This window comes from Drosophila navojoa, chromosome 3 (genome assembly GCF_054131105.1).
Source record: "Drosophila navojoa isolate 15081-1374.11 chromosome 3, UAZ_NAV_1.0, whole genome shotgun sequence".
Taxonomy (NCBI): domain Eukaryota; kingdom Metazoa; phylum Arthropoda; class Insecta; order Diptera; family Drosophilidae; genus Drosophila; species Drosophila navojoa.
In genome coordinates this window covers 15,916,876-15,988,964 of record NC_142891.1, presented here as the reverse complement: position 1 = coordinate 15,988,964, position 72,089 = coordinate 15,916,876, and the positions used below count along the sequence as shown (strand labels likewise).

Sequence of the window (72,089 nt, the reverse complement as noted above, 5' to 3'; positions counted from 1 at the left end):
TGATGACGATGATGAATAATATCTGCATGGGCGGCAACAGCCGACGCCCAGAAACTTTATCTATGTGTCAATTTATATTTGTTCGACGAGCCATTACAATATTTATTATTGTTGTGTGTGTGTGTGTTTGTGTCTGTGTGCTGAGTGTGAAGTGTAGTTTGCATGTTTTCATATACATCTAATGAATAATAAATGCGCCTGGTAATCGTAAACGTAGCTGCACTTTGACCTATGTCTGCTGCTGCCGTTGCTGATGTTGCTGCTGCTGCTGTTGCTGCTGTTGCTGCTGCCGTCTGCTGGCGTCTCGTACAGTGAAAGAAAGAAAGAGTTTTTAGCTATCCTAATCTCATTTGTTTGTCGCATTTGTTTGCCTTTTGTGTTCGTCACAGATTTGACTGAGGGGCGTGAAGCGTTTTACTACAGACGCTGAACTTTGACCCCCAACCCAAGGCGCTCTAACAATAACTTGTAGCGCGCACCCGCCGCCCTCGGCTTGATTAAATGTTGTTGTACATGCTAATACACCTAAAATATACAATATACATACTAATATTATTTATATACATACATATATATGTATGTAACTCAGTGAACTTGCTGTTTGTAATCGCCTCGAAGGTCAGCAACATTTCGTGTAATTTTGCTTAATGCTCCTGGCCTGGCTGCGCGCTCCTAACTAAGCATTAATTATTTGCATAACTTAGAAGCAGCGCATCAGGCAGGCCCTCATTTGCCAGGGAAAAGTTGAACAAAAGCGAGCGGTTACCTCTGTAGGTGCCACACGGACTTAATGCCCTCTAAGACATATTAGCATTTGCTTTTGATTTGATATGATTATCGGATAATAAACGTATTAAGCTAATATACGATATTAGTAAATCTCTTGGTAGCTGCTTATTATAGCCGGTAGTTAATCTACCAGATTAGGTGTTATAGATTACTTGAATAAATATATATATATATATATATATTTATCAATTTATTTTCATATTTCTTTATTGCATAGACAAAACTTTCTTTTCTGATAGTAGAAAGTCTAGACAGCAGAATCTTTAAACACATCTATTAATCTGGGATTAAAATAAGCTCATATTTAAATATAACTTCTATTAATGAATTAAATAAATTTACTTATTTTCATTAATATATACTTAATAAAGAAACGTGCATTTAAATTTTAATGTTTTGGGCAGTAGAAAAAATGTTTTGCTAAGCTAAACTAAATTTTAAGAAGTGTACCTATTATTTTCATCATGAGTGTATGTGAATTATGCGTATCTTATATATAGCTGTATAGATACATATATGTACATATATTTATATCATATATATATATATATATATATATATATTACATGTATACATACATACCAACAAACATGCATTTGTATCTTTAGTCTAAATTCTAACTTTGATTTGCTAAACCACTAAATTTAGGGTAACTTCTGGAACTTTTGTTTAGCGGGGGAATAACACGCTGGCAATTATGGTCTACTTAAGAGAAAAAGAAAGTCATTTGCATATTAAAGGCGCAATATTCCACAAGGATCTCAGTCTCAGTTTCAATTATCCCTCCGTTCGCATGCAAAAAAAAGAGAAAAAACGAAAATGTTGCCTACTTTTGTGCGTTGCGTTTCTTTTAATGCCTTTTCTATCTGTGTGGTGTGCGTGTGTGTGTGTGTGTCTGTTGTATATATTTTTTTTCACTTTGAGCAGGTCAATCACCAGTCAGAAACCCTTTTTGGCCATTGTTGTCTATTGTTGTTGTTGTAGCTATTTAGTCAACAGCCTTGTGTCTGCAATTTTTTTGTGTTCAGTTTTCTTTTTTTTTTTCTTGTTTAGCCGCATTTGTAATTTTGTCTTTGACAGCTGAAAAAGCTTTTATGTGTATTTGTGAAAATGCATTCAGCTCGAACTCTGAACTGGCGCCCAAGCAGCCCAACATTTTGTGTGTTCTCACTAATTTGACAACACACACACACGCACACACACACGCACAGGCACACGCATACCCTCACTCACGTTAGCAAACATTTGGAAAATATTGAAACATTTTTGCCTTTGTCTCTCATGGTTTTTTATTTGGCTTTATAGATTGTTTTACATGCTTGTTTATGCTCACCCGCACACACACGCACACACATACACACAGACACAGTCAGTCACTTATATAGATATGCATATCTATAAATTATATTTATATATGTGTTTGCATTTTGTGCAGCCAACAAGAATGGACAAAAAAAAATAATAAAAAAAAAAAATTGTCAAGATATTTGTCATTTAGTCAATGACATTTATTTTCATGTCCTTTTGTTAACTTTTACTTTTTGGTATTACACGTGCGAATATCCTGTAACAGGAGAAGTTATAAAATTTGTTATTCTTATATATAAAAATTTATAATATGTAGGGCATTTAACTATGTGAAATTCTCTATTATTTCATATCTACAAATGTTTCTTCTGTTATTTATATTTATATATATTTATACTAAATGCATATACATATATCATACATACATCATTGGGTATCTCGGGTCTGTCATATGCCTAAGCTTCCCATTGATATATACATATTCTTTTATTTGTTTTCTTCTTTTTTTCCCTCATGTTTTGTTTCCACAATGCGACAATACCCAATGCTGCTGTCCATTGTTGTTACTCTAGTTGTTGCTGCTGTTGTTGTTGTTGCTTGTTGTAATTGAAGCATGTAATGCACAGGCGCCCCTCCATCTGTTGGCCTGCACCTAGTCCCTGGACTGCATGTAGAGCCCAGCCGCTCAGTCGCTCACCCTCCCTCGATCCCCGTCCCAGTGAACTTGTCACACAAAAGCTTTTGGGAACATTTTGGCAACTGCTGTTCTCGATATATAATGACCTCGAGGCAACAACAAATACAATGCCAATGCTCAGCTACAAGCGTCGAGCTTGGCCTCTTGGTTGAGTGCACTTTGTCTACATGTAACTATGTGTGACCGATTGCTATTGTTATTGTTGCTGTTGTTGTTGCTTTTGGTGTTTGCTCAACTACATAATCATCTATTAGTATTTACATAAAACTACACTTGTTTGCATTTAAGCGGCAAGCGCCAAGCGGATTATGCTGAGCTCTACTCAATATGAAAACCCCAAAAAATAAAAGGAATACACAGCAAAACCCAAGAAAATATACAGAGATATACGTAAAACACATTTGTTTGTGGCTTAAAGAAATTACAGTTGCTACTACTGCTCCTGTTGTTGTTGTTGTTGCTGTTGTTGTTTTGCTCAGCAAATGGAAAATCTACATCAAGTTTTTCCATTGTATAAATTACAAAATATGGCAAATATTGAAAGCCAGTCACCCTTTAAATCGGCATTAAATCACATTGTGGCCAGCCCTTCACTCAGCCGTAAGACACACCGAAATACAATTAAATCTGATCAGATTTTTAGTTTTTGTGTTTATTTGATATTTATGGTTCAAGTAACTCAAGGTAAACACTTCCTTGATTTTTCATTTTTACTACATTTTTTATTTGTTTGTTCTATTCTTAGTTACTCCGTAAAAAATAGACTTGTGAAAAGCAGAGAAAAGTAGGGTAAGAGACTCATACGTGCATATTCTGTAAATTTTATTTTTTTTAGTTGAGTAGTGAATTTATTTTCTTATTTAACTCAAGCAAAGGTCGGGTAATGACCGGAGAAAAAAGTTTCTGTCCGATCGCCAACCGATGTAATAAAATAAATGATTAAGAAAATGTAACAATTGTTGTAAACGTGTAAAAATATTACTCATTTTATAAGAAAATTTAAAAGAAAATGTATAAATTAATTTCAATAAATAATAATAAAATATTATATTCACACAACAAAAATGTATTAGGCATTAGAACCGAAAAATGACTATGTATTGCAGCCTGTATTATTACTGAGAAAAATTAAAAATAAAATAAAAATACATTTAATTATAATCAAAATGAAGCAAAGTTGCAGGAATAAGAAATTGTGTCTCTAGGTGTAAAAAATATATAAACAAAATGAACAGAAAATAAACGGAATTTTTGAAAATGAAAGTCTCTTATTGAGCTGCCTTAAGTCAAGCCAAGATATTTATAAGAAATAATAGAACTAATGAAAATTCCTCTTTGCTATTACAAGTAGAGTTTCCACAATATTATTTTTGTAATTCATGCCAATACAATTGAGATGCATTAAAGCTTAACCAAAAGAATGCTCAGCAATGGAAACTTGTCACACACTGTGACAACATACATATATATACATATATATTTTTATATATATTTAGTTTTTAGATTAAGTTGCCAATGCCAGTCAAAGTGCCCCAGGGAGGTGGCACAAAAATCAAAGCCATAGCACTTGATATAAGAATTTATGAAATGAAGCTGCAACATTGATAAGCCTTTGTTGCTTAGCTCCACTCTCAGTCTCTCTCTCTCTCTCTCTCTGTCTCTCCATTTGCAGCATAATTAAGACGGACTTTAGTTAGATATATAAATATATATATATATATATATATATATATATATATGTATATAGATGTCTATGTGCATGTCTGCTGCATGCATGTGGCATGCTTGCTGGCTTCATTATGCCCAGCAACAATTTGCATTTGCTGCAAGTGCTCAATGTCTCAATATCTGTTAGGAAATGCAAATATTTTTGCGTTCTCTCTGCCAGTTCTATGAAATTTAAACATGAATTTTAGTTATTTATTGTTTGGCTGTTGTTGTTGTTGCTGTTGTTGTTGTTCTGGCTGCTTGTCTCGTTTGTGGCAAATGCATTTTAATATTTCAGCATTGATTTGTTATGCAAAAATGTGATATGCCTCTCTGTGTCTGTCTGTCTATCTATGTGTGTGTGTGTGTGTTCTGTTTGTGTTTCGCATCACTCAATGCGATTACATTTCATGTATATTGAGTAAAAATTATGCATACGCCGTGTTGGCCACGCTCACATAATTTAGCATTTATTATTACATATTATTATGATTATGTTATTTAATTTAATTTGATTTCGCATTTCAATCCGCCAGCCACCCAACGCATTCAATGCGCACTGGCTTACGTGCTAAGCTCTGCTGAGAGACTCGGCCAAGTGGAGGGTTCTCTATATGTATGTCTGTATATGTGTATGTGTGTGTGTTTGTGTGTGTTGCCAAAATGTCTTCGATAATAGAAAATATAATCAAAGCGCTATAAAAATGACATTTAACATGCGGCATGCGTCGCCACAGCGTCTCGACTCATCTCTTGACTCTCTGCTGCGCCTTATTCTTGCTTCGCCTTGGGGTCGCAGTGGGTGCGAGTGTGTGCGTGTGTGTGTGTGCGGTTTTTATTTCATTTCACTTCGTCGAGGGTTGGAACTCAATTTACTTGAAAACGCATCAAACAGCAAATTTTATGAATTTACAACGTTTCGGTTTTTGTGCCAGCCACCCAACGCCACCCCCAAAGGAGAAACCCCTTACCCAGCTATTGGCCATGTTATACATTTTTTTTTGTCTCTTCTTCGCTTTTCGGGGTCACTGCGGGGCGACAATTGTCTGCCTGTGTGTGTGTGTGTGTGTGTGTGTGCGTATGTGTCATGTAAGTGTAATAGAAAGCAAAGCTGATGGTTTGCCACTCACTCTAGTAGCCTTCGCTCTTGTCTGGTGGGGCACAAAGGAAGCTGCTACAAAACCACAGCAGGCAGGCAACAGCAGAAGCAGCAGCAGCAGCAGCAGCAGCAGGAGCGGCAGTCAGCCGTAAGGCAAATGGTAAAAGTAACCACCGACCAACCAAATGAGTTTGAGGTGTGAGAGTAGCTCGGGCAAACGCCTTTTGCTTTGATAATGGGGCTCTTGGTTTGGGGTCTAGCTGTCAGTGGCTTTTCACTAAATGTGTGTATGCTCGAGTGTGTGTGCGTGTGTGTGAGTGCCTGTCCATGTGTGTGTGCTCAAAAATTGAGCTAGCAAGCCAATGAGCTAAATATTCGTGGCAATCATATTGAATGTTTGCAAATTGATTGACATCAAATCCCAAATTTATAAGCTAGTCAGCTTCCTCCTTTTCGTTTTTATTTTTCGGGGCGCCAACTGGGCGAATTAAAGTGACAATGGCGCTTGTTGTCCCATTGTCTGGCTATATAAAGTTTATGAGCTGCAAATGTGTTTGAAATTTAATAAAAATTACAACTGATTAATCATTGATGTTTCGTTAGGGGTTAGATACAGAAACTCTGAGTGGGTTAACAGGGAGAGTAGGAGAAGCTGATAATTATTGAGCTGTGTAAACTTAAAATAGCTCAAATTCCCAGAGTGAAATTGGAGTTAATCAGCGGAAGGTAGGGGAATATTGAGCTAATTATCAAGAAATATATAATACAATATATAGTTTGAATGTGCACAAATTCCTTGAAGAAGATGTATTTAATTACTAAGGCTAATTAGTAAGCCACGCGCATATATTTTGCAGAACACATTACATTCTTATTGAAATATGATAACAACTAAATTTTATTTCAATGGATATTTAAATGTAATCCCAATTATACATAATAAAAAGGAAATATATGAACAGGTGTCAGGTATCAAAAACAAATTCAAATTTAATATTACCTTAAAATACTTTACTTTTAAAGGGTGTCCTTTTGGAGATTACTAAAAGGATATCCTGAGTCATACTATTTTACTTAGCATGTGTTGAGTTTTGAATTATATATGAAGTAAACCGTGCATAATTTAAAGTAGGTGAATAATCTTTTACTAACAATACAGAAGTGGTAAGCCACATTTGATGAAGAAGGAAGGTAGCCTACTTAAGCTTGAAACCATTAATAAAGTATATTTGTATTTATTTATATTTTAAAATATCATCCACATTTTGTTAGATCTAGCGCTATTTAGAGAGAAGTTTTTTAACAAATAATTATAAAATATATTTGGCATTGTTTTTCATATCTATGCATATATGACTTTTTTGTTAGCCCTATATAAACGTCTTTTTTTTTTGCTTTATTGCAACTATTTATTACCCAAACAATTAACGATATTTTTAATAATCAAATATAAAAATAACAATTATAATAATAAACATCATTAATGTTCACACTATCAGCAATAACAATAATAATATAATTTGCAATAGTCACAATCAATTTTTATTAATTTCCCATACTTCCTACAATTCATCGAACAAATTGCACTTGTCTCAACATCTATAAACATCTATTGAGTCCGAAGGTTCGCTCGTTGCCATGGCAGCTTCTCTGTTCGACTTGAGCCCAAACATATGAAATTTAATGGAGACTCTTGAGTTTTTCATTGTGAACTTTTCTCTTTGGCTATTTAAAAGGAGGCGGCGTCCAAGTTTAAGTGGCATGTGGCGCGTTTTGCGTTGCACGTTTCAAAGAAATGCTCAAGCACACATACACATGCAGATGTGTGTGTGTCTGTGGGTTGGGTTTGAACTTTGCTGCAGTTGATCAAAAATTCATTTTCGAAAACTTGCCATAAAAATGCGAGTTTTATGTGAGCGTGAATATGTGTGCGATAGATGTGTACATGTGTGTGTGTTATGCATGTGTGTGTGCGCGCTCAGCATAGCTGATGCAGGCTGCGCTGCCAGAGTTGCCATCAGCAGCAACTAACTTGAGACTTTATTACTTAGCTCACTGATCAGAGTTGTTGTTGCAACAGTTGCTGTTGTTGCTGCTGCTGTTGTTGCTGCTGCTTCTGCTGCTGTTGCTGTTGCACGTCGCTCTCGTCGACATGTCGTTGACAGCGTTGTTAACATTTTTATAACCGAACTTTATGCGTTGCGCCATGTGGGTGTGAGGATTTTTTGGTTGGTTTGTTTTTTTTTTGTTTTCTTTTTTCGGTCTAAGGTTGAGCGAGCTGTTTCGAGGTTGCGATGGGTTCACATGCCGCTGATGTTTTATGCACGCACGTTGGCTGTTGCACGTTGCACGTGGCAAGTTGCACATTGGCTAAAGTCAAAGTTGCAGCTAGTGGCGCAGCCCTGCTAGCGACCTCGGGCCACATTTAGCGGCTGCCAGGCTAGGACAGACAACAACACGTGGCATCAACTTGCCTGTTTGTGGCGGCTTGTTAGCGAAAGTGTTGCAGTTGCCACATCATGGCAGTTGCTGTTGCTGTTGCCGTTGCTGTTGCTGCCGTTTCTGACGGCTTTACGTTGGCACTTTTTTTGGCCTATTGGCTTTTATATGTATGGGCCTTGTGCCGCTGTTGTCATCCACATGATGATGACCCAATTCCGTCTAGCCCCCTCCCTTCTCCTCTGCCACGTCTGCGCAATTTAATTTGCGAAACTATCTGCGTTCTGCAAAGTTTGTCTGCCACTTTGTTGCCGTTGCCCGTTGCCCGTTGCCCGTTGTCTGTGCTCTGGCTGGGCTTTCTCGCTTGTTGGCGGCATTGTTATTTGCGCACAGCAAAAGCAAAAACTATGCAGACCGCTCGCTCCCTCTTCCCCTTTACCCCTCTCCTTCTCTCTAACATTTTGGTTATCAGTTCGATCTGCGCATTTGCATGCCAAATGAAGGACAGCCCAAAGAGGGGTATACGCAACAATTGGGCAAGCTGGAGGGGGATGGTCTATGTAATGTTTGGGTAATGCTCTTTCTTTTTTTTTGGATTTTTGGATTCTTTTTTTTTTTTTTAGGCCATGATGTGAGCTTCGCCACAGCTCAAAGTGGTTGTGCATATGGTCAGAGGATGTGGGAAAGAGGCCAAAAGGGTCAAATGCTGAAATCTGATGGCCTAGCGGGTTGTGGAGGCGTGGGGACGTGGGGACATGGGGGCGTGGTGCTTAGGGGCGTGCAGTGTGAGGCAAAGGCAATTGAAAGAGCTCTTGGGTTGGGCTGGGCCTCTTGTATATCTCTTCATATATGTGCCACGCAATGCAAATGCGTTTTCGCCACCAATTTCGAGATAGGCACTTGAAAATACTCAGCTCGACGAGATTCCAGTTACGAGAATTGCCAATTTTTGGTAAGCGAATTTGTAAGCGAGCTGATTATAAAGAGATAGTTGGGGCGGTATTATGAGAAGAAGGCGTATTTAGTTGTAAACGATTGATTATGGGGACTAACAAATTAACATATTATGTCTGGGAGATGTGCTAAAAAAAAGTGTGAATGTCAATATTAATTCTAAAATTTAAAATATATACAATTTTTTTTTTATATTAATTATATATATTTTTTTGTATAACAAATTTAATTTTTTTTTTTAAGAACATTAGGAATTTTATTTGTAGTCCATTATTTAATTATTAAAGAATAGTTGAAGAACCTTGAACTCTTTCATTTCTCATTCATTTCATTTCATTCATTCATTAAAGGCCTCATTCCACACAGTTTCTCCCTTTCCCGAACTTAAAATACAACACCTCTTATCCAACTTCGACTACCCCTACTGATTGTAAATCAGCAATTTCCTTGTAAATACTTTTACAGACTAATTTCCTATGTTTCCACCGTTTTACAGAGTCTTATCCCTTCGGTTTTGGTGCGCTGAAATTTTAGTTCAACGACTTGTAATTTCCTGCTGCATATGCTTACAAATTATTGCCGTGGCCTTTGGTAAAACAATACGAAGCCAATCGCCCAAATGTAAAGACCATCAATTTTATTTGCTGAGCCGCATGCAGCTTTCAGATTTTTGATTTAAGAGGCGCCCCGCACATACGTACAGAGAGACTTACGCACTCCATGTGACAATGACACAGAGATCAGTCGTTGCTCCCCACCCGCCGCCAGTTTATGTTTAATAACTGTCTCAAATTACACTTTGGCAGAACTCTCGCTCCACAAAAATATATGAAGCTTATGACAGCATTGGTTTTAAGGGGTAATAATTTAATACCCTTTATATTGTGGGTGTCGTTACTCTTTATATATACCACAAAGAGCAATCAGACTTAAAAATATTAAAATATTAAAAATATACATATGGGTAATGTAATCTCTAAAAGAAGTTTTAAATGGATATTATTTTTAAATTGTATTAAAATACTAAATTAATTTAATGCAATAGTTTTAGTTTATTTCAGGTTTATACACAATATATATATATATAAATATATATACTTATATATATTTTTTAATAATATACAAGGAAAATATATATTATAATTTATTAATTGAATTGTTGGATGCCTTTCTCATAAGTATAAAATATTTATATATTATATTAAATTTTAAAATATATTTTTAATAATTTATGCAGAGTTAATAAATTATACAAAGCTTATATAAAAGAAATATTTCCGAAGAAAATAATTGTAAAAGATAATCGTTAAAAAATGTATTTATTTATTACATTAATGTGCTCTTGTTATATTCACAAAATTATTAAATATATATCATATGTAATTTGAAAATATTTTTTTAGTATATAAGGACTTTATATAATAGACAACGGTCTCTTAGATCTTGCAAACTCATGTATATTTATTATAATATACTTTCCTTTTAACGTGTGTCACAAATGCCGTTTCTTAATCATCATGCCCTTTAATAAGAGTGTACAGTATGTCGAATCACTTCTCGAATTTCGAAGCAAATATAGACTGCAATTGTGTGTGTGTGTGTGTGGGGCTAACTCAAATTAATGTCACGGCAGGTGGGTGAAAGATGGAACTGAGGTCAAAATCAGAGCGGGGGTGGCGGGGGTCGCACCGGTGGCCAATTAAAAGGCATATTTTTTAATTGCATTTCCTTGCCATGTGTCACACTCAGTTATTATTATTATTATTTCCTTTCTCTCTTTGTTTTGTATTTTCCAACTCGCTTTTTTTTGTTTTAATTATTATTTTTTGCATTTTTGGTTTTCCCGTTGTACTTGTAATTGGTTTATTGGCACACAATAAAAGTTGAACAAATTAAATATGTGCAGAGCGCACTATAAACATATATAAATATAGAAAATCCAGCCTGTGCTGCATATATAGATGTCAGTGTATATCACAGATGCCGTTTGCATATTTGCAATGTTTGCTTAAACTTTTTGTCGAGCTCAATTAAAAATTGTTTATTTAATTCGTGGCTGTTGTGCGTTTTAATTTTAATTAAATATTTAGTATATTTTTTGTACACACGTATGTGTGCATGTATATTCCCTACGTGCGCAGCGGACAATGAAATGGAATACAATTGAATTTTCAAAAGTGGAAATCCTGAATAATACATCTATCATTCGATGCGAATTTACGCTATATTGAAAAACTGGCATTTTCTCTATGGCTGCTGCAATTTATCATAGCTAAATCTAAAGATCATTTATTTAAAGAGGATTTTGTGTGACTTTGTTAGGGAGATTTGCTAAAATTATGATATCGAATACGTTTCCCATACACTAAAGCTTAAAAGGTTTCGCTTGAAAATTCAAATTCTAAATTCAAATTGAATACTCAAAAAGTTAAATAAAACTAAAATTAGTATGAATTTGAGTAGGTATCATTTTGCTCTATATATAGTCTATTGCTCATTTTATAAAAATTAAAAATTTATTGCAATTTATTATTCTATTCAGTAGTAGTAGTAGTTTAGTTGGAATATTTTAAGAAAAAGAAAACTTTTAGCATGGCTTACAATTTATATTGATATTTAGCTTCTAATCCAATATGATTTATATATAGATATTTTTTTATTTAAATGCTATCATATTTTTACCTAAACAATTTCACATAAAATCTTATATATTTTATATATTTAAATTATTATTATATTTAATTACTATACTTTTTTAATGAATTTATGTTTTGTAATTATTGTTTTCCAATAGATTTTTTATTCCGGGTGTGCAAATATTTTAAAATAATTTTTTTAAATTAAATTTGATTTTCGTTTTCATTTTCGTTGTGAATATGAACAGATTTTGCAAAAGTTTTGACGGTTAGTTTTTGCTACAGAATTTTTTTTTTTTGTTAGTGAAAAAAGTTTGTAGAATATTTCGCAAAAATATCAGTTTTATCAGAAGCCCACATAAAAGTTAGAGCCCACAGAGCGATGGTAGTCGGCGTTGGGCGGCAGTGCGAAAGCAAGAGCCATGGTATATAGGAGAATTATGAAAGCCGCTTCTCAGCCGCATTCCAATGTGTCTATCGTTGTCGTTGTCGTCGCCAAAAGATCTTCGGGCATGCCAAAATAAAAGCCAATCTTAACTGACGCCCACGCGACAAAGGCAACAACCCAGGCTCAGACTCAGACGAAGATGAAGTTGGGAAAAAGATGCGTTTAACTGTAAGATGATGGTTGGGTCGGTTTATGCCGCTCCTTAGGCCCGGCCTTTTGTAGTAAAATCCAAGGCAAATATCTCAAATTTCAATGCACATTTTGCGCAGATGAAAAAGACGCAAGGAACAGAGGAAAAAGAAAAAAAAATAAAATAAAAATGAAGCAGAGAGCTGAAAAAATCTCGACCGGCCTGGTGGCACACATTTCAGCATAGTCGTCGTCGTCGTCGTCGTCGTCGTCGTTGTCAATGTTGTTGTTGTTGTTGTTGTTGGGCCCAGCCCAGGAAGCTGTATGTTCATGACTGCGTTTCGAGCTCTGGGTAGTATGAGAAGGTTCTCAGTGTGAAGGGTTGTCCGTCCTGTTGCGTCGTGTGTGCCGCCCATCAAGCCAAACAGCTAAAATGGTAGGAAGTCCAAATGTATCTTAGTATCTCATTTTGAGTATCTCTAAATATGCACGTGTGTGTAAAAGAGTAAATTGTATGAGTGTGACGTGTGTGCAACTGTGTCTCTCTACGTGTATGTGTGTGTGTGTGCGAGCATGTGAAACCGCAAAAAAAGGCAAGTAGCGAATGCATTGAAACTGGCTTCAAAACTCGACCCTGGCCTCACGGCTCACTTAGTCATCAACGCAGAGGGAAACCGCAACGTGTCCCATTTAAGAGAGCCAAGAGTAAAAAGATAGTGAAGTGCTGCGTACCCCAATGGTCATAAAGCAGCAGCGGCAGCGGCAGCGGCAGCAAAGGCAGGCGATATCCTTGAGTGCCCTGGCCAGTACCAGTTCCAATGCCACAGCCAGAGCCAGGCCAGAGCCAGAGTCAGTGCCTTTGCCAGTGCCAGGCCATTAGCCGCAAACGAGAAATGAAGATTATCTTAAAGATACATGCGACGGACAACGGACAGCGGACGATGGACGATGAGCGCAGCGAGCCCAGTTTCATTACAGCAACAATTTGTATACCCTGTGCTAAACAAATTGATGTAAGGTGTTTAAGTCGGGCTTTAATAAGTCCATATGTAATTATGTTGACAAAAGCTGGGAGACTGCTTCCTAGTTTGAGCCGAGGCAGTCCATTGTGGTAGAATAAGAACTTGATTTGCTGAGTCTATGAGCATTTAATATAGATTAGAGTTAATAAATGCAAGAAGTAAATTTGTTTGATCTGAATTTGAACTTTCTCATTCACAAGCATAACTTTAAAATTTGAGCAAATGAAATGAAATGGAGATGAGGATTTTAACACATATTTTTTATTTAAGGCAATCTAGACTGGCTTCTTTTTAAGTAAACATAACATCTGACATTCCAAATGTCATATTGAAAGAAAGTTTCCTATGTAGACAAACAGATATGTGATGAATGCAGAGATTGGTATTGCAACTCTTTTACTTTTTCAATACTCAAATATATTGATTGTCATTATACTCTGTAAGCCTGCCTTCATTTATGCATTTATATTTTTCCTGCTAAAAGCAGTATATTTATAAAGTAATTTTATAACAGACCTCAAATAACTCAAATAACCAATTTTTGGATTCCTTAAGATAAAATTTATTTAAATTATTTTGTATATAAAATAAAGACTATATTATATATATATCAATATATATATATACATATATGTATGTATGTGTAAAGAGAAAAATTTAAATTTCTATATTTTTACTTTAATATTACAGACTTCAGTGATTAATAACAGGTCTCAAATAACATCCTTTCAATACTATACAGGATATACAGGATATTTGCTAGTTGAGCCTTTGTAACTCTTGCACGTATATTTGGGCTTTCTTTTGTTTTGTTTGGACGCCTTTGTCTGGGCATCTTTGCTAACTCGGGCGGTGTCCGAAATGTAACTTATGCCGCAGTCAAAAGCTGATGGCTATGAGCCGCCTGCATTTCATTTCACATGCATTAGGCGGAAAGGTGGGGCTGTGGTGCGGGTCTGGCGCGAAGCGGCTTTCGTGGCCTAGCATGGGAGGCGCCATTGTTTGGCATAGTTTTTATGCAACACATACTCACACAGACAGACACACACACACACACACACACACACACACACACAGACTCACACACTCATAACAGTTGCGCCTAGTTTTCGCATAGTTACAGTTACAGTTACTGGCCGCCAGGCAGACAATGGCATACAAAGACAACAACTGCAACAATGCTGATGCCGCTGTCGACTCTGATGAAGATGATGATGTTGGCAGCGGAAGGCCATCACAATGCATCGAACTGTTTGCTGTTGTTGTTGCCGCTGCTGCTGCTGCATTGCATAATTGTTTTATTAGCTACATTTGCAGCATTTGCCTAAGCCAAAATCCGTGCCCACAACTCGTACACGTTGTCTCTGTCTCACTGTCTCTCTCTTTCTCTCTCTCTCTCTCTCTCTCTCTCTCTCTCTCTGTGTATCTTTCAGATACTTGTACGTGCGCACAGCCACAGCCTTGTGACTTTGTTTTTCCACAACTGTTGCCTTGCATGCGTGTGTGTGTTTGTGTGTGTGTGTTGCATAAAGAAGAGTAGAACAGGTCAGAGGTAACAAAGCATCGAGTCCATTGCATTTTTATGGGGCTCATGCAAACAGACAAAACAATATTCGCTTTGATTGCTCTGCGACAATGTTGGGAATTTCTCGAACAATTTCTTCGGCCAAAGAAAAGCCAGAGCCGAAGTTTTGCTATGCGAATATTTTCCATCTTCTATGTTTGGCAATTTCTGGTGAATATTTGATTTGACATTTGCATCGGAGATTGTTATAGGATACACAACAATTTGGTGGCAAACAATTTCTGTGCGCACTGCACACAATTCTCCGTTAATTAATAATTTCATAAATTTGCCGTATTAAATGAGCATCTCTCGAGATTCACCAACAACATATTCTGCTTATGCATCAGGTTTTAATAAATCGCATCTCCTTTGCGAAAAGGCATCAATATTAATTAATCATTCGCACGGCATTTGCATCTAATGCAAATGAATATTATGTTTGCAATGAAGTCGATTCTATAAATATGCATTTGCTTCATGCAACTACACAAAATGTCTTTGCTTTTGTTGTTGTTGTTGCTGCTGTTGTTAAACATGCTCTTTAGAATGTGTGTTAACCTGGCTTATATTTGGATTATGTTAAACAAAACTATCAACTTGAGTTATACAATATAAAATCAATATGAATACCTTAGAGTTGAGCACTTGACTTGAATAAGCTGCTGAGCACACAAAGATAAACACACACACACACACGCACACATGAACGTGCGCATACTATGAGTATACTTGTTATTAAGTTTACCTTTCTGTAGTTTAAGTTTCTAAGTTAGATTAGAATTTCTTTTCACAGAAATTATTGACTAATTAAAATGTGAAATATTTCTTAGCTAACTAAATGCACATGCAATTGCATATTATATATAATTTTGATAACTTCACAATAGCTGCAGTTTTTTGACAACTTGATCAGGCTGAGACATAAACCAAAACATTTTGAATAAATCGCTTTAGCTTCAAGCCATTGTCTAAGAAACAAAGTCGCAATTACATTGGACTTGAGTGCTCGCTGTCCAAAAAAAAAAAAAAAAAGAGAAAAGAAAGCAAAACTATTCGAGAGACTAATATATATAGTGTGTAGATATGTATGTATAGCAATCAATAATGGTTTGTTACTCCCGCATCTCGCGCTTCCGGCTGGCAATTTAACTTGGCTCAAAGGCGATTTAAAATTTGATTTATTGCAGCTGAGCGCCGTCCGCGCTGTCGCTGGCTGCGCTGGCTGCGCTGACTGCCCTGACTGAGGGCCAGTTAAGCAAGTCAGCTGTTGTTGTGGCAGTTACTTGCAGATCTCTATGTGTGCATGCGTATATCTATGTATCTGTATCTTGTAACTGGTAAATTGTATCTTGCAACAACCCTCAGAGCTGCTGTTGTTGCTGTTGCCCTCGCGCTTGATGAATAAAAGCCATGTAAAATAGCTGTTACCAAGTTAAGTAAATAAGCAGCTATCCGCTGTTGCTGTTCCGCTGAACAGCAACAATAAAAAGAACAAAGTAAACACACACACACACACACACACACCAAAAACAACAATAAGAACAACTGCCGCATCGCCGGCTGCTGCTTTGATCAATCAACCGTCAAAATTATTGCTGCATGTGGCCCGTGCCAGCTCCAGCTCCCTGCACCGGAGGGAGTCGCGGATGCAATTATAAGCATTTCCACGTGCCGCTTCATTGGAGCTCAGCTCGCGGCCTGACAGTAGCCGTTAGTTAGTGCCAACCAACCCACAATCCCAGACCCAATTCCGCCTTCATACCCTTTTCCGCACCCAGCACTTGGCTTGCCCCTATTGCAGTGCGCTGTCCATGGTTAAATAGAAATTTATTGGCCACTGGCAAACGCCCACTGAAATGAAAGCTAATCGAGTGTGTGTGTGTGTAGTGTGTGTGTGTGTGTGTAGTGTGTGTATGTGTACTGTTGCGTATGTGTACATGCGCTGAGAAATTAACTTTAGGGCTCGGTCCTGCTAATGAAGTCTGCCCTGTTTTATATGCAAGACATTGTCATCATAGTCCAGCCAGAATGCACTCATCGAAAATTAAGTTTCACCAGCAGACACCCTGCACTTTGTTGTAAAAAAATGGGAGATACTTTTCTAATTTGAGTGCACATTGTGCAGCAGCTCAAATAACTAAAATTTAAAACTATTTTCTAATTGAAATTTGGTTTGACTAATTCAAGTCCTCAAATTAGCTTAGCCTTAACTCTTGTGTTTGCTATCTAAAACATCCTCCGAGTTTTCAAACATAACATGTATTGCCTCAAGGCAATTGTATAGTACCCTGTAATAATCAAGAGTTGTTTAGAGAGTTTCGTGGCCTTTAAGGAAGCTAATATGCTTGATGGTCTACTTCTCAAAAGCCAAGTCTATCTATTGTATATTGCCATAAATGGCAGACAATTCTACTCAGAATTTATAGCAATTTATCGATTGATTAACTTGTTAACATATTAAGTTTATCTCAATCGCAAATAAAACGAAAAACTATAAATAGAGCTAAAGGCGTCTATGACTTTTAGCTTTTCTCTAGTTTATTTTTGGCTGATGGAATTTTGAGGTCCTTTGATATTATAGAGGGTTCAAACTGTAGTTGGAAATATAGTGGAAGCAAATTCTACTAAGCAGAGTCGCTTCATATTATTTAATAGCATTTATTTGAATGCATATCAGATATATTATTTATAAATGTTATTTAATGAAGAGGTCATAAAGTCTAGATATAATATTCAATGATAGAGATTATTACATTAATGTCCTTTGATATGTCCTTTAAATATGATCTGAAAATTAATAATTCGATCATTCTCAATATTAAATTAGTTTCTTTATGAAAATAAACTTGATCAAATTTTAATAAATAAAATAAATTTGAAAAAATCTATATTACAATCATATATCCATGCTTATGTCGAATAGACTATACAAAAATCCAAATAAAGAAATTTTTTAATTGAGATATTTAACAGAAAATATATGTTTATATATTTTGTTTAAACAGATGTATTTAGATTAGAAAAGATATACATATTTCATGTTTATTTTATGCTGTAAAGCGAACAAATTGTAGTTTCAAACACAATTAAATTTCTTACATGTAAAAAAAATTCAAACAAATGTATGTAATTAAGTAGACAAAGTCAAATTAAAGAGCAGGCCTATTCATCACATATGATGATGATGATGCTGCCGCTGCTGTTGTTGTTGTTGTTGTGGCAGTTGTTGCTCAAGTGGCCACTCACATGTGCAACAGCAGCTACAACAGCAGCAGCAACAACTACGCTGCAACGTAAGCGGAGGTGTTTGTCGTGTTGACGTTCGGCCTATGGCTGGTCTGGTTGTTATTATACGCCCGGCGTGGCGCATAATGCAGCTAATCTGGGGAATTAGGTAAAAAAGCTGACAAAAGGCAAACAAGCGACATTCAAGTGGCTGTTGCTGATGTTCCAGTTGCAGCAGCCCTTGCCAACGGCAACAGCAGCAGCAACAGCAGCAGCGGCAGCAATGCAATTTTGTATCCTATTACGTAAAGTAACTGTCAAGTCGTTTAGGCAGCTGGACGAGCAGCAGCAACAGCAACGGCAACAGCAACAACTCCGAGTGACTCAGCGCGCTTATCTGGCAGGCAAATGTCCCTTTTCTCTGTGAAGGATTTACGCACAAAGGAAGCGATACGGGCAAGGCAAAGCCATCGCAGAATGCGCCACCAAAAGTAGCTAAGCGAATTAAAAAAGTAAACTCCAAGTAAATTAAATAAAAAGACTTTACAGTGTGTAGACGGAGCAAAAGAAAGGGACAGATAAAAGACAGCGACGGTGAAAGAGAGAGAGAGAGAGAGAGAGTAGAAGAGGGAGAGAGCGAGTGTGCGCGGAATGAGGCCAAGAGAAGGCGGCTCAGACTGCTGATAAGGCGCTAAGCCCGACGATGCCATCAGCGACCGCAGCGAGAAAAATGTTTTTCAAAATGAAATCACTTTTAATGAGTCATTCAAGTGGCAAGAAGAAGCCGTCTGTAAAGCGTGCAGACAACGGACTTGCCACTTGCCACACACAACTCCTAGAATGAAAATAATAATTTTTACAAAGCAGCAAATAAGTTAAGGCAACAAAAAAGGCAATGGCAGAAAATATTACGATTCTCTTTAGAGTGTTGGCAATTTAATACTCTACAAATTTGGTGAATATATGCACATAATGATAATTGACAATGATAACATTATAATTACTTTATCAATTAGCTAGACTTATGTAGGCAAGCACTTGATCAAGCATTTCAATACATAATTGATTAATACTTATAATAATTACTAATAATATATAATTGAAAAATTAGCATGAGAGACCATAATAAATTTAAAATATGAGTGAAATAAAACACTTTAGTAAATTTATAAGACTGTGGGCTCGGTTAAGGTTTGAGTGAGGATAAACACATAATATTTCTGCATATACTAAATAACATATAATAAATATCAAGAATTATATCATATCTAATATGAATGTTAAAAATATATTAAATTAAATAAAAAAAAATATATTAAATTAAAAAAAAAAAATGACAAAAACTAATTATCATTAGAGTAAATATAATATTTAATTACATGTTTGTTCAAGTAAAAGATATGGAAAATAAAATATGGAAAAAATTATTATCTTGGAAGGACTTTACATTAAGAAAAAAAGTTTAATTATTCTTAATATGAGAAATTATCAAAAATGAAAATATCTTTTGCTAAAATTTAAATAAGAATGTTTAGGGCAATACAAATACATTTGTTGTGTTTAAATTGTTGCCAAAATAAATTTATGCAATACACAGATTTACATACATATTCTCTGCTCAAAAATCTCGCCAAGGATTTTGCACATAATGCGCGAAAATGTTAATCGCCTCGGTTAGTGTATGAAAGGAAGACAAAAGCAATAATAATAATATCTCGCGCTATGGATGCGGATGCTGCAGGAAGCGTCAGTCGCCAGTTGCAAGTTGGTGACGCAAAAGCAACCAGAGGCAAAGCTAGAGCTAGCGCTAAAGTCGATGCCGCAACCGACGCCGACGCCGCCACCGATACCGACGACGACGACGAGGATGGCGACGCCGACGCTTCCACAGGAAATCGCAAGCACGCCTGGCAACGAGAAGTGGCATCCTGCTGGAGCAACAAGTTGCTCGCTGTCTGGCCAGACTCCTCCGGCCATTTCACTTTGCTTTCCATTTTTATACCCTGAACCCATTGAAAATGGGAAATCAGGGTATAATGGTTTTGTTAAAAGTATGTAACAGGCAGAAGGAGGCGTGGCAGACCCCACAAAGTATATATATTCTTGATCAGGGCGACAAGCTGAGTCGATTTGGCCCTGTCCGTCTGTCTGTCCGTCCGTCCGTCCGTCCGTCCGTCCGTCCGTCCGTCCGTATGTATGAACGCGTCGATTTCAGAAGATATAAGAGCTAGAGACTTCAACTTTTTTTTAAAATGTCCGTATATATCACGCGCAGATCGAGTTTATCACTAAAAAACGATAACTCATTCCGATATTTTTTTATCGATAAAAAACCTTATCGAAGATCACTTAAATAATTATATCTCCTACATCTTTCAAGCTAGAGTCTCCAAATTTAAAATGTATATAAAGATGTATTTTATACAATTTCGGTTTTTGTTAAAATTTACCCCCCACCCCTAAATCCACCCCCTCACCCTCATCTTTGTAAAAGTCGTATATCGAATACTAGAGACTTGTGCTTCGGTATACACATACATTTTACCATTATGATTACGTTCTGAAAGTTTCATAACGATCGTACGTCTAGAAATTAAATTATTCAACAAATAAATTCTCATAATATTGCCAACACTGCAGCGCAACCCAAGCGCAATCGCCTGTATATGTGAGTGTGTGTGTATGCGTGTGTTTGTTTGTATGTGTATGTGTGTGCATGTGTTTGTTTGTATGCGTGTGTGTGTGCGTGTGTTTGTTTGTATGAGTGTGTGTGCGTGTGTGTTTGCTAATTATTATTGAAATATCAGTTGCTTGGAGGGTTCAGGGGATCTCGTAGTCGAGCAGTCTCGACTAGAGCTTTCTTTCTTGTTATTACTAATTTCTTTCGTTTTTTTTACATCTCCTCCAGTTGTTGTTGTTGCTGTTGTTGTATTCATATCCACCCACCTCCTATTCCCAGGGTTTGTTCTTCTTTGTGCAGAGTTTTTGCAAATTATAACGACAAGCAAGAGTCTGACGCGTCCAGGAAGGGGGCGCCGCTCGTGGGTCGAGCATCCACTTGAAGGCTGGTCACTTAATGAGACGAAACGACAACAAATTGTTTAAACATTATTTGCGCTTTCATATTTCAGTTTGTGCGGCATTTCCTTTTCCCGTTTTGCCCTTTTTCCTCTTTCTCTTAATTTTTTTTTATTTTAGTCAGCACGGAAAGTGTGCTAATCTAGGGTATAATGACTGTGTGTAAATGTAGGCATACATCACTGACTCTCCCTCAAGTGGAAAGGATTTCGTTTAGCCGTTACAGTCGAGGTGAAAAGAATGTGTCTGCTGCTGAGAGAGAGCATACTTGAAATGTTGAACCCATGTACTATGATATAAAGTTGATAGTTGAAGTTATCTAAAACATACAGGGCATCTCTTGGTCGTTCACATTCAAATTTGACTCTCTTTTACTTGTTATTTATAAGCATTATTGCACATACACAGAGATAACAATGCGCATAATGAGCTCTGTAGTGCAGAAACCAATGGAAGGGAGGATGAGAGGGGGGCCTTATGGAGGCTACCGAACTGAGATTAAGAAAACTTCAGCTTGATGAGTCTACTCTACTTTACTATTGTTGATTAAAAACTTCACAGACAAATAAAGAATTGCTAACTGTGCAGGTAAACAATTCAGAAAGAACCCAAGCTTGAACACCTACATATGTAACTTATATAGATGAGTAATCTAGAGACTTTTTATAATCAGAAAATTCATTTATATTTTCTGTTCATATTTTAGTTCTATGCCTAAGTTCAGGTCTTGATTGTTTATTTAAATTTAATTTAATGTCGCCAGGATTTTATAAAACAATAATATATTAATTCATACATTTTTTCTCTTTTCTCCAAGTTTTTCAATGATCTGGAGAAGTCGCTAAATATCCACGTCTAATTGCTCAAATAATATCACGTTGAGCCCTTGTGCTTTGCGCAAGTGATTGTAATACCTGAGAAAACGCTTCAGGACTGGGATCAGTACCTCTTCCAAAACATGAAGACGTGTGGAAACTCTATGGAGCATATTATGTAGCTATATAGAGTATAGATCAAACTTAATCCACTCACCGTTTCATGCGCAAAGGCAGGTACATATCCTGTGTTAGGAAGGCCGGATCGCTGCGATAAGAACTAATTGAATTCCAGGTCTTTGGAGACACTTGAGATCAGGTCAACTTACCTGATCGAATGCGTGCGTTTGGCAGTCAAGCTGGACACCATTTGAGGAATTAAGTGGTGATCCACTTCCCATTCGCCCTCTGCATCTATATCAACTTTTTTGCGGACTCTTCGCTTGCGAAAAATGAGCCAATAAAGCAGATCGTACAAGCTTATGAAAAACATACGAATGACGGTAGTCACTTTGGTTTTTTTGGTCTGCAGTGTGGCGCTGACCTCGTCGTAGGCGGCAACGAGGATGCCCAGGCAGACGTGCAACACCAGCAGCACATAGACAATCAACACAAAGGAAATGTAGTAGATACCTGTTTTCACCTTATTTTTGTCCGTAATTTCTTGGTATGCAAATTTACGCCCAGCCAAGCTCATTATGGATATCAATGCATTACTTAGACTGCAAAATTTCACATCGTTGACACCAAATAATGCCAAGCCGCACTCTGCATACGCCATTAGGAAGATAAGCAAGACGACGGTGAATCCAATCAGTTCGTTGGCGCTCTAAGAAAGTGAATTTATGTTTGAATTAAGAGACTGTAAATAACAAAAGTAAAGCCAATTTCTAATAAGTGTGTGACTAAGAAATACCCGGAACTGTATAAACAGATTTTGGCAAGTATATGGAATGTGAAATCTATGGAATATTTTTGTTCATTACAAAAGAATCAATATAAGATTATTATACCATATTTTAAGAGATGTACAAAATAATATGCATACTAAATGCATAAAATTCAAAATTTTTGTTTTTGTTTTAGTGCAATATTAGAAACTTAAGGATTTTGCTTTCTTATCAGACTCACGTACTCTTAGCAGCACCTTATTAAATACCGTTAAGGTACGATTAATGGTCAAAAAGGTAAGCAGGCGTATCCAAATCATAAAAATGAAAATTCCGTTAATATAAGTAATAACGGCTCTCATGAAGCAAGCCCAGTCTAGAGAAATATATTGATCAGTTTGCTTCTTCCTCTGCAATAAGCGCTCAACATAGAAGTATTGGAAAATTTGCATCGCCAGTGCTAAGCTTGATAGCTAAGGGGAGTCAAAATCATGATTAAACGAGTAAGAATTACAATCAAACGAAGTTAGTTAACTTAGCTAGTTTACTCACCAAGTAGCAGGTGAAATCCGTGAAATTGAAATAGCTGCGTATGTATTTCTTAAAACCTATTCGAAATATAATGGCGATTTCTCTAACTGTAAACAGTGTGACCATCAGATAGTAGCAATAGCCCACAGCTTGTAAGACCCAATCGGACGTGGCGAAAATCGAATGCCTCCGTAGTGCAGTGAATGTGGCACTGGGAAAAAGTCCACCAAACGAAGGCTGCTCAAATCGCAGTCTGTAAGCCAAAATATAATGTTATGTTAATGTAAAGTATGATGATAACTTTTCCATGTTATCTATGCAGAGGAAGGTCTAATCATAACAATAGAAAACAAATGTCTTTAGTAACATATAAAACCGGCAATAACCCTTGGCATACATACATATCTATCTCTCACTACCTTAAGTTACTTACTTCACGATCTCCAATAAATCTGTCATGATATGATATAAATTGAACTCAATAATAACAATTCGAGTATTACGGCTTATCCACTCGCTATCGCGTAAGTTGGTAATTATTTCCACGTTCTTCGTATAGTTGTATGTGAGATCCTGTATAAAGCCGGCTCCGAAATACCAATCTAAAATGCCATTGATTGGCGTTACACCATCCTCTGCCATGCTGACCCACCGATATCCGCGATGGCTTGCATGGCTCTCACCGGACCACGAGTAGGGTGCATAGCAAGTGGGCGCATTCTTGGTGAATACGGGATTCCTGATGCACAGACCATCTTTCACGCGAATCTGTCTGAGACGCGGTGGTCCGAGTAGCACATTGCCATGGTATATGTTTCGCTCGACCATATTGCCATAGATCTTATTGTAAAAAGTCGTCTCGTTGGGATATGTATAGATGGCGCCCGGATCATTCGGTCGAAAGTCACCTTTTTCGAGAAATTTTAAGAATACATCCAAGGTGTAGACCCAAAACCTATCGACATTGCGAATACTTCCAAATTTTATATTCGGATCGCGGTCGAAGGTCATAGCACGCTTTACCAATAGGCACTGCAGAGCATCGTTATAGTAGTACATATGCGTAGTGTTGTTCATCTTTGTTACTGCGGGAATGATCAGAGTTGCGTTTAATGAATCGACTGACGATATGAAGTCGATCTCATCGCTTACCAACAGAGGCCAGTGAAACAAATATGATGTAGACAACAAAATCTACAACAGCACGGCGAGCTCCCCTAACGGTGTAATAATTAATTTCCTTTGAGCGGTGAAACCAAAGGTAAATGCGATCCTTTACAGAAAGGCGTAGAGCTTGAAGATCCGACATATTTTCAAATTGTTAATTCTATCGGGATCTAGATATTTCTACTGACTTGTATGTATATAATTTTCAAATTGAATTCAATGCTTGCTATTTTCCACATTATTTCAGCTACACAATTCGAAATTAGTTCACTAATTTTGTCTATGATTTTCAAATGTAACTTTAAGTTATGTCGAATATATTCCATTTGATATGTTATACTCATAAGAATGTTACATAAAGTTGAAATAATCTACCGATAACTGAATATAATGAACTGATGTAAAGAATGAGAATCAAAATGAACAATCAGAAATTTACTTTTGGTAGATCTCCCACGTGATTCTAATTTAGTTTTTAGTGCAAATTACATTTGTATATTTGTAAACTATACTATGGTGCTTTATATATTTTCTTTATAAAATGTTTCAAGGATCCGAAAACTCGCAGCCAAAAATCTTCTCAAGAATTACATATTTATTATTATTGTTTACAGCTTCAACTTGCTCTGGCAGCACTAATGCCATTTACTCATAAGCAAGCACATTGAGCTGAAAATGATTTCACTTAACGCACTCTTGGCACAGACAGTAAACATAGCTGTTATCATTTAATATATATTTTCCTGTCATTTAATTTCTTTTTCTTCGGTTTTTCCGTCTTAATCTTCATTCCCATTCCGTTCAGTGCTTCGGGTTTGCCTTTTGGATTGCATTGTCGTATTGCTTTAATGGTGCTTTGTTCTTCGCGCTTGGGCTTTGAAAATGATTTTGTAAAACGCGATGCCAAATAGAAAATCATCATAATTTTCGTTTATTACGAGAGTTTTTACCCATTTGGCCATAGTTGTTGCGTTTGCTTTTGCTTTTCATGTTTCTTTATGGGAAAAAGTTTGTCTGTTGGCAACGTTGTTGCTTTAATTGCCATTGTCATGACTTGTCCCTGTTGTTAGAGTCAATGTACTATGCCCCAGCCCTCAATAGAATGGCAAAGCAAGTTGCCAGCTCCTTTGATTTGTTTTTGCCAACAAACGCAAGCAAACGGAAAGAAAATAGAAAAACACAAAACTTTTAAAGGACACTGAGGGGGCAGGCATCCCCAGAGCCAGAGCCTGTTTCTCAGTGTCTCTGTGTCTGGGCCTCTTCCTGTGCTAAAAGGTGTGCGCCCAGCCCAGCTTATATAAGCGAACACATTTTCGAGTTATTAATGGAAAACTCTTGGCCATTTCGCTCACTTGCTCTGTGTCTGGCTTAGATAAATACAAGTGCTAACTAAATGTTATGTTTTCATTATGCATGGCCGGGGCAGGCAGGAGCGGCAGCAGCAACAATAACTTTTAGACAACTTTCAGTCAGTTTCCAACTCCAGCTGTGGCTTTCGTCTTCTTTATGCTGCCAGCTGTTTATTGGCTTTGACAATCTTTTTCTCGTCTTAGCCTTAAGGCCATGGCAAATTGTTAAAAAAAAAAAGGTATTTCAATAAGAAGCCATCTATCTGTATAATAAATCTAACTTGAGTTCAAAGTTAAAGAATTTCAATATACTTACTTTATATTCTACACCAACGCTATATTTACTTAGCCAAGAATTTTTGTTTTCATAGCTTCGTTGACAATTTTATTCTTTATGCTTTCTCTTTGGGTGTCTAGAACTCCCTGCTGTGCAGGGTATCTCCAGCTTCACTATTCTCTATCTCTCCTGTTTTGCTCTGCTCTATTGTTTAGCCCATATATTGGCTCTCATCTGTTTGAGCAAAGTGCACTTTTTTAACTAACTTGTCTAACGCAACTAATGAAAAGATTTGTTATTAGTTTTGCAGCAGCGCAACTTAAAGCAGGTGCAAAAAGTAGCGGCCCAACTTTTTGCCCAAGGACTAAAACACGGCCAAAAAAAAATGTATATATATATAGAATAAGTAAAATACAGAAAGGAACAACAACTTGAAAAAGTAAATAAATATTTGAACAACTTCTTATGGCCAGCTATTTGTTTGGGTGCAAGTTTTGTGTGTGGCAAGTTTTGAGAGTGGCGAATGGCGCATGGGGCATGGTGCATGGTGCATGGCGCATGGCGAATGGACGCAACGTGAAAGTTTTTTGTGTATTTCTGCAGTCTCTGGAATTTGCCAAGAAGTTTTCGCTTAGAAAATTGATCAGACAATTTTCTAGCTAATTTAACAATAAATTCTCAAATGCTCTTAACTCTTAACAAATAAAAGCAACACCAACAAAAGACACAGCAAATCAACGGCGATTAGGCCATAAACCAGTTTCGTTTGAATGCCCATTGAAATTCAATATGCTCCTTTTGTTGTCATTCACAGCAAATTGTTTTCGCTGTCCAAATATTTTGTATAATTCGTTAATAAAAGCCATTCACTGTCTTGTCCGAGCGCTCCAAATATGTTCATAAACCAAGTGTCTGCTTTGTTCGCAGGCAATTGGTATATTAAGTTACCAATTTCGATGTAAATCAGCTATTTTAAGTCTCTCTAGTCTAGATAATTAAGTCAATTTAAAAAGACGCTGTCTCCGTTGATTGATTGACTTTATCTCTTGGTCTCAGCTTATCAACACTTTCGTTTCAATCGATCTCTGTGCCTTGTTTGGCTTTCAACTCGGCCTGCGAACGCATAAAACTCCGTCTCTCTCAGGCATGCCTGGCTAAAAGTTGGCCTTAAACACGTTTCTCTTGGCTGCAGTCGCGTAGGCCGCACGTTATCTCTATAAAGGCATTTGCCTGCAGTCCGTTTCCTGCCCACCCCGTTCGGCTGGGAGCAGCGTAACAAGAAATTGTCTTAAACACCCTATGGAAAAGAAGGTAAGACGATATAAATCTTTGATCTCATAATAGATTTGGACAATGTTGGCTTTTTATCGTCTCTTGAAGGCAATTTTATAATTGAGAGTTTGAACTTTTTAAATAATATGAGGCAAACCAACCATAAATAACAAAAATAATGTTTACATTTGCTTAAATATTTATTTATTTATTATTTATAAAGAATTAAAACTCGAAGTAGTAAAACTAAAGTATGAAAATGAATCTTATTAGGAGTGTATTTTTTAAAAATATTTTTCTTATTTATTAATTTTAATAAATAAATAATTATTAAAACAAAGAATGTAAGATTTTTTTTTTTTTAATTTATGTAGTTATTTATATCAACAAAATTTTGAAATCAGAAAGTTGTTTCACAAATTAAATTAAATTATTTATACAGTTATACAGCTTATATTTATTATCAACGTGTGCTTTCATTTATATATTTTCTAATTAACGTTAAATAATATAACGATGCCTTCCTTTTTGAGTTGCCGCCTTGTTGCCTTAATATTTTTTTATGGTCGACTTCCGAGTAGGCCTAGCCCGTATGAGTTGATGAAATTGCAACCACCTAGATTCATAAAAGTATGTCAAATGCTGTACTTGAATAGCTGAAGGGCGAACCCAATAAAACTTACCACTTGGCAATCCTTCTCAAGTGTGATCCCAGAGTATCTGCCGCAGCTGCTTCCAGCTATGTGGGTTGATGAATGCCTCGATGGCAAGCAAATCAATCAAACGTCTCTTGAACTGCAGTTCGTTCCAGCTGCCTAGGCCAATGTCACCCGCATGTTAGAGATAAGGGAAAAACGACTCTACCAAATTATACAATTAGATTAATAGAAACACGCACAGAACCTGTGAATTGTGTAAACATAAATTATTTATGATTAAATGCAAAACAAATCAAAAGCTCTGAGACCTGAAAGAAAAACTGGAAGCTGAAATTAAAAAATTATTTAAAATATTTGCCGCTGATTACGAGGTCATCAATTTGTAATGAGCATTAAGCGGACAAACAATATATTGAATGAAAGAAAATATTTTGATGAAAATACCATTTTATGGTTATTCAAATATGCAATGTTAAATGCTGGAAAAAATTAATTGTAATATTTATGTGCATTATTCAGTAAACTGCAAATTAAAGTCAATAGATTAATTAATATTATTATTATTATTATTATTGTTGTTGGCAGCTTTCACGAAGGCGTTCCACAACGTTCCAATCCTCCAGACCAAACCAAAACCAAACTACAACAAAACACGTCAGCGCCTGCGAAAGAGAAAGAAAGAAAACAGAGAAAACAAATACCAAGAGTAGCTGCCAAGGGGGCGCCCAGGCTAAGCCACATTATATACTATGTATGGATGGTGTTTCTGGGATTAAAGTTTGGCGAGCGGCGAATGGCGACGTCGCCACTTGGGATTTGGTGTAGTGGTGCAGTAGAATAAGTCTGCGCTAAAGTCGATGCTGACCGACCAACAAATACCCTGTAGCTAAGCGCAGTCATATATGATTAAGAAAAATTGATGTGAATTTAGGATAGGATTTGTAGACTTTTACTGCTTATATTCTCAATAAAAATTTTATATGTATTGGTGGTATATAGTCAAGTATTGGAAGACGTTTTGTTAGGCGGCTGAAAGCTTTTTAAACTTCTCTATAGCAAACCACATCTTAACTAGAAAACACGTGGTCAAACAGTATTTGTTGGCCAGGAGAAAAAAACGTAAAAAATATTTCGGAGAAGGACAGCAAAGCTAAATACACTATTCCTGCATCGCATGGAAAAAGAACAAAGCAAAAAATGAAATAAAATAAAAGAAAACATGAAAGAAGTGTGGCTCGAAAAAGTATATAGAGAAAAAGCTAAAGCTCAGAGAGCAGCGCCCGAGTCAGGTGAAAATGGATTCTGAAAATTGGGTTAATTGATGCTTAGTGTTTTGCTAGTGTATGTGTGTGTGTGTGTGCGTTGAGCATAGCTGTTAAGTATATAAGAGTTGGGCTGACTGGGCGTGGTTATTTAGCTAAAAGTGGCTAATAGTTTTTTTTTTTGCCAAGGCAGCCGGATAGTGGCCGGCGGAAACGGAAACCGGAAATGCGCACAAGAAAATACACACACCAGCTCACACACATATACAATGTATTACGCACACATCATGAAACAGGCCAAAATGGCGGCGTCGCCTGAAATTTGGTTTGGGAGTTCACAGCCAAACAGCTCAGCTGCTCTACATGTAATTAGCATTAAACCATTTGTCGAATTATACACACCGGGACTGCCTAGATCCGTGAGATTGGCATTCAGTGCGCCTGGTGGTCCGCTTAATGCTGTGCCAACCGCGCCCACAATAGAGCTGGACCCACCGATGCTGCTGCCGCCGCCGCCGCCGCCGCCGTTGTTGTTGTTAATGCCGGCCGCATTGTCCAGCGCCCGGATGACATCGCAGCGGCCAAAGAGCAGCAGCAGCAATAGCAGCATTTGCTGCATCCACGCCCTAAGCGACCTCATTTTGCAATTTGGTATTTTGGCAATCTGTTTGTTGTATTCCAGCATCGGCATCAACATGTTCCATTTGTTGTTGTCTGACTGTGCGGCTCCGTTGGCGACAATTGTGAATTCTCTGCAAATGAATTGAACAGATGAACAGATGAAAAAAAAAAACGGAAAACCCAAATTGAATTATCAGGTGCAAATGCGTTAGAGGATTTTGCGTTTGAAATTCGAATTCGAATTTGATTTTAGCTGATTGTCGTCGGCTATTTGGCGCTGCTGTTGGTATAAATGCAGGCACTCAAATTCGTGTTGCTTCTACAAATGAAAGCAAGGTTTGTTTATAGATGCAAAAAACACTTTAAATGTATCCTTAAGATACAAATGTATCTGTTGAGCAAGAGCTCGTTTATCAAGTTTATTTGTTAAGCTTATTTCATTGTTAAGTTGTGGCTGTTGCTGTTGTTGTTGTTGTCAAAAGTATGTGAAAACTTCAAATGTATCTTTGTGCAGAAAAGTCACGTTTCGCTTATATTTCTCTTTGGGTAATTCACTTTTGTTATACATTAAAGTCTAAAGTCCGTTGCCCCAGGCATTTTTAGGCTCGTCAGGCTGCACTTGTCACAACTGCAGCTAGCAGATACATTTGTATCTACGCCTGCGAATTGCATTTGCCGAGAGACATAAATTCACGATTTTATGCACTGCACGCCACGTATTGATTTTGTTTTTTTTTTTTTAACAGTCGCGACACACCCACAGCGCTAATGTAGCTAATAGACATAAAAGCAGAAATTGCATTTGACTTCAGGTTTTTTTTTTTCTTTTTGAACTGGAATTCTCTTTTAAATTGTATCTCGCAGATACAATTGTAATTCGCTGGCGCTTTAAATTATTGATTTTTTTGTTTTGTTTATTGCTCGCACTGTTACCCCTGACTGTGTTGTTGTTGTTGTTATCGTTGTTGTTGTTGCTGTTGTAGCTTGTTTAGCTCCTTCTTCAACTTGTATCTTCTTGTTTATATTTATGCATTGCACTTGCGCCCAACTGGCTTTGTCTGCTTTTTTGTTACATTTATAAATGGTTTACAGCACATGTGCTACACATACACATACACGCACACATACGCACACTCTCATACGCACGCACAGCTGTGGCTACAATTTGTAACTGTAGAGCATTTATAAATGTTGCTGCTGCTGCTGTTGCTGCTGCTGCTCCTGCTCCTGATGCCTGGCCCTTGCCTCGGCTTTTCCCTTTGCGCTCTTCGCTTTTCCCTTTTTCCTTTTTATGCTGCCAATGTTTACACGCTCAACAACTTTTTGTTGGTCGTCAACAAACCATCAAGCGTCCTCTGCCGTGCGCTCCTCGCCTCGTGCGTCTTATCAGCCAACGTCTTGGTGCGTCTTGGTCCTGCGGTTGCTCCTATTCGATATGCTTATACGGCGTCGTATTTGATTTGTGCGTCGCCCTTTTTCCTGCCGGGGGAAACGTGCTCACATGCGATTCTCTTGAATTTAACAGCAGTCGGCGCTCGCGCGCGCTTTTGTTGTCTCAGTCAATTGACGCATTTTAAAAACGCATAAAATTGCTTTATGTTTGCCTTTCCATTTCGGCTTTGCGTTCGCTCACTCGCACGCCCACGCCCACGTCCACGGGCACGCCTCCCTCAGCCACCAGCTGCCGGCTGCTCAACTTATTCGGCTTATCCCGCCTGGCGTCAATTTATGCAAAAGGCAACGCTCCAAATGCTGCCAGCCATATGACAATACGCGCCGCTCTGTTCCAGCTCCTGTGTCTCCGAAAATGATGATAAACTTGGATATACGTATATATGTATATACAAATGCAGCTGCAGCAGATCCACGGTCTTTGTCTTCGCGGTTAAGTATCTGTAAGTGGTGCATAAGTGGAAAAGAAATGTTATTGATGATTTATTTGCATTTGGCATTGATATATGCTAATGTTTTCTTCCTTTTCATTTCTTTACTTTTTCGTTTGTACTTTGTCTGCCTGCCCGCCTGCCATGCCTGCCTACCTCTCGGTCGTCCTAACCCACACTGTCTGCTTGCTTGGTTGATCTAGCAGCGGAAAAGGTTGAGAATTTTTTGTTATCTTTCGGACGGTGCTAGCTACTCTGTTCGTTGGTTTTTCAATTTTTCATGCACGCTTCGGAAAATTATTATGGCATTTTGAAGTCATTTTTATTTGCATTTCGTGATTTCATATAGACAGATAAGCCGTAGCGAACCCAGACCCGAAAGCCCATTCGTTTCGCCGTTCATCTCTCTCAGTCTCTCTCTCTCACTCACACTCCCTGTGTGTGTGTGTGTCAACTCAAATATTTGATTTAATTCCACTGACATATAATTAATCACTCTGCACCTTTTACGAGGCAGAGCAGTCCCAAAACAACAAAGCAACAAAAATAAAAAAAAAAAAAAAATGTCTAGATACGACCCCATTGAGCTGCCTCGGGCAGTTCCAGAGTTGTTCGACGTTTCGCGTTTATTTGTTTATAATTAAATATTATTTGGCAGCCCAAATGAGACAGCCGCGAGAGCAGCCAAGTGGCATTTATCAGTCACTTCGACTTCGACTCACTTTCAGCTAGTTTCATTTCCACATATACATATATATTTCTTTCTACATTTTTTTTACTTTTTTTTTTCCTTCTTCTGTTTTTTAATGAGTTACAAATTTGGTTTTTCAGTTGTTTAATGTTTAATGGCTGACAGCATTATAGATTAGCGTCCAAAAAGTTTTTCTAGTTCGCTGCCGCTGCCAGTCTGGGAACTGTTTTGGCTGGCGGCAATTTTTGGTAGTTTTTTTTTTTTTTGTTTTGTTGGTTGCTTTTGTCGTCTGTCGTCTGGCTACTTGGTGGGTCTGCGTCGAGTCTCGTTTCTGGCTAATGTGTTGCACAGCTCTTTATGTGTGTTTTTCTGGGCTAATAGCCGAAAGGCCTGCAAGCCAACTGGCCACACATTAAAATGTTCTCATTCCCTACCCTTCTCTCTCTCTCTCTCCCTCTCTCTCACTCTCTCTCTGTCTCTGGTTTTTACTCTTTTTGTGTTTTCTTAATTTTTGGCTCGTTAGAAATGCTAGTTTATGTGAAATTGGTAAAAGTTGGCAGCTCAAATGGCTGATTTGATTAGGCATAGGGCCGCAAGCATTTCTGAAACTGATAGTCCAAATATTTATAGTTAGGAGCAGAGCTACGAACTGCACTACGAAGCACTTAACACAATTATCATTGTATCATGGACTCAATAAAATTAGACAAGACAAAGAGTGAGTAGCTATGAATGGCTACAAATTGGGAAAAAAAATGCTTATAAAAAGCAGCAATATTTAAATAATATGAATAAAAATATAAATGAGACAATTTATCGGAATTTACTAATTAGTTAGAGCTGAAATTACTTTAGACGATGCCAAAAAGAAAAAGTCTAGAGAACATTTTAATAAATTTAAAAACATACAAAATTTAATTACATTTTTTTGTACTATAAATTGAAACAAGTAAGAAGACTCTAGTCGAGACTGCTCGACTAGGAGATACCCTGAACCCTCCAAGCTGATATTCTTATCATTCTGCACTTCTTTTATGCACGCACACATACATACACATGCATCCACCCTCACGCGCCCGCGCTCTGCTAACTGCGCAGTAAGCAGCGACTGCGCTTGGGCTGCGCTGCAGTGTGGGCAATAGTATGAGAATTTATTTGATGAATAACTTTTTTTGTAGACATGCAATCCTAATGAAATTTTCAGACCGTAATCATATGGTCAAAATGTGTGTACATTCTAAAGCACAAGTCTCTAGTACTTGAAATACGTTTTTTGCAAATTGGGGGCGAAGGGGGCGTGGTATCCAAAATCTGTTGATTACAAAATGTTTGTATTCATCATATATATATACACAGTAAATCTGAAGTCTCTATGTCTAATAGTATTCCAATGAGGCTCAAAAAACAAAATCAATTTTTCAATTATTCTCGATAAAAAAGTTATCGGATGAGTTATCGAAAAAATAAAGCAAACTCGTACTGCGTATGGTATACACGAGTATGCACAAAAAATTTCAGCTCTCTAGCTCTTATATCTTCTGAGATCTCGGCGTTCATACGGACGGACGGACGGACGGACGGACGGACGGACGGACGGACGGACGGACGGACGGACGGACGGACAGACGGACAGGGCTATATCGACTCAGCTCATCGTGCTGATCAAGAATATATATACTTTGTGGGGTCTGCGATGATTCCTTCTGCCTGTTACATACTTTTACACAAAAACATTATACCCTGATTTCCCATTTTCAATGGGTTCAGGGTATAAAAACTTTCCCATAATCCAAGCACCTAGGATTACAAAACTTAAATCAATAAAGAGCTTATTTCAAGGACTTAGAGACGAAGCCCATTAAAGTTGGTTTATTTTTGTGTTCGGCTTCCACGTGGCATAGCCAAAGCTCTTTAATATGACGTCGAGGAAAGCAAAAACTTTTGCTAAATATAAACTCAGAGCCAAATGTGCGCATTAATAATTTAACTCATACTATTTATAGCCAGCATTTGCCATTAGGAAAAAACCCTTTGTGATGCTTGAAGAAATGGAGACGAGCGCTGTTGGCAAATACCTGCTAACAGGCAAAATTCACCTGAGTATGTTATTTAGCATACCGCATTATGCGAAACATACTCACACTCACAGTCACCCACACAGAGACGTCGAGCGATTAGCATATTGATAAGCTTAACCATATGTAGATTTCGCGTGCCTGCCTAAAAGCCTGCCACATGCCCCATTAAAAATTCATATGCTCGACTGTCAAGCGCCGGGGAGCATTTGAATTTCAAGTGCGCAGACGTTAAAAGTGTCAAATTGGCAAAATGACGACAGTTGAGCAACTGACAAAACACAACACAACACAACAAAACAAACACACACACACACACACACACACACACACACAGAGACACACTCACGCAAAGCAAGTGAAACAAAACGAGGCAGAAATGAAAAAGGAACACAAAAATTGGCAAAACAAACTTTGACGCCTATAGAAAATACTATACCACTTATGTGCTAGAGAGTTCATAAGAAATTGATATCATTTATCAAAGTGACGCACACAGAAACGAATCGAGCGAATCCTGTATAAATATATATATACATACATATACATATATAGTATATATAGTGTATATATATGTTTAGAAACTTTGGCAAATGAGCCACTGAGAAGCGGGCACATAAATTATGCGCATGGGAGCTGAGGGTTTGGCAGCACCACCAGCACCACCAGCAGCAGCAGGCGTGGCTCACGCACAATTCAATTGAATGAATGGGCGGCCACAAAAAGTAGTTCATTAAAGAGGCTCAAAGCGCCATTTGCATAGGATTCTAAAAAAAAAAAAAAAAAAAAAAATGGAAAAAAAAGCGGAAACAACAAAATAAAGCAAAGCGTAAAAAACTTTCTGCAATAATCAGCGCAGATACAACAGCTCCAACATATTCCCTGAACACAAAATGCAAAGAAACAAAACACAAAATGTAAATTAAAGTAAACAAATTGAACCCCCAACAAAACAGAGCAGAATAAAAAAGTGGAGCAAAAAAGCCGCATAAAACCCCCAAAAAAATAATAATAATAAAAAAAAAGAAAAGTTCCCACTTGCCGAAAACTTCAAAAGTCAGCAACATGCAACATGAATATCAAAATCCGCACAGGAAAAACATTTTATAGATAAAAAAGTATATATAAATAGATTTTTTGTATATACAGATAGCCGATATATAAATACCCTTCCAGAAAAGGATGAGTATTTTATGAATGAATGAGAGGCGACAGATCTAGTGGGAAAAGAAAGCAAAGGGTTGAGGAACATTTGTATATGGAGGAATATTTAAAATATTGAATGATATAATATTAAGGATTAAAAACTGAAGAGCTAAGATTTTGTTTATTTTCGGCCTTTTGTTCAGATTTCAATTAAAAACATGAATATATTCATAGAAGTATATATTCATTAGATTTAATTCATATCGTCTTTTCACTTTAGCTTTACCCTAACTTATTCCCTTTGACTCTATCTTTAAATATATTCTAAATATGTCTATTCAATATTCTATACCTTCTGCATTAAGATGAATCTGTGCATAATCTTTTATTGTCATGCCCTATGCTAGGGTATCGAAAAGCGAAATAAACTGTATGCGTATTATAATGGGGCAGAGAGTTGGATGTTGTTGAGCGAAGTGCTTTGTACTCGGTATTTGTATTTCATGGAACGAGTGCAGCAAATCAATGCGCCAACCAACGGCAACAACAAGCTGTGGGGTAAACTATGTGCCGCGTGTCAGGGCCAAATTCTGGGAAAGCGCTTCACAGCGCCCACTTGGTAATAAAAAATATTTTCAATAATAAAGTGTATTAAGTTGTGAAGTGCACACAGATACAACACAACATACACACACACACACACGCACACCCTGTTGAGTTGACTGCAAGTGAAAATAAATGAAATGTGAACCAATGGAAAAGCTTCGAAAAGCAATAAGAGAGAACAACTTTTCCTTCTTTTTTATTTTTATTTTTTTTATATACAAAACAAAGAAATACGAAAAATGTATAAAAATAAGAATTTGTTTCTCTGTATGCTGTGCACACGTGTGTGTTTGTGGGTGTGTGTGTGTATGTATGTAAGTGTGAGTTGCGTGTAAATATAAATATTTTTTCATATATGGCAGAGAGTTACGACCATATCATGACTCTTCGTTGCTTTTTTTATACCACGCAATTAAGAGCGCAGGGTGTGATAAGACAGCGGGAGGGCGGAGTGTATACAAGAGGTTTTACGACAAATTAATCGATAGTTTGAGATACATATGATCAACAATACATTAAAAATCATGAATTTATAGGTTTTTATATCACGCAAATCTATTAAATATATCGATTATTACTAATATCATATTATCAAATATTTTTGTTTCTATTTGATACTATAGTATTAACTGCTTTACAGGATATCAATCAGTCAAGCATACTCTGTGATGCTTGTTTGTAACTGTGTAACTGTGTATTCGTCGATGTTTCCTACGAATATGAAACGAACGCATGAATGTGTCAATGGCTCAAAACGATTTATACAGCATATTAAATTCTGACATCAATGTTTGATTGTACACACACACACACACACACATGCATATGTATATGTATATGAAAAGCAATAAAAGGAGCATAGTGCCATCTCGCTTGCACTACTTTAATATAGATTACTCGCACTCGTTGCCTCTCGCTCTCATTCTATCCAGAGCGCTTTGTCAACAATGAAAAAATGAAAAATGTTCGTAATGAAATCAAATAAAGTGTAGCCGACTGTGACATTGCAACAGCAACAACAACAATGACTACAACAACAACAACAGTGACAACGGCATCAGCATCTAATAGATTTATACAATTTTTAACTGTACGTGAAAAGACATTTTGAAGCCTTCTCGGACACTCACGAAATTGAAACTCATTTAAGTTTCCTATTTTCACTCGCAAAGAATTTATTTATAACAACTTTGGAAAGAATTGAATTGAAGTGCAGCTTGTCATGTGTGTTGTATGCGATTTTCTATAGTTGTTGTTGTTGTTGTCGTTGTTGCTGTTGCTGTTTGTTGTTTCACATTTAAAGAGATTACATGAAAATTGAAGTGGTTTGTGTGTTTGCCTGCTTCGCTCCGCTTTGGCTCTGTTGCATGACCTGCGGCCATTGTTGTATACATTGCCACGAGCAACAGCAGAAGAAGAAGACGAAGAAAAGAAAAAACCTGAAGCGAATTGGATTTGCTTTGTAGCAGCAGCAGCAGCAGCAGCAACAGCAGCAGCAGCAGCAGAGTTGATAGATGGGCTTGGGATTAGGGCGCAGCGAGCATGCAAGGAATGCTTAAGGCTAAGGCTACTGAGCCGGGGAAAGCAAGAAAAACAGCGTGAAAATTACTGAGTAATGAAAAAGGTGTTGCTTAGCAAAAAATCTATCCAACAGCTGTTTGTTAATGACCAAACTTTGCCCCTTTTTTTGTCGTTTAGCCAGAAGATGTCTTACAAACCTTTTTGATTTTTTTTTTTTTAGCTTTTTGTGCATTTCATAAAAAATTGCACAAGATACTTATAAAAAGGCAAAAGGTGTATCAAATGTGTTAGCAGAAATATGGTATTTAGCATAGCAGATAAGTTTTGTTTATTATTATTATTAAAACAAAACAAAAGCAAAGGAAAATAAAGAATAATTTACTATTTATATTTTTCCCATACTGTAGACATTTTTTTTTGGCATTTTTGATTAATTTACTCAATAAGAAATATTTTATAATTATTTTCTATTTATATTTCTGATATATTTATTTATTTGAGATTTTTAACATATTTATTTCATATTTTTGTTCCATTTACTCTTCAAATTTTCAACCTCTTAAGCTAATGACTTGCAGCTGGCTAGCTTTAAGCATTCTCTCGCTACAAAAATACCTCCCACCTATGTACATATATGTTTGCACATACTCCACAATCTTAGAGACAAGTTCCGAGCTGTTTACAGCAAATTGCTAAAATATTTACCTAAACTCTAGCATCCTGATAATGATAAAGCAAACTTTAATGCATTAAGCATTCCGCTTGACGCAGCTGAGCTGCTACACACACACACACACACACACTCTAAACTGAAATCTCTCTCCATCTCTGCTCTTGGCTGTTTCTGCCACAATTTCGGGGGTTACGCATGCATTCGGAATAGCGACCGCAAATTTGAAATTCCCTCTCGCAGTGCTAAGAAATACGCTGCGAGGATATGGCCACTATATGTGAAGACCCCAGGTAGATGTAGGTGTGGACGTAGATGTGGATGTAGATGCTGAGGCACGTGCATTTGTGTCATACGAAAATTAGCGGAACGCGCTCGCCTATGCAAACAGCAAACAGCGACAGCGACAGCGACGTCGACGACGACGACGATGGCGACGGCAAATGGTTGCTGGGAACGCTGCATATGCTAATTAAAGGTCCTAACTGGGTCAGAAGACACACGGCCCGCAAAATGTAGGCGCAGATGACACAAGGCGCAACAACTAACGGCATTTGGCACTGGCAAGGCCTATGGAGAGCTATCAATCTTGTGCATAGTCAAACATAATTTATAACAGTGATGCCAAACTCTAATGCCAAACGAACACACACACACATACACTCACACATGTGCATTCACACCCACTAGAGCTGAGCGCTGGGGCGTGGCAAGTGGCATTGCGCGAGATGCCGCAAAGGGGGAAACGCTTTTAATGAGCCGCCAAAGCGTGAAAAAGCGCAACGCTGCCGTCGCCCGATGTTGATAATTATGAATGGAGCCAACTGTAAATCAACACAAAACAAACTCAACCCACACACACACACACACACACGCACACACACAGTCAAAGCGGGGGAGCAGCGTCCATTGAGCTGTCAGCTGAGTCTGTGTGCGTGGAGGTCGCTGATGCGCCAGCTACACCCAAAAAGCTACGCCCCACAGGTAAGCAGCTTAATCGTGGTGCCCCCAACTCTCAACTGCACAACTTCTGCCTGCTGCCTGCTGCCCTCACCCCGCTGCTCGGCTCAGCTCAACTCAACTGCGGCTCTGTCGTTATCATTAGTTGCATCTTAGAGGCACTCAGCCGCTTTCAATGGCTTTCAGAAACGGGCAGGCCGCAAAATACAGCAAGTGCATGCGCGCCTAGGCAGGCCAGGTAAATAGGGGAGCTAGCTGAGGCATAGGTTTCGAGTTGGAAATTGTTGGACTATGTTGAGACAGATAGAGAGAGAGAGATATATATATATAGAAAAAGAGGGAGCAGAAGTGAGAGAGAACGAGAGCGGAATTTTATAATTTATTGCCTTGACGATAGTGGAACAAATCTATTAAAATGCGCATATTAAGCCAAAAGCAGCTTAAGTAAATTACGCGCTTATGAAAATGGAAAGAACGAAGCCAACAAAGAAAAAAACGAACATTAAGAACGCACTTAAAACAAAACTCGAAGACGGTTCGAACTGCTTAATGAAACACTAAACTTTTTGAAAATCTTGAAGAATATCAAAAATAACAAGCAAAAAAAAAAAAAAAAAAAAAAAAAAAAAAAAAAAAAAAATGCAGAGTTAATTAACTGAAGCGTAGATACTCTACAAAAGAATATATTGTAATACAATAAAATGAATAAATATAAATATGAAAAATTATATAAAAATAAAATAAATAAAAAAATGGTTGTTAAATATATTTATTAAAAAAATATTTTATTATTTCAAAAATTTAATAATTAACGTTAAGTTCACTTTTTAAATATTTTCTTTTGATAAGTCTATGCGCAAGATGTCGATAATGAAGAGAATGCCGAGTAATGAAAATACCTTAGGTTATTATCGTGGCAAACAACAAGGAAACCTCTCAATAAGTTTAAAGTGAAATTTCTAAAATGTTTAGGGAGTGAAAGTTTCATAAATACTTATTAAATATTAATTAAAATTTCGAAGTAGTAATATAATGCATATAATTCCCAAGTACTATGTATTCAAAGCAGCAAAAGCTTAAGCAAACTGATTTAAAATTGAGCTCAACACAGAGTGAACCTAGTTTAGAGGGTAACACAGCTACCACAAGCTCATTCTCATTTCTAAATGGATCGAGCAATAAAATTAAAGCTCGTATGGTGATAAAAAATAAATAAATAAATAAATTAACAACACAACAACACACAAAAGCAACAACAAAGGCCAAATTAGAGAACAGAATTATATATAAATTTAATCAGGAAAGCCATAAATAATTAGTGAAGCTGAACATTAAAATAAACGGAAGACGATAGACGGAGTTGGTTGGGGCGGGGCACGGGAACAGAGAACCAAATCAAGTTGAGAGTGGCTAAGAAATTGCTTAATTAGTCACGGGGCCCAGCGAGCCGGCTGTAATATGCGTAAATAATAAATATAAAATATGTGGCAAAAAATATTTAACAACAAAAACAAAATACAAATCGCATGATAAACGTTTGAGAAATTACAAAAGATTTTTGTTAATTTTTGTTTTGTTTTGTTGCTCGGCAGGCTCTGTCGGCTTTCACGTCTTTGTGTTGGGGTTCTTTATTAATTTGCGTGTTTCTTCGTTTATTTTGTTTCTCTCGCCCCACTTTTGTACCTGGGCGTCAGTTTATTTATGGCTTTGCATTTATTAAAAAAAAAGTATAGTATATATATATATATATATATATACATGCACGAATTATATATATACTTTCTTTGGGCCCTTGCGTAACAGGTTGTTGTTGTTTGTTTCATGTTGCTGTGTTATTATTTAATATCAATTAGACAGGGCACCCCTCTTAAATATGCCAGCTGATTTCAAAATAACGACACGCATTTCACTCGATTTTATTCGTAACAAATGGCAGCAATTAGAACAATATGGCAACGCAGCTACAACAGCAGCAGCAGCAGCAGCAGCAGCAGAGGCAGCAGCTAGACTCCAATTTCAACGCTTTCCAATTTATGTGCGGCCAAAATTGAAATACGCTTTCATCGGATTGTGTGGCACGAGGGCAAAGCGAACGCGTAGCGATTCGTTGATATTGATAAATGATCGTTCCTAAAGAGCTGCCCGACCTATGGATATAATTCATTCATTCCACAGATCACGAAACTTCTCTGCGCGTGTGTGTTGCAATTCGCCAGACAATTGATCTGTGACACATTTACGATATTTATTTTGCTTAACAGCAATCGATTGTTGCTGTTCCTAAGCATACATATACATTTAGATATATATGTATGTATATAGTGCCCATACAATTCTTGAGTTTTTCTTTTTTTGATAAATTAAAATTCGAACTGCCTATGCTCCTTATTGGGCCTATAGATTATTACGCCGTATTCTTAAGCCCTGCATAATCCCAATCATTTTTTAAAGGGTAGAAGAAAAGGCATTTTAATTTAAGTCATTTTAGTCAACAGAGCATTGTTTATCAATAAATCTTGGAGAAGTTGTGGGTAGAGACAAAAATAAAGAAGAGGGCAGCAATAATTAAATACAAATTTAACTTATTAGAGAAAACAGACAGAGGAAAGTAATAAATTTTAAGGGATGAGAAACTAACAAATCTTAAATTAAATAAAATAAATTCATACAATAATTTTTTAGGAAATATAAATTTTATGAAGGCAGTGGAAAACTTTACCTAGCAAGCCAAATTTAAATTAAAGAGATCAGTGCTAAAACATCTTTTTATTATGAAAAGTAAACAGTATCTGCTTTGGTCTATATATTCACATATATATTTTGCTTATCATTTCTTCTCTTAAAATTTGACTAGATAACAATTGCCTAATATAATAATTGTGATCAAGGACCTTTAAGCATAATTCAACCACAAAACAATGCACCATAATAATTTAAACCAAGCTCAAACAAAAACAACAACACTTCGATAAAAATGCCATAAATTAGATTGAAAATAATATTTCATAGCCGAAAGCTGGTCAACATATATGCCAAACATTGAAGCAAAAACACCTCCAAAAAAATTTTATTCAACATAAAATTGAGTTAGGAAACGTTGACTGTCTATACTCTATAAAGAATTTGCTGTTAAATACTGTTTAAAATTTACAATTTGAATTTGTTCAAAAGAGTGTTAAAGACATTGTTAACGAACAAATAATAAAAGTTTAAATTTTTAAAAAATATTGTTTGCTAAAAGTATTGAACGCATCGAAAGTCTCCAAATAAGTGTATTCAAATTGATTCGGCTCGTTTCGCATATTAAATAGTGCAGAAAATGTTCCACTAATTTGCGGCCTAACTAATTAATGGGTTTTGTTTGGCGGTTCCAGCCGACAATTTTGTGGCATTCGCTCGTATACATAGTTTATATTTCATAAATAAATTGATTGGACTATAATTATGATTTTTATTCCTACTATCTCCTCCACCTCCCTCCTTCTTTGTCCCTCTCTCTCTATATATCAATTGGTGTTTATTGATTGATGTAGAACTTGTTTAGAATTTTAAATAGTATATCGCATTCGTTTCGCCTGATTGAGCCTGCGAACAGTGTGCACAAATTGTGCCCACTAATTGACAATTAAGCAGGAAATAGTTTGGCTACAACAACAAGCCAAATTGAATTGATTGATAAAAGCCATTTGCTGTCCATACTGGGTGCGGGGGGACCGGACCGGACCGAAGCGCTCCCCAGCTTGGACATTCCGGAACTTCTTCTGCACAAAAAAAGAGCAAGAAGAAGAAATGAAGCAACTCCGAAGAAAACTAAGCGGCTAACTGATTTTCCAAGGCAAAACTTTTAACTTATTAAAACTGCACTTGCCACCAGCCATGGCCAAATGCCCAGCCCGCTGTTTACCGTCGAGCAACTCTTCAACAGAGGCGCTCAAGTATGTTGAACACGCGTCAAGTTCCTGAGGCAAAGTTTTGCGTCAACTTTTGGTATGGTCCCGCCTCACACACACCTGCTTATGCCGTGCTCTGCCACCTTGCAGCTAGACGGCAAAGGTGAGCGACAGAGTTCACAGAGAGTGTTCGGACGCCGTCGTAGTCTGTGTGAGCGAGCACTTTACCAGCGCGCTTTCCGTCCGTCATTGACAATGCACGCCAGACAGGCAACAACAACAACAACAGCAGCAGCAAAAGCATCAGCAGCAACAACAACAACAATAACAACTACAATAATTCTAATTAAAGTTTTCAATTTGAAGTTTAGCTTCGCCAGCCCAAAAACTGTTATCAGGGAACGCAGAGAACGCAGCCTCAGACTCAGAAAACAAAGCAGAGGAAACAATGCACAAGCTGCCAAACAATGGAAACGCACAATGCACAAAACAGAATAGAATATAATAGAGCAGAAGAGGAGGAGAGTAGAGAGACGAGAATACATAGCGGGGGAGTAGCCACAATATAGAGGCTAGGCTTTGGTGTAATCTAATAACAAATAACTTCGGAAGTATTAATCATATTCCATACGTGTGCGAGTGAGTGTGTGCTTGTTGAAGAGATGTATACATGCGTGTGTCTGTTTGGGTCTGTGTGTGTGTGTGTGTGTGCGTGTGTATTTCTGGCTACTAATTATAAATTTCAATTGTGCACAGCCTGCGCTTTATTACACAAAACCCCAAAAATACTAAAAGTTAGAGAGGGAAAGAGAATGAGAGCCAGAGAGATAACTTCGTCTATGAATTGTATGAACTGAGCGAAAGGGACAGGGCGAGGGGGCAGAGCGAGAGGGCAGCAGCATAGCGTCGAGGCTTAATGGAGCCTATCAGGCGTGCCAAAGCCTTAGCTCAGACTATTGATGCATGGCAGGCAACTATGAGTCATATAATAGAGCGGATGAGATATGCAAGAGAGGCCAGCGACTGGGCCGTAATGTCTGGCACACCGTTGATAATAATAATCAGCATAATAATGCACTTACTATAGAGAGGGAGGGAGACAGGGAGAGTGAGGGAGATGACAGTGTGCTGGCGATTGTCTGGCTGCGGCTTTTGGCAACAATCAACAAAAACTGGCCCATAAAAAATCAGAGTGAAACTAAACTAATATTCAGAATACACTGAAACCAAAATAAAATGTACATATAGAATTTTACAGCAAAATAGTTGCGAGTGTGATAAGAATAAAGCCTTAAAGTAAAATCTACAATTTGCATATAATATGAATTTATTGAATTTTATTCTATATTCGCATTCAGACTGTATAACTGCATAAATTAATTTTTTAATATATATAAATATTTTAGGATTTCCTATCTTTGCAATCAAACTCTTAAGCTGTCTAACTAAACTTGTTGACATATGTTTATAGCAGGTCTGGGCCAGTCCGCTTAAATACTTAGAAATACGGCATGCAACAGATACTGTCATAGAATGTCATCCAATACGTCATTTATTTTTAGTTTAGCTCACATTTTTCTTAGCAATCGCAAGTATTTTTTTAATTTACCATGAAATACAAGAAACACATTGAGTACTACATAAAATAGCTATAAAATTCCATGTGAAAAGACTTGTGTTGTTGTCTAATAATAGTCGTAAGTTTTGGTTTCTATTTCTATAAAAAACTTAAAGACCTCTTAAAGGAAAAACCTATTTCTCTTTAATATTCAATAGGTAAAACCAAAATATACAGGACTTTCAATTTCTCTTCAACTCTTAGAGACTATTTGAAAATTCAAATTTATTTGTGTGAGCGTGTTTCGTTTTTTCTTAGTGTACTGGCCATGGGCGGGGTTGCGAAAGGGTTATGACGGGCTCTTTGCATGCATGTATCCCGTCAAGCTGCAGCGAAAATAATTAAAAGCACTCGCCAAAATGGAGGCAAGCTGCGTTGACAAACCACCCGCACAGACAACATGGCCCACTGTGAGAGCGACAAATCAATATTGGTTATTTTTGTATGCATGGATTGTGGGCGTGGTTGTCTGTCAGGCAGGCAGGCAGCCAGGCAGGCAGGCAGGCGAGCAGGCGGACAGGCAGGCACAGGCACGCAGACAGGAAGGCAGACAGACGGACAAGTTGAATGAGTCGACGTCGCTGGCGTCAGCGCCCAGCCCCCAGCCCGCTGCACCCTCCGTGCCGAAATAATCATCAGCATCTTTGACGCCGCACGCATATTAAATAAACTTTGGCCAGGGCCAAATAGATAGAGCGACAGATACGAGCATGCGATACACTGCACAATAGACAGGCCAAAAACAACGACTGGCTGCTGAAGTATCTCATAGATACTTGAATCACAGCAGCAGCGCTTTGCCCCGGCCTCGTTGCGGGTAAATGCATAAATTAGTTGAACGTTGGCGCTGTCAAAAATTTTTGCCAAAAGATTGAAAATGCAAAAGCGTCAGAGAATTTGGGAACTTTCGTCAGCCAGAGCATGAGCATGTCTGTGTGTGTGTGTGGGTATGTGTGTGTGTTTGTGCGCTGTGTGAAGTTTATTTTATAGAGCAAAGTCTATTTGTAATTAAGAGCAAAGTTGACTGCCAGGCACTTTCATGTATGTGTATGTATGTGTGTGCGTGTGTGTGGAGCAGATAGTGACAGGCATTAAATGCAGATACCTAGTGAATGTCATTAGCTGCAGGTGAGACAGCGACATTATTGGCAAATTCTTGATTTGATGAATATATTAGCTGCAAATTCAGCTAGAAATTCACAATATCAATAGTGTCTTTGCTTTGACATCTAACATGCTCAAGCTGAATATAAATAAATGGAATCTAGAGGGAAATGTTATTTACAAGATTGAGATTTGAGATGATATTTTAGTATATCTCTTAATTCATTTATCAAGTGAAAGGAAATAATTCCATACATAGAATTAAGTTGAGAGATTGAGTCAAAAGTATGTATAAGGTAAACCTATAAATATATAGGAATATACAAAATATTTTACTGCATTTGCATATTTATTTATATATTTTTTTAATAATAAATCTAAATGAACATTCATAAATTTTGTGTCATTATTCATTTTCATTAGCTAAGCTATCGATGAATGGCTATACAAGTCAGCTAATTGCAATTGATCTTATCAAATTTATTTAAATAATTTTTATGTTTACTTTAAAATTAATTGCTTTCTGTTGAGTACAATATATTCATAGAAATTCTTAAAAATTAAGAGCCAACTTAATGAAGCATTCATTGATAGCTATTCACCAGAGACTTCTCTCTAATACATGCATAATACACACGCACATACACAACACTTAAGCTGCAAGCAATAAAAATATAAATTCACTTATATAAATTTTATAAGACTAACTACAAATTTATACATTTTCATTTTATATGCAATTGTCAATGAAAATATATAAAATTTTATGACTTTATGTAGTTGAATTAAACTGCAGCTTTTGGCTTCAAATGTCTCGATGATGTATATGTATTGAATGCTTGATAAACCTGCTCTTTGGTCTGCCAACATCAATTAGAGCCTCACACAGAATACCAAGCAACAAGTGAACCATGCGAGAGCCTCACACCAAATTCACGCTCAGAATGCACAGTGTAACATCTGTGTATGTGTATGTGTGTGTGTCTGTGTGCGTGTGCGTGTGTGTTTGTCTGAATCAATGTAAAGATCCCATTGCATTGACCACCAACAGCCGACAACCGAAAACTGATAATGATTGTGGCCTGCGGGGCTGACGGACCAAAATCCATGGCAATAACTGGCATCTGCTAACCAATATATGAGTTTTTGGAGAAGGAGCTTTACATGCACAACGGGAGCCACAAATGAAAAGGGCACGAGCGACAGAGAGGGAGTTGGAGAGAGAAAGAGAAAGAGAGAGAGAGGAGCTGAGGTCAGTGAGGTTATGTGGTAGAGATTTTAGATTTCATGTGCATATTAAAAGCCAGACGAGGCCAAAATCAAACGCCGCTGCCCGCCATAGACAAACAAATTTTCATGTGCATATGCAGCAAATGGCAGTTGTTGAATGGTAGGGAAAACGAGAGAGGGGGACTGAGTGAGATGGGCACTGACATTGTGGGTAGCGGGTGGCAGTGGGCGTGGCAGACGTAACAACAGCAACAGCAGCAGCAGCAGCAGCATCATCATTAAATATCATTAACACAGCAACAAACAAGCAGCGTAGCGCAGTAGACAACTGACAACCAAACAGCCAAAAACAGATATAACAACAACAGCAGGAACAGCTACAGCAGCAGCAGCAGCAACAGCAGCAGTGGGAACAACAGCAGCAACAACAATTTGCTGATATCATTAACAAGTGAACCAAAGGCAAAGCAATTGCAAACGGAATCGCAATAACACAACAGCAGCAGCAGCAGCAGCAACAAGCCAAAAGGAAGCAAATGTGTATACAAAATGTTTTTAATTAAACGCTTCCCCTCATTGCATCATCATCAACGGCGACAATGTTAGAGACAGAGATGAGGCGACAGACATTTGCTCTGTGCAAATGAGACGAAGCAACAGAGAAGACAACATCAGTTTTGTTGGGGCCTTGGAGTTTGTCTCTCTGCCTCTGCCTCTGGCTGTCCGTCTGTCTGTCTGTCTGTCTTCTCGTCTCATTGTCTGACTGTCAGTCGCCTGCCTTTGATTCCATTTCATTATACACTTGTCAAGCATTATTGTGTATACTTAATTTTGTTACCAACTTTGCAACGCATCTGCCAAGTGCTTAACATAATAAAGCAATATATGTAACTGCTAAGTAGTATTTTAACTTTAGTCGTGCTTACTTTATATTTAAACCCTTTCAACTGTAGCTAAGTGGCATCAAGTGCTTAAAAAATAAAAACCTTGAACAATTCAAAATGTCAAATAAATACGTACTTATTTCTTGTCACTAATTTAACTCGGCTATTAAACAGAAAATATACTTATTTGATAAAATAATTGAAATTGGGAATCTTAATTTAATTTATATCTGCTAAGCTTATTGCTTCTCGTACAGAATTTTAATATGCAATGCAATTCAATTTCAATTGCAGGTTAGGGTATCTCTGAGTTCTTATTTCGTAGACTTTCGAAATTGTTTTCTATTTTTAATGTTATTTTAATGAAGTAATAAGAAATGATTTGAATTAATTAAGATTTGTATATGCAATTCAATAAGGTATTAATAGAAAACGTTCATTGCATAAATAAATAAAAATTATCACAAGAATTTTATAGAGAATTGAGAGAATAATAAACAGACTCAAAAAATATCCATAAATAAATTATTCGATTATCTTTTAATCAATATATATATTTGTTGTCTAGCTGAAGTGTACACAAATTTCCATATTGTCACACGAACAGAATTCTCATTTCAAAATTTGATTCCACTTGCACCAAAGATGATGAAGCAAAGGGCAATGTAGATACATTTGCCAGCTCATAGATACATTTGATGAAGAGAAGTGCTTTGAAAGCAAGCTGTGCGAGTGGTATGTGTGGGTGGCGTATGTGCAAAAGTATAAAATTACGGCACAGATGCATCGAGCAGCTCATTTTAGTGCAAAATGCAGATAGCGAGCGAGAGAGTGAGAGAGAGAGAGAGGGAGAGCGAGAGGCAACGCAACGCGACTCAGCTCGACTCGTCCATTTCCCTAACATTATGCAATGCGAGTTTGTGATGTTGTTCATGGCAATCCTTTGATATGATTTCACATAATAATAATGTGAGCGTGTGTGAGTGGGTGAGTGCTGGTGGGTGCTCATGTTTTCATTGCAGATTATAAAACAGAAGCTGCAACAAAAACCCAAGGATATGAAGCCTCATAATAAATGACAGCAAACATAAAGCAAGCGCAAAAGTTTGCCATGGCTCGTATAATTGCAGCGTGAATAATTACATCAAAATCAACAGCAACAGCAGCAACAACAATGACAATGTTAAAAGTGCTGGCAGACAAAATGCATTACAAAACATAATAAAAGATTATGCGCTCTATGAGTTCTGTAAACTGCGAACTGGCGCTGTATCTGCATCTGAATCGGTATCCATATCTGAATGCGAATCTGTGAAGTTGGCGCCCGTTTGTGTTGGCTGGCAACAAATGTTGTTATTTATGCGCTTGAAAAAGTTTTTAATTGATTTAATAAGTAATGCGATTAATAGCCACAATATGCAACAGCAACAAACGATATGCCACAGCGCAGCTATAGATACAGATGCAGTCACAGACAGAGGTACAGATACAGATACGTATACAGATACATTTGCTGCCAACTTGCACATTTTTGCTCCCGCTGCTCCTGCTGTTGCTTTGACGTCGCATTTGAAGTGCTTTTAATTATGTGTTTAACTTTTGAATTTATGATGTGCTGCGTTCTACGTGTATGTGCGTGTGTATGTGTGTGTGCGCGTGCAATTGATATAATGAAATGTTTGAATGATTGCGGATTAATATTGATGTATATGAAGCCGCGTTGTCATAGATACACCTCTACCTCTGCCTGCCACTCAACGTTCCGCATCGAAGTTGTGTGGGTTCACAATTTGAGAGGCCAGAGATTAAAATTATTTAGCTGTCAGACATGTGAGTCGAGTGGCTGCTGCTGTTGTTAGTCAGCTTTAAAAAGCGCACAAATAAATAAATAAATTTAATTCCTAGAATTGCATGCCGAATACAGATTGGAGCATGTCAGACGCCATTATATTATATGTATGTACATATATGCTGATTGCGAACTTAGCTCCAAAGAATACAAATAAAATCATCAGCGGATTTTTAAATTACAAATAAAATTAAATGCATATAAATAAAATCGTAAAAAAGAATTGCAATCGAGCAACTGCGACAAGCATTATTATCCCTTTAATAGAGTATGATTTTACGCATAAAGAGATTTATCGATTACACAAAAATATTTTGACATAAAGAGAGATTTATTGTGTCATTCCGTGAATTTATCAATTAAAGACAACTTGATATAAATAAATTTTAAGAAATTAATGCATGCATGCAATCTTTAATTATAATCGAAATGAAATCGATTATTAATTGATCGGAAATTAACGTGGTATCCGCGCATAGTTAAGTGAAACAAAAACGTGATACATAATTATGAATGAATTTTAGATTGAATTTTAATTTTGTTTTAAATATAAACAGTTTGTTAAGTTGATTGATTGAATGCAGCGAAGCTGAAGCGATTTTGCTCAAAGCTTTTGATGCAGCCAAAAGAGAGAATTAGGTCAAGATTAAAAAAAAAAAAAACACGGTATGAAGCTTAATGAAGGCCGAAGTTTGGAGTTTCGTTCATCAAAACTATTCAAAAATATTTCATAATGTTCATATAAACTAATCTAAGCTCTGAAAATGTTCGTTGTGTTATTTTCAGAAATACTTTGCAGACAAGCAAATTAGAGAAAAATTAAAACATTTCCCAAAGATTTTTTGTTGTTGTTGTCTTTCAACAAATTTGGAGCGAACCTAATTGAATGCAAACAGTGCTTAATGCGAAGGAAGGAAGTGTGAGCGTTATCGCAAGTATAACGTTGAACTGCAGCAAAACATAATACCCGATAAGAGCTGTCAATTTATCATTTTTGTGTCTGCTTTGCTTGCCTGGGAAATATAAATAAAACAATGAAAAACGGGAAAAATAAAATAAAGTAAAAGACGAAAAATCTAGTGGGCCATGCGCTGCTGCTAACGGAGCTGCAGTTGTAAAGCGGCGGCGTTAAGCATTTTGCCAGTCCAATTACGGGTGACTGACAATTGGCCCAAGCTGCTGTCGTTGCTCCAGATGGGAGCATAACCCCAAGCTTCACAGCTCTGCAGCTCGCTCGCTCGTAAGCAGACAGCACAACGGATTGACCATGACAAAGTAATGACAGTTTACAAAAGATGGAATGAAATAAACAAATGGCCAGAGGGAAGCGGGGGCACACGCACACACACACACACACACACTCACACACAATCGGCCAGTAATGCAAATAAAAGCAGAACTGAAGGGGATTTGGTGTGGGTCCATTGGGAAAGCTGCGTGCGAGGCAATACGCATAAGCAATTTGCAGCAGCAGCTCCTGTGCCTCGGCGAGAACGTTGAAAACGCTGAAACGCTGCTTGCGTTTCATTTGTTTTCGCAGCAGTTAAATGGAATTGCATGTAAGTGTGGGGAGGGCAGGACAGGACTGAGCAGGAGGTGGACTGCTTGGGGACGGCTGGGGGGGTGGGGGTGGCTCGCATTTGTAGTGGCTATCATTACACATTTATTGTAGTTGTTGTGGCTGGCGCGCTGTTGCCCGGCGAGTTGGTCAAGCGCGCACAAGATGATAATGATAATGATGATGATGATGATGATGAAGCTGGACGGCTGGCTGGCGACGTTGTCGTTGCCTGCGTGGGTGTGAATTTAATAAAATACACACTCACACACACACACACACACACACACACAGGCACACCTACTCAAAGGCAGCCATGACAACAGTCAATACAAAGGAGCAGCTCCACACCAGAACCCAACGTACCGCCCATTCACCGCCCCACGCCCCGCTTTCACCAACTCTTAATGTACAACAACTATTTTCAATTATTGCCAATCAAATGTTGCATTCAATTGATGTTTACATGCAGGCGGGCAGGCGGGCAGGCGGGCAGCCGGGTCGGGCCAAGGAGACAGTGCGGGCGGAGGGCGTGGCAGCAACCTGATTATGGCCAACGTTTCGTTTGACTGCAGCTTATTTGATTTTGCAGCCTGCAGGGCTAAATGAGCCCAGTAGGGCGGCGGTACGCTGTTCAGTTCTGGGCGTCTCGCTCGCCTATTGCTGACCCGAGAGCCATGTAATTAGTTTGCAAGTGAGTGTCAGGATTAATCTTTGAGTGTGTTTGATTGTCGGCACTTCAGCAACAACAGAGACAGAGACAGCAAACAGGCAAAGCAAAGAGAAAGAGAGAGAGAGAGAGAGAGAGCGAGAGAGAGTGAGAGGCGCACTCACACGCACAGCAATAATAATGCTGTGCAAATATACATTCGGTGTGCCCATTATAAGGCGTTGGCTAGTCTGGGGTTTGCGTATGAGTGTGAACAGGGGCGGGAGCAGGGGACGGGGCGCCTAGTCAAAGAAAGTGCGCGACGTACATGTTAATTGAAGGCCTGGGCAAATACGAGGCGCCTGCCATGAAAGTGGAAATCCTTGCAATTACATACACCAGCGAGTCCAGCCAACAATGCAGCACACGACAGCAGCACCAGCAACAAAAATACACTGAACAAAATGGCATATCAATGAGTGTAACACAAGTCACAGCAGATAAGGCCCCACAGCCTGTTTGACTTGTCAATTTGTTAAATTCCTGGAAAATGTGAAATAATCAGAACATTGTAAACATAAGTTTACAAAGCGATTTTCCGCAGAAACATCTGTATATAATAAATGTCTGATATTTCTCGGAATTCCTACAAACAACAAAGTAAAGTAATTCCATAAGATGTTTACTTTATAAAAAAGAGGATATTTGAACGACTTTTATATGTATCTTTTGTAAACTACGGTTGCTTTATGTAATGAGCATACAACTCCTGCGGATAAAAATTGGAAATTGAAGTAGGCTTAGGTCTGTTGAGTTTGCAATCATGTTGAAAGAACTTCACGTGAAGTTTTGCTTCCCAATCATCTTAGTTATGTTTCCAATATTAATTCAAGATTTTTCTCTCACGAAAATGGAATCAATTTCTTCAATTTAATATGCTCAAATACAATTAGATTACCAAGTTAATCACATACAAATTTCTCACAGTGCACGAGTCTTGGAGCATTTTCTAATTAGGTTATGTTTGATTGTTGTAATATGCAACCGGAATCTAGGCGTTTGGTGTCGCCACTCTATCTATATAACTATATCGTGCTCTCTCTATCGCTCGCCGCTATCTCTCTTACTCTCTGAATGTGTCTCTTTCGATCTGAGTCACTCGCCTGGTGGCTGGTCAATGGCCGTCGCACTGGCCAAATTGGCGTTCGCCAATGGAATTTAATCAAGTTTTATTTGCTCTAGTTGGCAAAGGATGAGCAATGAGCAGCGCCAAGTGTGTGCCATATAGCGCAATAAAGTTTCATTGGTGTGTGTGTGTGTGTGTGTATTTGAGTATTGATTGTCATAATTAAACGCTTCCATGGCCGTTCTTCCTCCTGCTGTTACTGCTGCTACTGCTCTTGCTGCTGCTGCTGTCTTTTCCGTGTTGCACGTACTTTGTTGGTTGCTGTTGTTGTTGTTGTTGCTGCTGTTCTGCACAGCTGGCATTGCTGGGAGTTTTGTAACTGCGCTTTAAAAAGTTTGTTGATTGAATGCAACGCTGCACAATTGTTGCAAAGGCCAGCCATAAAGTGGCCTTATGCTCACGCCGGTCCGCTCAACCCGCCCACAACTTTTATAGCTATTCTTTTGTATGCTCTGTGGATTAGTTCTTCATTGTTTAGCTGCTAGCGTGGCGCTCTACAGATAACACACTGCACGCACACACGCACACACGCGCACACATGCACACACGCACACCCGCTTACACACACAGAGATTAAGCAATGCAGCGCGACAGCGGCAGAACGTGGGGGCGTTCTGATGTGTGCGAGTGCGAATGATAGGTGGCACTGTTGCTGCAGCTGCTGCACGCACTAAGTGGTAGGAGTGTGCTCTGCCCGCTGTGGGCGTGGCAAGCGCTGAACAGCCAAGCATGGCTAACTAGCTGACTTTAAGTTGAGCTCGCATGTATTATGCGAAAACAGCAAATGCATTCAAAGCTCTGCTGATGTTAAAGGGCTAAATGGAGAAAGAATTTACGATAATGAATGGGCGGGCAGAAAATGTTCCCTAGCAACATTTACATTTAAGACGATTTTAATAGCATACTCTAGCGCCATTCTTCGGGAATGTAAATTCATTAGCTGCAATCAAAAACTCTATTCATAAACAAAAAAGATTTTAATACAAATAAACTAGGCATATAAGATTTTTCTGTATCACAGTCGGAAGAACTGACTCACCGAATATTTTATATATCTATCTGCATAAGAGATATTTTATTACATATTCCAAGCAATAAATTGTAATATAATAAAATAGATAAAATCTCTTCCATATGCTTTAACGATGCTATCTTTCCATTCATCATTATCTCCTCTTTCATCACTATGAGCAAAATCCCACTGCCAATCTTAACCAAATCCACAAGAACTGTTAGCGTATCAAAGATTCAAACAAAACTGTCAGCAATAATCATTTATAGTAAATTACCCTGAGTACGCCTGCCTATCTTAATCAGATCTTAATTACAAAAATCTCAATTTGAGACTCGATAACCCTGGTAAACTCACAGCTGCACTTCCGTTTCGTTTCACCCATCCACCCCTTGTACCAATGCCTATTTGACAGCGTCCGAGTGATTTCAACATTTTTCACTTAGTTATTACATTTATTTGCTTACTTATTTATGTATGTGCCGCAGCTCGAAGTATTTTCTTTTTCTGATTAGTACGTATTCTTGTGCTGTGCCTTTTGTTCTCAATTGTTGCTGGGCCATTCACAAATATTACGTCAAAGTGTGCCTCCCCCCAATGGGAGGGGGGCATTGCCGTTGTTATGATTATTGTTTGAGGCATTGACAGAGGCCGTTTTCTATACCCACAACACGTACAGTCGACGTTGTCTTCGTCATCGTATAATACGTTATTTGCATGAAATTGCTTCCATGGCTCGAGCGGGACGTGGGAGTGAGAGGAGAGAAAGAGACTCAGAGACACAGGGATTGTCAGTGTGTGTGTGTATGTGTGGTTGAGCTTGGGTGTAACTGCCAAACGTTCAAATCCTTGGTTTATTAGCATGCTCCAGAGATTAGACGTTGCCGGCAAGGACAACATTCTGATTTCTTTTCGTTTACACAAGCCACCACCCACAAACACCACACACACACACAAGCTCACTCACAAACCAAACAAAAAGCCAGCACCACCCAGCGACAGACGACCGAGCTAATCAGCACAAATGCCAAAATACAAAAGCCAAATCGAAAGTAAAAGCAAATCAGAGCGAAAGGAACAAAGAGACCAAAAACGAAAATCACACCGAACCGAAAGAATGTCTCTAAAGAACTTGCAATTCGAAGTTGAACTCCGCCCCGCGGGCGGTGCAAAAATACGTCAATCACAATCACAAATAGAAGGAGATTCCGAATAAAAAAAAAAAAGAAAACAACAAAAATTGGGAAAAATTTGATATGCCTGCAGGTCTGTTGTATGCCTTTCCTATTTTGTTTTGAGAGTTGAGGTTTATTGATTTGTTTCCGACGCACTGCCTGAAAACTGATATTTGGCACAGGGCAACATTCTTTGGGGTTGTCCCAAAATTGTAAGCCAACGTCTGGAATCCTCGTCTCGCCTTTGATGTATGAGCTAGCAAGCCAGGCAGCGGATTAGCCGCTCAGCGATTTAAGTGATTGTATATCTTACAGATATACGATTTAGAAGTGCGCTTTACTCCACACACACACACACACACACAAAGGAAAGAAAAGAAAAGCAAAGAAACGGCAAGTGCTGAGATTTAACAGCTATGGCTAAGCTACTAAGTGGGCGTGCCAGGTGAACTGGAGTAGAGACAATCGAGAGAAGTTTCCTATCCCTCTCTCTCTGTCTCTGTCTCTCTCTCTCTCCCTCTCTCTTTCTCTCTGTGTGTGTGTCTCAAGTTTGTCCTTGCTGTTTAAAGTGATTTGTGATGCTTTCGAGTGCTTGAAAGTTGTTTTCTTTTTGGGCAACTTGGCACTGGTTTTTATGGTTGTTTAGATGGCAGTTTAGCTCCGCCCGAGATAAGGCCAGCAAAAGTTCCACAGATTGAAGATGCGTATTGTTGCAATTGGAATGTGAGTGCTGCTGCGGTCCTGATTGTTGCGTATCACTTGCCTTTTCTTGGTTTCTTTCGTTCTCTTTGCAATCGATAAGTTCGAGAAATGAATCAACTTTAAGTGTTGAGTGTATTGGAGCATGCACGACTTGGATTCGCTTTATATTCTATTTCTATTTCTTGTCAAGAGATTGTATCAGCAAATGTACTCTGCACTCTGGAATATCAACTTTGCTGCTATTTTTACCTTAAAGCTGGTTGCTTGAAGCTTCAGGTAATCAAAGTTTAAAATAGAAATTCATATAAGTCATATCGATTTTATATATATTTATATACAAGCTTTTGTTCTCCACTGATTGACGCAGAGCCTCATATACATGCAGCTAGCTTTGATGTTTTGTTGCCGGCAACAACAATTTTGAATTTTCCGAAACTCAGCTTCTTGGCCAGAAAACGATTGTACGAAAATGAAACTCAATTGTTCATTAGGCATTCAGTTGCAAGAATATTTTGGGAACTTCATTGGAAATGTATTCGTAGAAAGGAAAACAAACAATTTTACTGGCAAATAAAAATAGAATATTCTGTATATTTTAGTATAAGAAATGAGTTATTTGTCTATAATATTTAATGGAAATATAGTCTATTTACTATTTTGGGCGTCTCAAAGTAAGCATGGAAACCAGGATTAACTACCAAAAATTCAAATTACAATTGGCCAACTGCAACTTTGTGTTCGACTTTCCGAGCTTTCGTCGGCTTCATTAAACCTACCCAGACTATTTATTGTTGCTCAACTACTATCAATATATTGTTTTAATTCTGTACAAGTTTTTGGCTTTTAATTTCACAGACTACGCTCTCTCTGTCGGACTGCATCTGTCTTTGGTCAGAGATCAACTGCGAAGTTTGAGCACGAATTAATTGAGTTTCAAATCCGAATCCAATTACTTTTGCCAGTTAAATTGCGTTGCTCTTCGGTTGCCATTTCAAGTGAAAACTGAAGCAACATTTTGATTAACAGTAAGTGATTTGTTTACTCAATTGTCCCGCTAAGACTAAGAGCCAGCTACCCGAACTAAATCCTAAATAATTAAAGAGCCCGTTTAGATTGCAATTAAACCCATAAGCAAAAAAAAAGAAAGCGAAAAAAACACAAAAAGGAAGACACAAAATCTAATCTCATTGTTGTTGTTGTTAATATCTAACACAAATAAGTGGGATACATATTATAATGAATACCAACCTTGTTCAACCTTGTTGTCCAGACCCTTGGCAATGCTTAACTCCGATTCCCGGCAACAGCGTAAAAAAAACACAGCGCAAAGCAATTAGCCGAAATGGACGCACGAACAAATATCTGAAAAAGGTAGAGAAAAGAGAGCGAAAGGTAAAATATTTGCATTAGTTGACGTGGGTGCAAATGAAGGTGTAGCATGAGAATAGAATATATATAAGGATAGAATACAAATATCATATGACATACAAATTTGGGGCGAAAGCAAGGTAACATTTAGAATGTTTATGGCAATAAAAAAATTAATTAAAATATATATTTTGTTAATATTATATTCAATTAAACTATAGAAACTTCTTTTCTATAATATATACATTTTTATTTAATTTAGTTACTTGATATTAAATTTAATATTTTTTCAGATTAGAAATCTTATATTTTACATGTTTTTCCTATGAATGCTTATAGCTTCAAGTTGCTTTATGAACTAAAATTAAAGCTTACTGAAATGAAACTTAAGCCTTTCTTTTTCAACAAATTGGCCAATTTACTGATTCCCATATACGTATGTACATATGTCGCATTGCGTGTCTGGCTTCAAGCGTTAAACAATTCGTAAATACCCGAGGAAAGCATTTCAAATGCAGAAAGGCAAAGAGGCAAAGCCAAACAAAAAATCCTTTTTAATTTCTTTTGCGCGCCGCAATTGTAATTTGTATCTGAGAGCCGAAAGCCGAGACCCTGGAGCCGAGAGGCAACGGCGCCGCTGAGTGGGGGATAGCGACTGCTATTTGCGGCAGCCAAATAAAGTTATAAAGGCATAAAACGCGAGTGTAAATAAAAGCCGCACGCCAAGGCAACAAAAATCCAAAATCATTTCTAAGTATAAACATGAGTAGAGCCGAAAAACTGAACCGTTCCCCGGCCGGCTAGCGACTGCTTCCCAGCCACTTGGTTGAACCACAGAAGTGCGTTGCTGTTGCACATAAAATTTCATTGATTACATTTGTTTGTGCGTTAAATGCCCGGCTCATAGGTCCTGGCCTCGCTTGTGTGCCATATCCACGATTGTGTGTGTGTGTGTATGTGAGAGTATATGTACTCGCCTAGGCTCGTTTCCTGTTTACACAGGCGTCGCGTCCTGTTTGCATGTGTGTGTGTATGTGTGTGTGTATTGCCAGGCTCTTTAACCTGAAGCCGCACGCGATGTAATGAAATTCATTGCCGCACAACAAACGCGAGAAATGCTCGAAATATCTACGGCTGGGGTTATTTAGGTTCCATATGCATATGCCCAAATACCTAGAACTATGTGAGCTCTCTCTATCTCTGTCTCTCTCTTTCTAAAAACTATTTAAAATGCTATTTATATGCAAATACTTCTCACAGGGCACTAAATAAAAAAACAAAAAAAAAAAAAAAAACCCCCTGACAAAAAGAAAACAACATTTGAAATATATCGCGGGGGCGTCGGCTGTGGTGCAATGTGCATTTCACATTCTACTGGTACAACTGTTTAGTTTTCACTAAATCCTCATTAATTAGTAGCATTTAAGGCGGCATTTTGTGTTGCTCCACAAAAAAATAAATGAAAACAGCATACACCACGCCTCTGCCCGTGCCCCTTAACCATTACAGCCCCAAACAAAACCAACGCCGCAGCGTTAAAGCTACTTAGCGTTAGGCTAGCGCGCCGAGCCCTCTCCCCCACTGCACAGTGGTGCGAGCAGCTGCATACAGGTGTTGAAAACTGTGCCCATTATATCAGTCAATAAGTGGCCGTCGCTTTTGCTCAATGGCCCAGGCCAAGTGATGCATGAAACGAACAGGTGTTCGGGCTTTGCAGTGCGGCAATTAGTGGACATGGAAGTGATTATAGTTTTATTGCGGGAGGGAAACAGATAAATTAGCTGACATAGAATTGAAAAGCCCAATTTTGTTTAATGAAGTGAAACTATTTTCAGATGTTGTTATAGTAACAGTGTTATTTTTAAAGTTATTTATAAGTAAATTGGTTTAAATTTAAAAGTTGGATATTGAGAGAAGAAAAAAAGCTTTTCATTTATGGATTAAAACTAAATTAGTCAAAACTAAATTTAACTGAATAATGACACAAATTCTGACAAAAATGTTGTCTAATAACATATATTATTTTTGTTTACCCACAAATTTAACAATTTCCACCACTGTGCCGGTGTCCTTGCTTGCTAACGATAAAAGGTACAAGGCCCCTGTCCTAAATGTAAGCAAAACCGAAAAAAAGGAAAATAATATTTATAAGCACTCAAAGTAAAAAACGAAATTCCAACATCTCTTTTGCGCTCTTTTATGCCGCTGCACACACACCAGCAACAACAACAACAACAACTGGCATGGGACAAACATTTGCCTGCATTTAATAACGTTTAGTTTGCGGCTCTGTAAATGTGCCTGAGCATCTGCATCTGTGTGAAAAAGTGTGTGGGGGGGGAAAGGAAAATACAACAACAAATGAAAACATTCGAGCATTCAAAATGATATGGGAAAACACACGCATATATGAAATTTTACCCGTTTTCTCGCTGTTGTTGTTTTTTTCTTGCTCTTCGCATTTTCCCAAACGCTGGCAGCGCATTAATTTCATTCACACTTCGGAGCAGCATTTCAAAAAATATTTAAGGCAAATATGCAATAACGGCATGTTGGGAACAATAATATTTGTCTAGGAGCGGAACGAACAAAAAAAATGAAATGAAAGCAACAAAAATGATGTATATATGGAACCCGAAAGGGCGCAGTTCGAAGGGAGTCTGGGGTGGTGTGAGGTGTGAGCTGAGCTGTGAGAAGCACGCGCATAAAAACTGAATGTTCTTATAGTCATCGTTGTTGTTGCTGTTGCTCGATAGCACCACGTAGGCCCTAGATGCAGGGTCGCCCCCGAAACGTTTGTTTAACCATTGAAATATACGTACAACAACAGCAGCAGCAGACACGTTGTATAAGTGCAATACTACCAAAATACACTATGAGAATTTGTGTGATCTAATATGAGAAAAAATTTGTTAAGGCAGATCTATAAATGTTGGGTTAATCGATTAGGAAAGAGACATGTTCTACAGTAATATTCTTGGATATATTTTTTTTGGTATAATATATGTACTTTGAAATCTTAAAAATAAACCAAGCAACAATCTTTCTATAGGATAACCCAAGAATGGAATGCCAAGGAACCTTTAGTCTCAGCTATAAAACATTAAAAGCAATAATTCATTTTCGAATTTGCTGCGCTTGTATGACAAAATCAATTATCAGATAAACTCTGTGTGTAGTAAAATTTAGTATTATTTTGTATTACATATGCATATGTCCTCTATAGCTATTACACAGTTTGATCAACACATTTTTGCTTAAAGTGTAGCTGAAAAAAATTTCGTTTCGACCCAAGTCTGTTTGCGTTTGTCTCGTGTTTGCCTTGATCCCTAGACCCATTAGTGTACCTAGCACACAGTAGCCGGCCCAGCGCCGAATTCCACTTGCAACCCTCTGCAACAACAACAACAACAGCAGCAACAAAACCAACACCAATAAAAATTACAACAACAACTTCGTGTCACGGTGTTTGGGATTTTTCAATGTGTAAAACTACCTGTCGCTGTTGCTGCTACTGCAAACTCCCTGACTGCCTGGCCGGCTGGCTGCCTGCCTCCTCGCTGGCGGATTGCCTGGCTGGCTGGCTGGCTGGCTGGTTGGCTGACTGGCCCCGCCTGGCATTTGCTTTGAGCCGGGTGAAACTATCTTTTAACACGCACAACGCATTATACGAGCCCATTGCATGCACACGTCACAGCCAAGCCAGTGAGCACTACAGAAGGAACCCGGCCCCGGCACCCTACACCTAGATTCCAGCGCATTTTCACGAGTGTACCTTCAAATGCTCTACACTGATGGGGTATTATGTAAATGTCGTGCGATGTGCAACATATGGATGATGACATTTTCACACCCATTAGATGTCTGGTTTCCTAATCCCTCCAAGAAACTGAATGGAAAATGAGTTGTTGCAGACATTTACATGACGAATTTTGAGGAAACTATTCTTTTCTTTTGCAGGCAATTAGTTTGAGTTGAGATAAAGCGGCTTTATATATACGGTGATTATACATTTCTACAGAAAATCTAAATATAATGCTGAGCTACAGAAAGGCTGTTTCCGTGTTACCCTACTAAAGATGTAAGTCTTAGATTGCTTTAGAGAAAGATTATGTTAAATACTTTTACTTTGCATTATTAAATATTTATGAAATACTATATATTAACGATATAACAATATTTTAAATCATTTTAAATGTTATAGAAATATATTTTATATATCAAATATATTTTGAATAATTTTATTTTTTCATTGAATTTATGTAACATTTATTTTCTCTTTTAATGGAAAAGTTTTTATACGCAAAATTACTATCAATCAAAAGCTCTTTAATGAAATAGTTTATATATAAAAATTCTGTTATGTGGAAAATATGCTGCTTATATTACGAACAGATTCTGATAAAAACGAGACAGTTTCATTATTTTTTTCGATGTCTCAAAGGCCGCATTCTATAAAAGCGCATTTTCCTGGCTTAGTTCATGGATGACTCTGCCTAGTTCAGGCTAAGTAAGAGTATTTTAGCTTTGGCATCTGTTTTTGGGCACTATTCGCAGGTTTTTTGTGTGGAGCTGCTGCCACGTGAATTTCATTCCTGCCGCAGCAACGCGATTCTCGACTGCCGACAGTCGACTCCCCAACTTTGCCTGACGACATTTGTTGGTGTTGCGCCTTTGGTTTCTTTATACTCTACTCTTCTTTTTTCTGCCTTCTTTTTCTTCGTCGTCGTGTTTTTTGCTCTAGCGCAGCATTTTTTGGTTTCTTCACTCAGCAGTGCAATGGAAATGGCAATGGCTGTGGCGTATTTTGGTTGGGCTTTGCTCGCATTTGCGTTGGCTTTTCTTTTCAGTTTTTATTTCAGTTAAGTGAAATGTGCATAGCAATAGGAACAACAACAGGAGAGCAGGAGAGCAGGAGAGCTGCAGCAACAAAAAACAGTCGGCTGCTGTTCGACAGAGCGTAAGTGTGTGTGTGTGTGTATATATTCCTTAAATAAATTTAGCTTAGTTTTTGAATGGTTTTTGCACTTGAGAGGTTTATATTTTGCCATTGCATCGCAGCAGCAGCAGCAGCAGCAGCACCGAGTACTCGTATTAGATTTGCATCACTTGAGTTGGCGTAAATGCATTTTGGGGCTACGGGGTAATCTCAGACTGGCAGATTTGTGTGCCCCTTGCGGGATGCCAGCACAGACGGGAGAGTTGGGAACACTTTTCGCACTCTCCCTCCCTCTCTCTCTCTGTGTGCGTGCGTGTGTGTGTGTGTGTTTGTGCTGAAAATTGTTTGGGCGTGTGCACTTCAAACTTGACAGGGCTCAGCCAGAGCGAACAACGATGCTGTTCGAGTAGATCAACATTTGCTGGCACTGCTTGTAAATGTTTCTCAAACTATTTAATCTTGATTTATATTTTAGAGAAATATTTAATTTAAAGTGTGTCTATGGAGACTGCTCTAAATTTGCATTGCATAGCAACCTTTATAGGCTCCAGATACTTCATATGCACTTTGAACTTTGAACTTTGCACTGCACTTATTTCTTTGTTTTGTTCTCAACACTTGATTATTTATAAATTGTGTTTGCTTTTAACATTTTAAATATGCATTCATAAACAAATAATGCCAACGATAATCCCCTCAAAGTTCAATTTGCATTTGGCGACAATACAAAAATGAAAATACAGGCAAAGCAGTTCATAAATATTTAAATTACAATGAACGTTTTCATTAATAATTTTCTTTATTATTTATTTTATGTTATTTATTTAACCCATTGAAATTTGACAATCGGCCATTTTATGACTAATTTTTATTTTTTATTCATACAATTTAATTACTTTCTGAATTTTGTATATATTGCATAAATTTTATTTATATAGCTTCTCCTTTCTCTCTGACCGAATTAAAATTTGATTTATTTATTCTTAAACAGTTTATCACTTATCTCAAACGAATTTTTCCGAAAGATTTTTCATTTTCAATAGGAACTTTTTTTCTTGTTCGCAATCCGTGCAGATGCATCTGTATCTCAATATCCATAGCAATTGTTGAAACTGCCAGCAGCAGTTCCACCTATGACAAATTGCCTAAACGCAGCTTCAACTTGCCACTCGCCCGTGCAGCAGCAGCAGCAGCGGCGGCAGCGGCAGCAACAACGAGAAATGTTGCAATTTATGCAAAGAAATGCATGCAGCGACCGCCGCGACCACTGCAATTGGCAACCCGTTGCTTCACCCTCTCGCTCTCTCCACTCATTGCCATTTCACTCGACCGCTGCGGGCTCCTCGCTACTGCCAAAGCCCCCAATACCGACAGATCACCCCTCGGCTGCATTCGTTTGCGTTTGGCTACTTTTTATGCTGCCGCAAACAATTCAGCATGTATTTTTTAAATGTTGCCCATAAATTGTTGCGCGCAGTGCGTTTCGCTCGCTTTTCAAGTATATTTCAGTGCATGCCTTTGTTACAGCTGCAACAACAACAGCAACAACAACAACAGCAGCAGCAGCAACAATAGCAAGTGCCACGCTTCTGTTGTTGTTGCCACTGTTCTAGCCGCAGTTGCTGTTGCTGTTGTTGCTGTTGTTGTAGTTGTTTATGTTTTCATTCGCTTCATACATAAATACATGTTGCTGTACATGCGCAAGTACGAGGAGTATTTCATAAACAGCTGCCTGGGTGGCGGCGCTCACTGCCTCCACCACGCCCCCTCACACATGCCACCCCAAGCACACGGCAAAAATATGCGCCCTAGGTGCAAAATGTAACCAACACGAAGGCTTATGCCCCTCAGGAGTCGCCATCGCCATCGCCGCCAACGTCGACGTCGACGTCGACTTCGAAAACCCAACGAAACGCAACGCGAGTACGCGCATATTTTGAGAGCTCTGTAGCCACGACGGAGGGACAGCGAGGGCGGGGCGGCAGCTCAACAACCAACATTGCGTTCTCTAGCATTCACACATAACAACTCCCCAGAGAGTATTTATGCGGCTGAGCTGGCAAACATTTCTAGTCGAGGGTACGTTAACTTTTTTGCACCACTGTGCAGCATAGAGAACATTTGCCATGTTTCCCACATAGCAAGAGAGAGAGAGAGCGAGAGAGAAAAAGAGAGAGAAGGAGAGAGAGCGCCGCTGAAGCAAATACATTTTATTTCACCATATCTTTTGTTCTATTTCTATTGTAATAAATTGTTGTTTATTTTTCATGTAATTCGAGATCTTTGAGCACAGGTAGTAGAACTTAAAAAAAAATAAAAAGCCGATAGCTACGTCTTGGCCTTTAAAAGTCCCATCTAATAGTCGTCATCAACAGCCTGTCCATGGAGGGCTGATAATATATTTTTTCTTCGGTTTTTATGATTATCATCTGCTAGGCGGAGTCTGTCGACTGTCAAACTCCATTTGCATTTGCAGCGCAAAAAGTTTTTCTTAAAATTGTTTTCTTTTACTTCCCAGGCAGCCAGCTAAAAGAGCGAGAGCTAGCCCATCTATATCCATGCAGCTTGCTATCCATCCATCTATTTGCCTAATATATCTTCATAGTCGCCAGTTTACGGCCTGCTGCCTATCTACCGCCTGATCTCACCCGCTCGTCCCTAATCCATGCTCTGTCTCTCGCTGTCATCGTCTGTTGAGATTGGTTTGCGTAGTATTTTTGCTTCATTTTCTTCTTCTTATACTTTTTTTTTTTTGTATTTTTTGGGCTTCCGTATACTAATGTGACGACCACGTCCATATCTACGTTCTCGTCCTCGCCGGCAACTCACTTCTTGACTCAGCGCTCGGCGCTCCTGCCACACAGTTTGGACTGTCTGCCTGTCTGGCTGTCGGCTTTGGCCTGCCTGCCTCTCCTGCTCTTTTGTTTGTGTGTGCCTCATATTTACGACTCTGAATGTCTGCAGTCGGACCAAGTCGAGTCGAGTCGAGTATATCTCATGCCATCATCTCTTAAACGATGGCGGCGGCAATTCCTCAAGTGTTTGGGCTGCTGGTCGTCCGCTCCACTTGAAAATTTGGCATCAAATGTCAGCGTCAGAAGCGTTTGTCGTTTGCATGCCGTTTGCGCTCGATTCTCACTATGTTTTCTTATACTCTATTTTGAAATACCAAAGGGGTATATATGGTTTTCAATTCAATATGTTTCAAAAGCAGCAAACTTGGTGGGGAAGTTAGAGAGCCTGATGAACTAAATGGAACTAAAGAAAATTGAGCTATGAATTCATTGTAATATTTTTTATCATTTTATTTTTGTATATTTTTTTAGCTGCAATGATGCTAAATTATACGTTATATTTAGTATACCCACTAAACAAATTAAACAAATGCCTTAACTTTAATTCTACCGATATTCTTCCCCTTTATTTCTGTACAGAGTATCTCAGGGTCAGGAATTTCTAACTTCAACAGTTTTCCTTGTTTTTTTTATATGGACTCTTCTATGTGCCTCGAGTGGCAAGGGGTCGACGCTAGCGTCCGATTTAAATGAGTTTTTCAAAATACTTGTGCACGTACACGGCACAAACGGAACTGGGCACGGACATGGATAACGACAACTACTTTCATTTCTATCTCGTTCACTAAATGAAACGCTGCTGGCACGCATTCGCTGGGGCTGTCAGTGAGGAGACGACGACGACGACGGCGACAGCAATGACGACGGCTTCCTCTTTTATTGCAACCACTATTTTGGTTCTATTGAAACATCCAGAGGCTCCGCACTGCGCATCAACTTCAACTCCAGCTTCAACTTCAGCTCCAACCCAAAACTCTCAATTCAATTCATGCTCTGTCATTTTTAATGAATCACTTAATTGTCGTCGTTGAATAGAGCATGGCTCGGAATAGTTCTTAAAGGCCGCTGCAAAGTGCCTGGAGATGGAGTCAAGTAATACGAGTCGGTATTTCGTTTCTAATGCCAATGCGCATTGTATTTCTTCTTCATTTTTTTGAGTGTATGGAATAGAAATTCATTGTTTAAACAGAAGTTCTTATAATATCACATTAATGCGACCTTTGTTTTGTTTTTTTTTTCTTTGAAAAACAACTTGACTCGGCTAAAAATGGGTTGGAATATCATAATATATATATAAATGTTCTTTGTTTGATTTTTTGTTGGAGTTTTGAGAGATTTTTGTTAGCGTTTTTATGTAACTTAATTATGATTTGGTTTTTTCTTCTTTTGCTATTACTAAATGTGTTAAGTAAATAATATTTTTTCTGTACTCTGAAGTCCGAGAACTTTTTCTATTTATTGTTTTATTTTATTTTGTTCTACACAAAAAGTACAACTTCTATTTTTTTTTTATTTTCCATATATTCTCCTTCTCTTGTATCAACATTTCATAAGTATTCCAATATATTTAACACATTCAAATTGAATTCTTCTTACAAGCATCTTCATTAGTTATTCACACAGCTCTTCAGAGCCTAGCACTTAAAACTTTTGCCATACAGCCCAAAAGTACCCGAAAAAAAGTAAAAGACAAAAAAAATGTCTAAATGCTCTTCAAGAGTGGAGCAGAGAAGAGAAACCCCCTTTCGGACCTACTATTTTCCCAGGCTGGCCAGACGACGCTTCGCATCAACATCAAAACTACTCGCACAACATGAAATTACTCGAAAAAAAAAAAAATGAAGAAGAAAATCTTCAAGTATCGTCGTCGACATCGACGTCGACATCGTTGTGTAAGTTGTCATCATCATTGGGCGTCAAGAACGGGGCCTTCAGTCTATGAAAGTGTTTGGGTCTCTGCGCCACTCGTCTTATAATTGTTTTCTTATGCCAGCTTGTTTCTCGTTTCTGTATTTGTTTTTCTGTGTTTTATTTTTGCAGTAGCACTTTGGCAACAGAAATTTCAAATTGTTTTCAACTCAATTTTGTGCCCGATTTGCGTACGCATCTCTTCATTATAAGCACTCGCATTTATGTGGCAGACGAGTCCTAAAATGACAACTGGCCAAATGGTCGAGGCGAGGCGGGTCTTCATCGGGCATCGTCGTCGTCTTGCAACATAAACAAATGAAATGAGGCCCGCAATATAATTTTAACTAAGCGTGCTACACACCACTTGGGGTAGTGCCACTGGCAGTAGCTGTGGTCGGGGCTCCTGCGGCCTCGTGCCAGCTCCTTTCGCTTGGTGGCGGCATCTTCATCATTTTCCATGCATGATTCGGCATAAAATTTCATTCACACCATTTAATTTTGGTACGGGCGTGTTATATTGTTGACATTCGATGGCACACGCAGCGGCAAATTGTGTGAATTATATAGAGGCTGTCTCTATATCTATAACTCCTCATATACATATTTGTATCTATAGCATGACTCTGTCATTTAAGTGCGTGTGTGTGTGTGAGTGCGAGTGCGTGACACTCGGCATCGGCATCGACATCGACATCTCGAGTGGTGTCTTCTACTCTCAGAGGTCGCCCGCTAATTAAGTGCAGCATAACATGCGTTTTTATAACTCAAAATTTATGTTGGTTTTATGGCCCAAGTTAGTTGCTGCCTGGATCAATCAGCATGGCGATATATTTGATATGTAATTAAGACAAACGTGAGCTTAGTCTTTGCTACTCCCCACACGCAAATAACTGTTTATTTTCTTCCTCTTCTTCTTTCGTCTCAGATACTCTAGCAATTGAGTTAATGTGAATTTCTGATTAAGTATGTGACTGATGAAAATATTTATTTAAATATTCATCTCTAGGAAATTGGCTTAGATAATCAAACATGGATTGTATAATCAAATATTATATATTCAAATTAGGCAAACTCAATGTTTCGTATACTGTAGATTATTATTTTTTATATTTTCTGGCATATTTTCTCCGGTCTTGGCTCTCTTAGAGTATTTCTTATTCAGCCAAAAGCTGTTAAGTATTTTATCGTGATTTTTTCTTTTGGGTCGAAAAGATTTGTATTTTTATATACGATCTGAACATTTCTCCCGGTGTGCATTGCCGCTCGCTCGCCTTTAAAGTTCATTTCGTTGTAAGTTGTGCACGCCGCAGCAATGAAATTTGATTGAGTTTTAGTGCCGCATATGATTAACAAAAATGTGGGCTTCAATGTGCAACCGCGTGGCTCAGACCCAGCTCGCGCTGTGAGAAAAGAAAGCCTGCCACGAAATCGCCGTGCAGTTTTTCCTCTCTCTCCCTCTCTCTCTTTGAATGTCTGTCGCTCGATTTCATGTTTCATGCATTTTTGTTAGCTGCTCAAGTTTTTATGTTGAGTTTGTTGGTTCTTCTAATTAGCGATACAGTTCTTACGTTATGGTCAGTCGTCCCACTGCGACAGTGACAGCTGAAAGTCCACACATGCTATAAGTCAGCTGAAATTTACAGCATTTCACAAGGGTGACCCACACATGGCGGGGGCCCATTCTTTTAATTAGCATAATTAAAGAGTTCTTAATGAATTTTTGGTTCATAATTATTAAGATGCAGCTGATAAAAAAAAAAGAGATCTATTTACAAGCATAAAAAAACCATGCAGATGTTGAACATTTTATTGGAACAAGGTCGGGACTTGAAAATAGTCAAGAACTGAAATTTCCAGTGATAATTATAATTTTCATAAAAATCTCATAGCTGCAGTTTATTTATATATTTAATTATTATTAAAATAATTTTTAAAACAATTTTTATAGATTTTAATTAGTTAATTGATAGCTTGTTCATTATTTCACTTATTTAAAAAAAAATGATCTAATTTATTATTGTATGTTATTTATTAGTTTTTATGTTATTTTCGTATTATATCATACTATATTTACAGTTTAATTTTTATTTAATTTTTTATTTTATTACTTTTTCATTTCATATTCTTGATTAATTTATTTTTTCAATAATCCAATATTTAAAATAATTCTTCCCTCGCAATCTTCTTTCCATTTTCTCAATTTGTTTTTCCAAATAATTAAATTTCGCAAACCATTTGCAAAATAATTTCAATTTTCATACTCAGCTGAAGGCTGAGCCCAATTTTCGGATTTCAGCTGTAATTTCAATTGACTTATCTTACGTATCAGTTCACTCTGATGCGCATTGAGTAAAATTTAATTTGAATTTAATTCGCGTCTAATCCGGGACAGAGGCCCAAGGATACATTTCCCCCAATGACTAATCTTATGCTGCCGTCGCGCGCTGCCCTACTTAGAATAATTTGAAAACTTTAAGCAACCAACTTCTGCCTCTTCTTCGTCATTTTCTTTTTTCTTGTTTAGCGAAAAATGCAGCTGCGTCGTGAAGTTGGAGATGGACACTGCGCAACAGCCCCCGCACCGCATCTCCCGCACCCCCAACTGGACGCTGCTAAATTGTATCTCTAGTTTAAAGTTGAAGGCAGGACAGATTCATCCAATCCCCCAGCAAGCACTTGGGCTCCGTTTCAGTGGCCAGTTTATGCCTACGGTTATCACATCATTATTCAAGCATCAACATTTTGCGCAACTAGACTACTGCGACGGCTGCCTCTTCGTCTGATGCTGCTGCCATACCCTGCACCAATTAAAAATCACTTGAAAAGAGTATGAGGAAGCTAATGCAAATGACTAAGAGAGAGTATAGCAGCTGAAACAACCTAGTTTATCTGAGAAATAACTGTAATTTATATAAAAGTCTTTACTCTTTTAAATCATAGCTAAAAGACTAAAAATATTACTATTTTAATTTATTTAATAATTTTTTTTATTTTTTGTTGTTTAATATATGTTTTACTTTTGTATTTAATTATTATTTTCTTATATTATTTTATTTTGCATTATACATTATTATTTTTTTAGTTTTTTTTTTTATTTATTTATTAATAATATTTTTTTTTGCTTCAACCATCATAAATATACAAAACAACAATAGGAACAGGAATCTCTAATAGACTTTCGGAATTTCAACTAGTTTAAAGACTTCTGTAGATTTTAGTAACTCTAGTCATGGTATCTAGTCGTCGAGCATGCCCTTCTAGCATGCACTCTTACTTCTTCCTTACTTTTATTATTTTTATGTATTTTTTGCCTTTGTCAAAGTTAAAGTTAAGCTACTTGAGCGACATTGTTGAAATCGGTAATTTGCCTTCGTTCGCCTTGCCCGTAGACGTGTCCATAAAAACAAAAGCAAAAAAAAAAAAAAGATATAAGAAAAGAAAAAAAAAACTCTGGTTCGCGGCTAACGACTTGAAAATCCTTATTAATCACAATGGCCTGGCCAGTGTGTCCGGTGCCAGTCCCAGTCAGTCTGTCGCACTGGGCCGCTCTCATGTGGCGGCTGCTGCTGCTGCTGCTGCTGCTGCTGTTGGCCATAAAAAGCCAACACTGCTGCTGATAAGCAAACGGGCGACATGCTCCAAACTTGCCCCATACGAGCAGCCAGCGACCACTGCCAGCCAGGCCAAATAAGCCAATGGACAGCGTCAACGGACGACGACTGGTCCACTACTCATTTTCAATTAATTAATCCAACAACATTCCAGCACTATTATCTCGGCATATCTCAAATATTTTCTTTAATTACGCAAAAAACAAAAATCGGAGAAAGAGAGAGAGAGAGAGAAGAATGAAAAAGTGCAAGACGACAGGCAAAGAGCATGTGCATGTGGGATACGATGCGTAGTTGATCGGCAGGAGCTCGGCCAGCTCCGAGGATCGTAGGCTGTGGTTGAGAAAACAAATCTGACACCTCAAACAATCAATACATCATCATAAGCACGGTATGCAGCCCGAGTGAGCGGGGAATTTGCAAAACAGCAACAAAAACAACAAATAACTAAGCGCACACACACACGCACACACAATTACAGGCACGCCACAAGGCAGGCACCAAATACAACAACAACAACAACGACAAAAGGAGAGAAAAAATTTATGCCATTCAAAATTAGCAAAGTGTTATCTAAACGCATAAATTACATGCACGTACAATGGCAGCAGCAGCCGCAGCAGCAGCGGCACCCAAGGAAGTGGGTGACAACGGCCGAGGCGCCCAAGCAGGGACCTCGGCAGGCAGCAACAGGGTGTTGTACAGGGTACCACATGCAAATTGTGTGCGGCTCTGCATATATGTGAGCCTTTGCCTTTGCCTGTGCCTGTGTGTATGTTTAAGATAAGTTGAAAGACGTTGCTGAAGAAGCTGCTACAACAGCAACAGCAGGCAACTAGTTCTGCACAATCTTGGCTCTATGCTGGCTTGCCAGTGTGTGAGGCAATGCGGCATAAACGATGCCAACAACTGATTGTGACGGGAACTAAGCCCGTAATGAAAGCATATACATATACCAGGCGAACAGATCCCGAGCCAGCCTGCCAGCCAGCCAAGTTTGTTCAACCAACGTCCATGGCCAAAAGACAAGCCAAGCACAAAGACTTCAATAGACG

At 38.0% G+C, this 72,089-nt stretch overlaps 1 protein-coding gene and 1 long non-coding RNA gene across 2 annotated transcripts; both read right to left on the bottom strand.

The window, feature by feature from the left end:
- Window positions 1–21,890: 21,890 nt before the first annotated feature.
- LOC115563348 (polycystin-2) lies at window positions 21,891–24,701 on the bottom strand. Its single transcript, XM_030386120.2, has 7 exons — window positions 24,487–24,701; window positions 23,768–24,419; window positions 23,356–23,587; window positions 23,049–23,276; window positions 22,243–22,742; window positions 22,131–22,181; window positions 21,891–22,075 (listed from the first exon to the last, which is right to left on the bottom strand). Exons 1-7 carry the CDS (start codon window positions 24,641–24,643, stop codon window positions 21,940–21,942), a joined length of 1,956 nt encoding a protein of 651 aa, XP_030241980.2. The 5' UTR covers window positions 24,644–24,701; the 3' UTR covers window positions 21,891–21,939.
- A 6,648-nt stretch (window positions 24,702–31,349) lies between these two features.
- On the bottom strand, window positions 31,350–57,773 carry LOC149091776 (uncharacterized). Its single transcript, XR_016196402.1, has 2 exons — window positions 57,599–57,773; window positions 31,350–31,834 (listed from the first exon to the last, which is right to left on the bottom strand). It is a non-coding gene; the product is annotated as an uncharacterized LOC149091776 (long non-coding RNA).
- Window positions 57,774–72,089: the final 14,316 nt, after the last annotated feature.

What these genes read in the sequence shown, in the direction of transcription:
- LOC115563348 (XM_030386120.2), bottom strand. Translation starts at nt 24,643, where the DNA reads ATGTCGGATCTTCAAGCTCTACGCCTTTCTGTAAAGGATCGCATTTAC. An exon ending in CGGATTTCACCTGCTACTTG is followed by an intron (nt 23,277 to 23,355) that starts GTGAGTAAACTA and finishes GACTCCCCTTAG; the next exon opens with CTATCAAGCTTAGCACTGGC. An exon ending in AAACGCACGCATTCGATCAG is followed by an intron (nt 22,182 to 22,242) that starts GTAAGTTGACCT and finishes TTCTTATCGCAG; the next exon opens with CGATCCGGCCTTCCTAACAC.